The sequence below is a fragment of the Macaca fascicularis genome, chromosome 18 (genome assembly GCF_037993035.2).
Source record: "Macaca fascicularis isolate 582-1 chromosome 18, T2T-MFA8v1.1".
Classification (NCBI taxonomy): domain Eukaryota; kingdom Metazoa; phylum Chordata; class Mammalia; order Primates; family Cercopithecidae; genus Macaca; species Macaca fascicularis.
The window spans coordinates 3,349,197-3,413,386 of NC_088392.1; the positions used below are offsets into that span (position 1 = coordinate 3,349,197).

Here is a 64,190-nt window from a genome sequence, read left to right on the forward strand (position 1 = left end):
CCTGCTACTACCAGAAATATGCCCCTGATATGCAAATATTTTCACGTTACTTTCCTGCTGAAAACCTTTCAATAACCCCAGTTGCCTACAGAGTGCATTCTAACTTAGTCATAACTGACCAGTTCAATTGTCTGAAGCCTTCCTCTTGTCAAGCGTGATTTCTTCACTCTCTCCTCACCCTCTGCACCGTATTTATGTGAGTTATTTACACATCTTTAAGTGTCTTGCCCCTTTCACATCTCTGGGTTATCTGTGAACCTGACAACTCACTGAGGGTGTAGTGCTTCTTTTCTCCCTGTATAAAATGGTCTTCTTCCCACTTCAAGCACCCTTTACATCATGTTAATACTTCGGAGATAGCATCTGTAATTATCTCATTGGACACAGCTGCCTACACATTTCCATTTCCTATTAAACTCAGAGATCCAGGAGTCCTGGGTCTACGTTGCATTCCTTTGCTGAACGGGAACTAGCAGATCCAGGAGTCCTGGGTCTACGTTGCGTTCCTTTGCTGGATGGGAACCAGCAGATCCAGGAGTCCTGGGTCTACCTTGCGTTCCTTTGCTGAATGGGAACCAGCAGATCCAGGAGTCCTGGGTCTATGTTGTGTTCCTTTGCTGAACAGGAACTAGCCTGTGCCCATCTCTAAAGCTCCGGTGGGAGAAGATGGCAGGAACAACCTAAAATGTACCCATCAGAAAAGCAGATGGTCAGAAAAAATGCAAGAGTAGCCTTCTGGTGCTTGGGAACACTAAACAGCCTTCAGCACTACACCTGTAGACCATTCTACAGAGTGAAATCACCAAGGCAAAGCACGAACATGCAAAATACATGTCTACTTATAGACTGAAAGAGACACTTGTTTGCAGTAAGAGCCAAAGCCAGAAGGCAGACCATTCCTCGCCCTCCCTTGGCTGGGAGGGTACACAGTGGACAATCCAAACATTTCACCTCTTTGTGCATGTCCACAAATGGCTGCACAAGGATAGTGAGTGTTGATTTCGGAGTTAAAAGCTATTTTAGCAAGTAGGTGAATTCACAAATATAGAATCCATGAATAATGAGGGTCAACGGCCTTTTCCTAAACCACCATCTCATCTTAACAATTTTTGTGTGTGCTCATTAGTGGACTGAAAACAGGAAAAAGAGAAGACGTTTTTGTAGTCAGGCTTTCGGACAGCAGGGGCAGGCCCCCTGGATAATGAACAAGCACCATCATCTTCTAGAATAGTAGACAGTGACTGAGTTCTAACATATCTTCATGAGATAATTCCTTTGTATGGCATTTCTGATTTTTAAAATTATAATTAAAAGAATAAATTCTAAAATAAACTAACTCATAACCCTCATTCCGTTTCCACATCACATCTCTTACTTTGTTCTGATATATTTCTCATTAACAATAGAAGATATTACTACTATTATAGGTAATTATTTCTTTTTCACCTCTTTTGGCAACTGAAGAAATAGCATGAGCTTTCAGAACTACACAGACTTGCTTTTGCAGCAAATGATTTAGTTCTTCTGGGTCTAATTTTCCACCTCTAAGTCCTCACCTGAAATGACTCTTGAAAAGTACCCACCGGGTCCATAATAGATGCTAAATAATTATCTCTCTCTCTGCACACACCCATTCACACTCAAGTGTTTCTTTCATTGAAAACTCCAGGGAAAGTGTATATTTAAAAAGAATATTAAATCACACAGCTAAAGTCAACATAATGACTCTAGTGCTTGCAAAAGGCGGCGATGAGGTCTGCTACTGGCTCTCTCAGCAGCCTCCGTCTCTGTTACATTCCCCTTCTCTCTCGTCTCAGCCTGCCGTTCTCTGTAACAGTCTTTTCCAGCTACACCAGTCTTCCTAAATTGCTCAGAGAGCCCAAGCATTCTTCTTCTTCTTCTTCTTTTAAAAAAAAAAAAAAACATAACACAGAGTCTTGCTCTATCACCCAGACTGGAGTGCAGTGGCATGATCTTAGCTCACTGCAACCTCTGCCTTTCAGGATCAAGTGATTCTCCTGCCTCAGCCTCCTGAGTAACTGAGATTACAGGCACCCACCGAGCTCAGGCATTCTTCTGTCTTAAGTTCTGTATGTGAGCTGTTCCCTCTGCTTGCAAGCCCTTTACAGCCATTCCTATGCCAGCTGCTTCTCAGCCTATTTCATCTTTGCAGAAGCCCCCAGCCTTCCCTTTCTATGGGAGGCATTGTCTCCTGGTCTCCGGTTTAGCCCTCGTGTGCGCTTCCTCGCAGTGTGTACTTACTCCATTTGCCTGTTTGCCTATTTTTTACTTTTCTCATCCTCTAGAACAGGGTCTGAAAAACTATAGCCTGGGGCAAAACGTGGCCAACCTCTGGATTTTGTACAACCTGAAAGCCAAGAATGCATTTTACATTTCTAAGTAGAAAAATTCAAAATAGGGATATTTTGTGATGTATATTTAAAAATGCATGGGAAATTCAAATTCCAGTGTCCATCAAGTTTTTGGCAACACCACTACACTCATTCATCTAGACATTGTTTATGGCTGTCTTTAGGATACAGTGACAGAGTTCAGTAGCAGCAACGGAGCCTGTACGGTCCAGAAAGCCTAAACTTGTAACATCTGGACTTTCACAGGGTAAGTCTTTCGACCTCAGGCCTAGAATACAAAGTCCACAATGTCAGGTTCACTTCCGTTTTCTTTGCTTTTGCATCCTTTGCTTAACACGGTGCCTAGAAGAGAAGGCCGTGCTCAATAAAAGTGGCTGAATGAAGACGATTCCCTGGGAATCTTGGTGTCATTATTCTTAGTGGGAGCAAGGCTACAGAAAATAAACAATACTTCACTTACAGATTCTAAAATTCCTTTGGTTCTAAGTCATGCAGATATTTCAAAAAATAATGAGACCAACTGAAGTGACCCAATGCTTTCTTCTCACTTTGAGTTATAATATTTACAGAAATCTCCTAGACGTACTTAGACATATAGACATAGAGTGTCTTTCTATTTTTATTTTTATTTTTTTTGAGATGGAGTCTCGCTCTGTCACCCAGGCTGGAGTGCATGCAGTGGCGCAATCCCAGCTCACTGCAACCTCCGTCTCCCAGGTTCAAGTGATCCTCCTGCCTCTGCCTCCCAAGTAGCTGGGACTATAGCTTCTAAGCATTTTACATTTAATAATTTATCATTGCAACAATTCCTAAGGTGGATATTATTACTATTCTTATCCTACAGATGAGTAAACTGAGCCTAAGCATAGCTAAGGCTCAGAATTACAAAGCTAGGAAGTGGTGGTGAGGAACTTAACTTTAGGCAGTCTGGCTCCAGATTTTATATTTCAACACTACGCCCTACTACCATTATGGTAAGAATAAAATAGCTAGCATTTGTTTAGTACTTACTATGTGACAGGGTAAGTTCTAAGTGATTTTCTCATACTCACTTATTTAATATTCACAATAAACCAAAGAAGTAAGTATTATAATTCCTATGTTGCAGATGACAAACTGAAGCATATAAAGATTGTCATATCTTTCCTGGCTGCCGTGACAAAATACCTTAGACTGGGTACCTTATAAACAACAGTCACTGGTCATTAGAGAAATGCAAATCAAAACACAATGAAATACCGTCTCATACCAGTTAGAATGGCGATCATTAAAAAGTCAAGAAACAACAGATGCTGGAGAGGATATGGAGAAATAGTAATTCTTCTTTTACACTGTTGGTGGGAGTGTAAATTAGTTCAACCATTGTGGAAGCAGTGTGGCGATTCCTCAAGGATCTAGAACTAGAAATACCATTTGACCCAGCAATCCCATTACTGGGTATATACCCAAAAGATTATAAATCATTCTACTATAAAGACACACGCACGCGTAGGTTTATTTTGGCACCATTCACGATAGCAAAGACTTGGAACCAACCCAAATGTCCATCAACAATAGACTGGATTAAGAAAATGTGGCACATATACACCATGGAATACTATGCAGCCATGAAAAAGGATGAGTTCATGTCCTTTGTAGGGACGCAGATGAAGCTGGAAAGCATCATTCTCAGCAAACTATCACAAAAACAGAAAACCAACCCCGCATGTTCTCACTCATAAGTGGGAACTGAACAATGAGAACACATGGACATAGGGAGGGGAACATCACACACCAGGGCCTGTCGGGGGTGGGGGATTAGGGATAATATTATGAACAATACCTAATGTAGGTGACGGGTTGACAGGTGCAGCAAACCACCATGGCACATGTATACCTATGTAACAAAACTGCACGTTCTGCACATGTACCCCAGAACTTAAAATATAAGAAAAAAAATTTTTAAAAAGAAAATGCACCAAGAACTAACACTTTCCTCATATTCCAGTGGCTTTTATCCATGAAAGCCTAGCCTTTCTATTCTTTCTCTGAGCCTTGGAAGGATTTCTTTCTAAGGGAAAGACTTATCTTGCCATGTTCCTCTGAGATTCCCTGCTATTCCTCTGAGATTCCCTGCCATGCCTTCTTTTCCTAAGAAGTGAAGTTTTTTCAAACGGTGCCTATAACTCAAGTGCAGCCACGATGATATGAACAGTGGTGTTCAAGTTTGTGCATGTTCCTACATTACGACTGCCACCAAGCCAACAGCAATTGTAAATCGATGTCAATTCAAACACACTTTCAAATTTTAAGAATCTTAAAATGTGAAAAAAGTGAACATACTAAATTAAATATAGAAATAATTAACATTTGGAAAACTTATTAAGTGCCAGTCATGTTTCCAAATCCATGACGTTTATTAACCAATTTAATTGTAACAATATGCAAACCTGTATAGTAGACTGTATCACAAATGAAGAACAAGGAGTGTTCCAATAACAGGGCATTTATGCCCAGGCCATCAATGCGTTTGCTGCTTCAGCAAGGCACCACCATTGTCAATCACAGGACAAGACTGTTGAGGAAAGAATAAGACCTTAGAATAGTCCAAGAAAAGAAAAAAAAAAAAAAAAGTATTTCAATACAGTTTCCCATAGCGTTGCCATATAAGGTACAGAACACCCAGTTAAACTTGAACTGAGTTAAAATAAATTCTGTTTTAGTATAAGTATAAGCCATATATAGCATGGGATATACTTATACTAAACCATATGATTCATTTCTTTTCTGAAATTCAAATTTAACTGGGTATCCGGTATTTTTACTTCCTAAGTCTGGAAAACCTCTCTCCTATGCCAGACCAAAGTGCTTCTTTATACAACTTTACAAAATCTCACTTCCTTTCCAGAGAAGAGGGAGAAGCTCGTGGGTTTTCAACATACTTCACACACTGTCTATTTTTACAAGAGTACACATAGAACTTTTCGTGTGCCAGATATCTTATGTATGTTTTTACTGGTCCTCAGAACAGCCTGACAAGGACAGTACTTCTAGCCACATTTTATAGATGAATGAATTGAAATAAGTTAAATCATATATTCAAAGTTACACAGAAAATGTGTTAAAACTAATACAGAAACCCTTTTTTGTCTGACTGCAGAGGCCAAGCTCTTTGTAGTGAAAACCATGACTTTGTCCTGTATTTTCCATCTTGACTATTCAGAACCATTTATTCCAAGTGAACAAAATTATTGCTTCCTTTCAGTTCCTGTGAAACAGTGGGGATTATTGCCAAAAGGGAGGAGGGAGAGTGTGTGCTTCTGTACTTCCTGTAATCACTATTCCACGGAGACTAGGACTGAGTCACCAACCCGATGTGGATCCACCCCCCACTGGTACATCAACGAAGAGCAAAAAAAGAAATCCATGCTAATTTCACGTGCTAATGGAAAGCCTCATGAACGAATCAATAAGTATGTGTTCTCCACATCCAAGAGGGGTAGATCTGTCAGCAAAAACGTTCACTCTCAGATGATAGAAAATTAAAAGAAAGATTTTTCTTCCCATGTTGTTGACTTACAGCCAGATGCAGTAGACATTAACTTAAGTATGGCTCGGGCTATATGATTATAATCTTCAAGATTTTTTGCTTTTTATGTCAGCAAAAGACGGACCACAGTCGCTCCACTATGCCTTTGGCAGTTTTTGTAATTCTTTATCACTCAATCATTTAATGTCCTCTATGGTAACATAAATTGCAATTTGTAAATTAAGAGAATCAGATTCCAAAAACTCACTATATCTGGTAGTTCATTTTTGTCTTCTAATTCTAAACACAGGCCTGCATTTGGGGAAAAAGAAATGTGAGTATATTTTTAAAAGTTTCTTTTTGTTAAATGGATGGGGCTGAGGGAACTATGAGAAAAACATGAGTCTTGTAAAAGATCTAACTGAAAAGCTATAGGCTGAGATTTATTTACCAATATAGGAGTATTAGTTGACAGCCATCATTTCCATTGTTAATTTTGAGAAAAGAGACTCTGTAATAATGTAAGATTCATTCGAGATAACGTAGTTCCAGTGTCAACAGAGCTTGTTTCTCTTCATTAACAGGAAAGGAAGTCTCTTGAAGTTTTCTGAGTACCCCTATTTTGGTTTGGGTTTTTTTTTTTTTTTTTTTTTGCATGCTGTTATTTCCTTTGTTTTAGTTTTTGGCATTTTTTTAAGCGTCCAGGTTTTTTGTAGCAATTGTGAAGTGGAAAGTTAGGTCTGTTTTGAGGTTTATTGGGGGTTATTTTGGAGGTTTAGACTAAGTGGATAGTAGTTTTAATTGTAAATTTATAATTTTATTAGTCTTTTTTGTTTGATCTCTCTCTCTGTCTCTCTGTCTCTCTCTTTCAGTTAAGGTATAAGTAATTGATCAGCAAGGTTAACCAAATTATGAGTCTGAGAAATTGTCCAACTCAGGCATTGTCTTTTAATTATTGTCAATTTTTTATGTACTCTATAAAATTGAAACTGAGAATATCATTTTGATGATTAGTATAACTTTCTTTAGATAATCTTTTTTGTTTGCCAGTACTTTATTTCAATTTCTTTCTTTTACATTTTTGCACATAGAGCTTTACAACCAGAAACTGTGATTTATTAACAGGTTAAGTAATATTTTTGCTTTAATGTTTCTATGTGGTTTTCATTTTGAAATCTCAACATTGTTCATACATTTTGATTATATAAAATGGAATATATCTTCAAATTATATATATGTCTATATATGTGTGTGTGTGTGTATATATATATATATATGTTTTTTAATTTCCACAGGTTATTGTGGTACAGGTGGTATTTGGTCACGAGTAAGTTCTGTGGTGATTTGTGGAATTTTGGTGCACCCATCACCCGAGCAGTATACACCACACCCTGTTCGTAGACTTTTATCCTTCGCCCCAGTCCCACCCTTCCCCTCAAGTTCCCAAAGTCCACTGTATCATTCTTATGCTTTTGCGTCCTCATAGCTTAGCTCCCACATATCAGTAAGAACATACAATGTTTGGTTTTCCATTCCTGAGTCACTTCACTTAGAATAATAGTCTCCAATCTCATCCAGGTCACTGTGAATGCCATTCATTCATTCATTTTTATGGTTGAGTAGTATTCCATTTTGTGTATGTGTGTGTGTATCAGTTTCTTTATCCACTCTTTGATTGATGGGCATTTGGGTTGGTTCCACAATTTTGCAATTGTGAATTGTGCCACTATAAACATGTGTGTGCAAGTATCTTTTTCGTATAATGACTCTTTTCCTCTAGGTAGATATCCAGTAGTGGGATTGCTGCATCAAATGGTAGTTCTACCTCTTTTAGTTCTTTAAGGAATCTCCACACTCTTTTCCATAGTGGTTGTACTGGTTTACAGTCCCACCAGCAGTGTAAAAGTGTTCCCTGATCACAGCATCTATGCCAACATCTATTGTTTTTGATTTTTTGATTATGGCCATTCTTGCAGGAGTAAGGTGGTAAGGCATTGTGATTTTGATTTGCATTTCCCTGATTATTAGTGATGTTAAGCATTTTTTCATATGTTTTCTGGCCATTTATATACCTTCTTTTGAGAATTGTCTATTCACGTCCTTAGCCAGCTTTTGATGGGATTGTTTCTTTCTTGCTAATGTTTGAGTTTGTTGTAGATTCTGGATATTAGTCCTTTGTCAGATGTATACATTGTGAAGATTTTCTCCCACTCTGAGGGCTGTGTGTTTACTCTCCTGACTGTTCCTTTTGCCATGCAAAAGCTCTTTAATTTAATTAAGTCCCACCTATTTATCTTTGGTTTTATTGCATTTGCTTTTGGGTTCTTGGTCATGAAATCCTTGCCTAAGCCAATGTTTGGAAGGGTTTTTCCAATGTTATCTTCTAGAATTTGTATAATTTCAGGTCTTAAAGTCCTTAATCCATCTTGAGTTGATTTTTGTACAAGATAAGAGAGGAGGATCCAATTTCATTCTCATACATGTGGTTAGTCAATTATCCCAGCACCATTTTTGAAAAGGGCATCCTTTTCCCACTTTATGTTTTTGTTTGCTTTGTCGAAGATCAGTTGGTTGTAAATATTTGGGTTTATTTCTGGGTTCTCTATTCTGTTCCATTGGTCTATCTAAATACCACCATTATTCTTCACAGAATTTGAAAAAACAACTCTAAAATCCATACGGAACCAAAAAAAGAGCCCACATAGCCAAAGCAAGACTAAGCAAAAAGAACAAGTCTGGAGGCATCACACTACCTGATTTCAAACTATACTATAAGGCCATAGCCACCAAAACACTATGGTACTGGTATTAAAAAATTAGATTATCTTGAATATTGTTTAAAGATTTTTTAAATCTCTCAACATATGTCAGTATCGACTTAGCAGGATTTTGCCAACATTGCTGTATTTTCTTCTAGTCTACGACTTTTTGGAAGACTAAATGGATGGCTTGGAGCAAAGTCTTTGTAACCTCACAGGCACACATGTGATCTTCTTTTGTAATTAAGTAGCTAAGACACATTTTAAAAACCCTTTCTTTTGTGTCTAGCTACTTATTTTTTACCTTTTAAAAAAATTAACATGTGAACTAGTTGATATAGATCAGAAAAACCACAGTCGTAACTTTGGTGTTAAGCTTTCTGGCAGAACCAATAGGGTCCTCGTGGAAATTAGATTTTTATTATTTTTTTTTTGAAACAGGGTCTTGCTGTGTCACCCAGGCTGGAGTGCAGGGGCCTGATTATAGCTCATCACAACCTCAACACCCTGGGCTCAAACGATCCTCCCACATCAGCTTCCCAAGTAGCTGGGACTACAGGCACATGCCATCATTTTTGCCTATTTGTTTGTATTTTTTTGTAGAGACGGGGTTTCACCATGTTGGCCAGGCTGGTCTCAGTCCCCTGGGCTCAAGTGATCCTCCTGCCTCAGCCTCCCAAAATGCTGGGATTATAGGTGTGAGCCACTGTGCCTGGCCAGGAAATCTCTCACCTCTGTCTTTAAGGTTTACCTTTGATGATGGCTGATAAACTAAGGTGGGCTTTCCTCTGCCAGATATTCGCCGTTTCTGAAATTAAGCTAGAACAGCAGGAGTGGGAGGAGGGGATCAAAGGAGGCAAAGGTGAGCGGAGGTGAAACGGTTCAGACAGGGAAGGGAAGAAATAAGGAAGCAGGAGAGAATCAGCTTCGGCTGCTTATTTATTCATTTATTTAGAGAGCTTGTTTCTTCCTTTAGGGCAAGAATTTTGTCAGAGCCTCTTGTAGATGCTTTTAAGTACTATAGGAAGGAAGTCTCCCAATTATTTTGTTTCATTTTAGAGCCAGTACTTTCCATTGTAAAGTAAATCCATTAATTTTGATATTTTAAAGGTGTATCACTTTGGCTATTGTGTGGCTTTTTTTATGGGTGAAGTAAAACCATTTTACTTTTTAGATACTGACAGGAGGTGGTGCCATAAGTATTGGACATGAATATAGCTGGAGTTTCTAAGGACGAATCACTCTTGAGGAAGACTTAGTTTCACATGGACAGCTACCTATAATTTGGGTTCTCTTTTTAAGAAATTAAAGATTGAAAGGGAAAGATGTTTTGGATCTGATGTGCTGCTTAATAAGAACTGTATTTTGAGGTGTCACTCACGAGTCACTTTTCCCCTCTCACATGTCTTGGTAAAACCCAGGAATCCTGGGATCTTAAGGCACTGAGAGGTCAGCCCTTCATATGTTGCCACCAGGCTAAGCAAGAATTTTTGAATGTTTCTGGGGGGATAATTTCACGTGAGATTGTTTTATGTCGTGAGCAATGACCTTCGTGGCCTAAGGTGATTTTCGGCCAGGAGAAATAGTGTTCCTCACTCTGGGGACTTACATTTGTCCTCATAGAAAAATTTTTATTGGCTTTGGTCACTTCAAAAAGGGACCTCAGATATGTCAAATAAACAGCTTCCGAGTTTTGTTTTTTTAATTATAAATTAACATTTTTAATTGTAAATCTTCCCTAAGCCATAAAGTATTCACTCTTCTTGAGACAGAGAAATTTTTTTACTGACCAAAATTTGAATAAGGGAAAAGGCTGTACAAATTTTAATAAGTAGCTTAACAAACAACCCTTAACCTCAGAGAAAAGTGAAGATCACAAATTTGTGAACAGCACAATTTCTAGAGAACAAAAACAAAATGTCTACCTTAGAGCAGAGCTTCACTGTCAGCTGCATCAAGTGCGGAATCAGGTCACCTGAATAAAGTCTAAATCTCACCCTAAACCAGACAGATTTAAAATCTGAGAGGAGCCTTGCCAGAGACCCTTGCCAGCCCTGGCGAGGTTGGGTAAATGAAAGCTGTGTGTGCTGGTACCCAGGCCCTTCTTGTCAGCGAAACAGTGAGAATCACTGCAGGCTAGCTTAAGGTCCCATCTGGGTCGCCAAAATGCCAACCTACTAAAGAATCAGAGTCTACTTTAAAGAGAGTTTATTTCAATGTAAAGTTTGAACAAAGCCATCCAGGGAACACATCTTCTAAGGGACCAAAGTCAGTGTTCCAAAGTATAGAAGTTTAGGTTCAATTATATAGACAAAGTTGAAGGAAGTTTAACAGAATTTCAACATCTTATTATATAAATTTTAATGCATCATTATGATGATCTGAGTAGTCGAGGTGGTCTTTTTTGAGGGGAGTATATTCAACATTTCACACTGAAGATGGAACACTCATGGGGTTTTGGCATCACCTGGTCTGAGGTGCAAGGTAATAGAAGAGGCAGTTAATCTAAAACAGCAATCAGTGATTGGAAAGAGAGCAGGCCTGGTCTCTGGTCTCCCCTCGTCATTTATAAAACAAAAACAATGAGGGAAAGAGTTCATCTATAGTCTAAAAAATAAAAGTTATTAATTTATATAACTTTATATAACGTTATATAAAGTTTATATATGCTATGTGCTATGTGACTCATCCCCAAGGCTTACCTTCTCCCTTGGATAATGAAGTTACAGGAGCCTAAAATTATATTATGTTTTATTTTATGCAAGTTTTAAAATTACCATGGAAGGTAAAAATGTGCTGGAAGAAAACCACAATTGCATTTTTAATTTTCATGTTTGGAATTCGTCTTTACTCTTGTTATCCAGGCCCACACCTGCCTACTTTGAGTGGAATATCTGGGTCTGTTTAAGGGAGATAATTGTACCCAGAAAGGGGGCCGCTGTGTAAAGTAACAAACAAAGCCTGGAGGAGCAGGTCGCAGAGATCAAGGAAATTATCAGGACAACATAACACCAAAGCATGTGGTCAGAGAGCTGGTAGGGAAACCATCATAGGTTCCATTCAAAGTAGACTCACAGGAGTAACTAATACCAAACTCAAGATTCTATTCTCACCTCTCCATCGTTCTAGCATTACTTCACTGCACTTTGAGCAAACAGAAATACAACCTTAAACTATCACATTCTTTCTTTATATATTCATTGTGATGGTTAATACTGAGTGTCAGCTTGATTGGACTGAAAGATACAGGTATTGATCCTGGGTGTGTCTGTAAGGGTGTTGCCAAAGGAGATGAACATTTGAGTCAGTGGGCTGGGAAAGGCAGACCCACGTTTAATCTGGGTGGGAACCATCTAATCAGCTGTCAGGGCAGCTAGAATATAAGCAGGCAGCAAAACGTCAACAGAGAGACTGGCCTCGCCTCCCAGCCTACATCGTTCTCCCGTGCTGGATGCTTCCTGCCCTCAAACATCGGATTCCAAGTTCTTCAGTTTTGGAACTTGTACTGGCTCTCCTTGCTCCTCGGCCTGCAGACGGCCTGTTGTGGGACCTTGTGATCATGTGAATTAATAATAAACTCCATTTATATGTATATCTATTCCATTAGTCCTGTCCCTCTAGGGAAACCTAACTAATACATTCATTCATTCAATAATTATCTTGAGTGCTTACTCTGTGCCAGGCACTGTTTTAGGCACAGGGGATTCGGCAATAAAAAGAAAGAAATGCTGCCCTCTTGTAGCTCACATTCCAGCTAGGGAAATCAGGTGATACCATAAATAAGTCAAATGCACAGTATGTTAAGGGATGATAGGTGCTAAGCAGGAAAGAAACAAAGCACAGAAAGTGGATACAGAGTATTGAGGAGGTAGTGTACAATTTTATATGGGGTACCCAAGGAAGGCCTTGCTGGGGTTGCATTTGAATAAAACCTTGAAAGGATATGAGAGGAAACACTGGGTGACTTCTAAGGAAATAATACCCAATTTGAATGGGTAAAAGTAATGATCCAGTACTATACAAGTATACAGAAGGGAGAGCAAAAACCACACGATCATCTCAACCCATACAGAAAAAGCACCTGACAAAATGCAACAGAATTTCATGATAAACACTCAACAAAGCAGAAGCAGAAGAAAACTACCTCAGCATAATAGAATCCATATATGAAAACCCACAACTAACACCGTTCTCGATGGTGAGAGACTGAAAGCATTTCCTCTAAGATCAGGAACGGGACAGAGATGTGCACTCTTACTACTTCTGTTCAAGACAGTACTAGAAGTCTCAGGCAGAACAATTAGCCAAGTGAAAGAAATAAAAGCCACCCTCATTCAAAAGAAGGAAGTAAAATTATCTCTATTCACAAATGACATGAGCATTTATGTGGAAAATCCTAAAGATTGCAAACACACAATCCTGTCAAAATAAACAAACAGTTTCAGCAAAGTGGCAAAATATAAGATTAACACACAAAAATCAGTTGCATTTCTGTAAATTAGCAATGACCAATCCAAAAATAAAATTAAGAAAATAATTCCATTTACTGTAGCCTCAAAAATACTTAACCAAGGGGGTAAAATACTTGTACACTGAAAACCATGAAATTTTGCTAAAATAAATCAGAGAAGATACAAATAACTGGAAAGACATCCTGTGCTCACGAACTAGAAGAATTAATATTGTTAAAACATCCATATTAACCAAAGCAATATACAGATCATTGCAATCCCTTACAAATTCCCAATGGTATTGTGTTGCAGTAATAGGAACATAATTCTAAAATTTATGTGAAATCTCAGGAAACTCCCAAATAGTCAAAACAATCTTCCAAAAGAAGAACAAAGTTGGAGGTCTCCCACTTTCTGATTTCAAAAATATTACAAACCAAAAGTAATCTCTATGGGGTGGTTACTGGCTTAAGGACAGATGTACGTGTGTGTGTGTGTGTGTGTGTGTGTGGATACAGCCATTCACCAAGCGCTGGATTCTGCTTCAAGCCGGTTTCCACTGTCATTGCAAGGTGGCTGCAGTGGTTCCACATTTTGCCCCTAAAACCACAATGTCCAGGGAAGGAAGAGAGTATATCTCTCCCTTTTTACTTTTACTCTCCCTTTTATAATACTCCCAAGTATGTGTGTGTGTGTGTGTGTGTGTGTGTGTGTGTGTGTGTGTAGGCACCTTTCTTAATCCTGGTTCATCGTCTTAAAAATGAATAGTGTTCAATTCAGGGTAATGGGGTAGTTTTGGTGGATCAACACTAATCTGTATATTTTGGAAAATTAATTTAAAAATTCATGCCCAATGAAAAATGCTTGGGACCACACTACATTAAGATACACTGAACTCAATATAACTTGATTAAGTAATAGCTTCTGAAACACAGAAATTTGTGCTGATTCATTTTCAAATGCAGATAATAATATCTATTCAAAGAAGGTCTCACAATGCAGATCACAAAGATAAAACAGTACGTTGACCTCAGAGAAAAGATGATATCATGATATCTAGTTTGAAATAGAAGAGCATGACCTTCATAACTGACTTGTTGGTGTGAGGCATTAGCTGTATTCTCCATATGCCAATTGGGAGCTCAGAAAATTGATATATCAAGATGTATTTGATGACAATCAACATAGATCGTAGTGAATGAGATCCCCCAAGAAGAATATTTAGTGGGAAAAAGAGCACAGCAAAGTGCCGTGGTCATACTATTATTTAAGTATCATTCACACAAAGATGAACCAGCAGAAGAAAATGTAAAAATCAAGAACATGAAAAGATATCCAGAAAAGTCTGGTGTCATCAGCAAAGTATTCTAGTAAGGAAAAAAGGCATCTTTGAATGATGCCACTGCAAACTACCACAGTGACGAGGACAGAGACGCAAGGCGTTGAGCTGAAAGCGAATGAGGTGGGAAGCAGGGGAGACCCTGGTATTGCTGTCTTGTCTTTCAAGAAGCTTGACTGGGCTATGGGAAAAAGAAAGCAGTGAAGGGGAACTAAGTACGCATGTGTGTTTCTAAGGTGAGGGTAAGTCAGGAAAAGGGGCAAGCTGAAGATACAAGAGAGAAAGAAAACAAAACAGGATTCCAGAGAAAATCAGAGGGTACAAATGGGGTGGTGGAGAAGGAGCTTTGAGCCCAGGAAGAACCCCACCCCCACACTCATCCCTCTGCACGAGAAGGGAAAAGCCCAGTTCTCAGGGTGTCTGCTGTGCAGGGCAGAAGCCGAGTGTCATGGTGCAGGATATGAGAGCAGCAATGAGGCACAGACATCGTTCAAATAATGCTGGAAATCAAACAGCAGAGAGAGCCCAGCTGAGCAGCAGCGGAGGGTCTGATAGGGAAATAGCCGGCCACAGGCTGCTTGGGTGGCTTTAGACTGTGAACGCTGTAAGTCTTTTGCACATCTTTACTATGACATCCAACAGCCACGTGGGGAATCTGCACACATTCCTTCCCCCTGAATAATGAATTATCAGCCACTATCAAGAGGAGAAATCATAGGTCTATAGAAATTACTACAATAAATCATTTCTGGCGATGTGGCTCAGGGGCTTAGAATTATCATTGTCATCGTTATCTAATCAGCTAATATTTTCTGCCGCCTTACAAAGTTGCAGGAGCTATGCCAAGTGCTCTTCGTATGTTAATTCATTTAATCCTCCCCACAGTCTTGAGATGGGAAGCTTCATCATTCCTGCCGCTGAACCAAGCGATGGCTCACACCCAGCCCAGGGTCGAGCAGCCAACAGCTGGACCAGGCAGTGCCCAGCAACTAAGCAAGTGCCCTCAGCCAGCAGGTTCTCATCTGGACCAGGTGCCCTGAGGATATGCAGTCTCACAACAATCACTTCCTTTTCTTTGGCCACTTTTCAGGCTGCTAATATTTCAAAAAAAAAAAAGTTTCTTTGGTTAACTTAAAAAAAAAAAAAGGCAGAGATTGATTCACTTTTGAATGTGCCATTTTTTCCAATGATATATTTCATTTGAATTCTCTTTTTTCATTTAGAGCAGTACTTTAACAATTAATGCAAGTGGATAAATTCAGAGAAAATAGGAAATTTTATCATATCAGAAATTACTACTTGGAAAGAAAAATAATTAGAATTTACATTTTAAGTTTAAAAAATAAAAACAGATTAATAATCAGGAAGCACAGGAATTAAACACTATATTTCAACTGCGTGAAAAAGTGATTTCCTCAGAAAAACTACTTTAGAAAGAATGCTGTCTTCTGAGAACTGGAATTTATTTATTTCCTCAACAAATATATAATTTACATATACATAATTCATATATATATGTAGAAAGAGGGAGAGAGAGAGAGAGAGACAGGGTCTCACTCTGTGGCCCAGGCTGGAGTGCAGTGACATGAACACAGCTCCCTGCAACCTCGACTTCCTGGGCTCCCATGATCCTCCTGCCTCAACCTCCTGAAGTGTTGCAATTACAGAGGCATGCCACCCCACCCAGCCAACAAATCAATTCTAACATTATACTTTAAGATACAGAGGATAAAATAATTTACATCATATAAATCAGCTTATTTAACTGTTTTGGTTTCAAGCAATGAGCTTGGGCCTTCTAAAAGACAGTTCCCTTAGTCAAGTCTTGTAAGAAAATAGAACCAGATGTTTGACCCTCAATAACTCCAACGCCAGTGACTCAGGGGACAACCTGTGAGGTGGACAAGGTCCCCTACTGCCATGTGTCTTCTCCATGGATCCTGACACACATGTGCAGACAACAGGAGAGAAAGAAGGGCTTCCTGGAGAATGAAAAGCTGAGAGGAACTTAGAGGTAAACTGTACCTTAAGGAATCTTTGAGCCCATCCCCTGAGCTTCACATGGGCTAATTCTTAATATCCCTGTTTTGGAAACTGAGTTCAAAACCATTAATTAACATATCGAAAAATAAGAAACTAAGAAGTGGTGCAATAAGGCCACTAAAATTGGTCTCCAGTCTCTTAGTGTTCATTTCGGTACAGAACAATGTATGTCCCTACATGTAGGTAACATCCTCAATGCTGTTTCTTCCTTAGTTTCTGTAGAGAACCCAGTTTAATTGCAACTGGGAAATGCATGATTGTTTCAAGGCTCGTGCTTGGAAATCCATCAGGATGAGATATCGCAGCTCTAAGTGTCCCTGAGAGAGCCATTCTGATGCTGAAGCTGAGTAGTTTCTACTCGTAATAACGAGCTTATGCAAAATGACAGTCACCTCTCATGCGCTGATGAACTAATAAAATAAATTTTGTAAAATGACATGGGTGCTTTTGCTAAAAATTCATACTTTATTTGATTGGTTGTTTTTCAACAGAACTTTTGAAGGATCTTGGTGAAATAGAAAAACATGGGTCTTCTGAACTGAAGTTACTGTTTCATTTTATAAATAAAATAAAACAACTTGAAATATGAGAATCATAGCAATTATTATTTCACCCTCCAGGTGGTATCTTTGCCTGTTAACATTTAAAATATTAAACCTGTCAAATTCACGTAGGGTCCGTTACTGCCCAAGCACCACTGCTATCTTCATAGCTTTGACATTTTCAAAATTTCTAGGGAGCAATATGAAAACCACGACAACACGTAGCCATGTTTTCCTGACTTAATTTGTGAGGCAGAAGCAACGAAAATTGACCATTTTAAGAATTTTTCTATTTTGGCTTGGTATTCATTTATTTATTGTTTCATTCATTAACCCAACACACAATGATTGGCAGTCCTTCCTGTGCCTGTACTGTTCTCAGTGCAGGGAGGGCATCATGAACAAAACAGACAGAGCCCCCGCCTTCATGGATCTTAATTCCAGCTTTGGTAGGAGAAGGACGTAAGTACTGAGTCGAAAAAACACATCATGTTTCAGGCGGCAATTCACACTAAGTAGAAAGATAAAGCAAAGGCAGGCCACGGAGTGCGGAGGGTGGGTTGTAATCTTAATGACATAATCAGAAGGGAACTTACCAAGAAGGTGATGAGAAAAAACTTGAAAGAAGGGAGAGCACGCTCCCGATACAGGAACCAACAAGCCCCAAAGTCTGCAGGCGCAGGCGGGGTTGCTCCTGGCTGTTTGATGCTCTAAGAATCCAAAGAGTGAGCGGGGTTGGAACTGACGGAGTGAAGCAGAGGAGTTCACGCCCGAGAGGTGATGGTGGCATGTTTCCCCTACATTAAATAGATCAATAAACTTTATCTTATTTGTATTCCTGTTTTAATTAAATGAGGAGCAAAACCCTTTGCCTTAATAAAACAAAAAATCTCAGGGACATAAATGTGATCGACAGGTCACCACAAAAGGCCTCTTAGACAGTCTTATAAAATTCAAGTTTTGTAAATTTTGTGTTAAAGAATTCAGGTAAGTTCATTTAGTAGCGCACATGAAGATCAAGTTCAAAGGTCAAGGTAAATGTCCTATGACTTGCTAGTTCCTCGTTGCCGCCATTTGCTGACTTTGAATTCACCTATTTACCTTCCTCCGACTCTTCTGTGCGGTTCTTTTTGCCAAACCCCCCCAAATCTGTGCTTGTATGCTCAGATGTTCTAACTGCCCCTGTAAATCACCACCAAGCCCCATCTGCATCTAACGCCGTCTGCTTTTCTATCACAAGAAGAAACACCATTGCTCCAAACAGCTTCCTTCCAGGCTAACTCAGGACCTTGATTCTTCCATTACGGCTACACATTTTATTATTAACCTCACCATAGTTGTGCCATTTAATATTCTGCAATGGTTATAAATTGTACTAATACTGTACATCAGTCTCAAGAATTAACATATTTTCCTTATTGTTAAGAACTCTGCCTGACCCAGTCAGCAGTCACGCCCTGTTGGAGGTATCATTACAACACTCACATCTCTGTTACAAATCCACATTTGCCCATACCACTGTCACTCACTTAGCTCAACTGAGGACTTCTCATCTGAATTATTTTAAAGATTTTCCAATACAGCATTCAGTCTGACAATGCAAAATACCCTCATTTATAAAAATACTAGTAAGATGGATATTTTGGGACTGGAAAGGAACTCTTTTATCTAACTCACTTACCTGATGCATGGACTTTTGTTCATGTGTTTGCTTGTTTTTTAATTTCTCCCAGGTAGTTTTCAGTCTTCCATTTGTAGCAGAACTCTTCTGGTGAGAGAATTCACAAAATCTAAAAGTGGATACGTTTTCTAACCATTCAAATTATAAGGCGTTAATAATCAAATGCAGCAGTGTATTAAAAAATACACCATGGCCAAGTGGATTTTCCCCAGGTGCGCAAAGATGGTTCAACATTCCACAATCCATCAATGTGACCCACCGTATCAGCTGGATAAAGAAGAAAAAATGTATTACCATATCAACAGAAGCAGAAAAGCATTTGACAAAAGCAACACTCGTTCGTGAGAAAAACTCTCAGAAAACTAGAAAGAGAGAACAAAAGTCAAATTCATAAAGAGCATCTACAAACATCCTGCAACTAATATTATACTTAACGGTGAAAGACTTACATTTTTTTCTTAAGATCAGGGAGATAAAAAGATGTCCGATCTCAGCACTCATTCAACATACTACTGGAAATTCTAACTAGCACAAGAAGGCAAGATGAAGAAACAGAGGCATATAATGGCTCGATATAGGAAAGATGTCAGTTCTCTCCAAATTGATCTATAGGTTTAATTCCATTCCTAGAAAAATCCCAGGAAGGTATTTGTAGACATGAACAGGCTTATTTTAAAATTTCTTTGGAAAGGCACAGAGCCTAGAGTATCTAAAACAATTCTGAAAAAAAAAAAAAAACAAGAGTGGGAATGAGCATTCTTGCTTGATGTGAAGAGCTACCACTAGAGCTACAGTAACCAAGACAGTGTGGTATAGGCCGAGGACAGACACAGAGATCAACAGAAAAGAATTTAAAAACCCAGGAATGAACCCACACAAATACATCCATCTGACTTTTGGCAAAGGATCAAAAGCAATTCAATAGAAGAATATCCTTCAACAAATGGTAATGGTGCAACTAGACAATAATAAACAGAAGGAGGAGGAGGAGGGACAGGAAGAGGACAAGAAGAAAATGGAGAAAGAAAACAGAATTTTGATCTAAACCTCACACCTTATACAACAAAACTCACAATTATTGACCTAAATATAAAATATAACGTAGGTGGCAAGCCACCCAGGTGCCAAGGCAAGAGACTGAAGGCACAAGCTGTTCCAGTATAATAAAGAAAATAATTATAATAAGTTATACTAGAAATAGGATATAGAGATGATTATGAATATTATCAATCATTAGTTTGTAGTAGTAATCTTTGTATTATTATTATAATAATCTCTGTTTTATAAGTATAAACTAGGGAAAACCAGGCCATACAGAGTCAGGAGCTGAAGGGACACTGCAAGAGGTGACCAGAAGGCAAGAGTGTGAGCCCTCTGTCATGCCCAGATAAGGGCCACTTGAGGGCTCCTTGGTCTAGCGGTAGCGCCAGTGTCTGGGACGACACCCGTTACATAGCAGACCTTGGTCTAGTGGTAACGCCAGTGCCTGGGAAGACACCCGTTACTTAGCAGACTGGGAAAGGGAGTCTCCCTTTCCCTGGGCGAGTTAGAGAACACTCTGTTCCACCACCTCTTGTGGGAGACCTGACATTAGCCAGGCCTGCCTGCAGTCATCCGGAGGCTTCGATGCCTCCCTGTGGTGCTGTGCTTCAGTGGTTACGCTCCTTGTCCACTTTCGTGTTCCGCCTGTACACCTGGTGCCTCTCTTAAGTTCTTAGAAGATAGCAGTAGCAAAATTAGTGAAAGTATTAAAGTCTTTGATCTCACTGATAAGTGCATAGAAGAAATGCTGACGTATGCTGTCCTCCCTCTCCGCCTCAGCTACGGCAAAAGGAAAGGCTCCCCGTCCAGTGGACACATGGACTCGTGTGACCGTATCAATCACTTGAGATGACTCACTTTCCTTGCCCTGCCCCCTTGCCTTGCATACAATAAATAGCAGTGCATCCAGGCATTCGAGGCCACCACCAGACTCCGTACATTGGTGGTAGTGGTCCCCTAGGCCCAGCTGTCTTTCTCTCTCTCTTTATCTCATGTATTTATTTTTCTGTGATCTCTTGTCACCACATATGAAGAGAAAACCCACAGGCCCCGTAGGACTGGACCCTACAATATAAAACTATACAACTTTTAGGGAAAAATATAGAACATAACCTATGGAAACTAGGACTAGGCAAAGAGCTCTTAGTCTTTACACCAAAAGCACAATTCAGAAAAAGAAAGACTGATAAATTGGACCTCATCAAAATTAAACAGTTTGATCTGTGGAATACCCATTAAGAGGATAAAGAGACAACCTACAAATTAGGAGAAAATATTCGCAAACCACAGACCCAATACAGGGCTAACATACAGAATAATAAATAACTCAAAATTAAACATTAATAAAGCAAATATCCAATTCAAAAATGGGGAAAACGCAAGATAAATTTCACTGAAGTGGTTAGAGAGATGATACATCAATGCATGAAAAGATGTCCAACATCATTAGCGGCAGGAAAACACCAAATAAAACTACAGCGAAACATCACTGTAGTGGAAGTAAAAAAAAAAAAAAGTCATAAAACCAAATGCTGTTAGAAAGGTGGAGAAACTGGGTCACTCATACATTGTCGGTGGGAATTTAACATGGAACAGCCACTCAGGAAAACAGCATGGTGGCTTCTTACTCTTGACAGCTGACCCAGAGAAATGGAAACATGTTCACACAAAAACCTATATAGAAGTTTTACTCACAAGAGCCCATATTGAAAGCAACCTAACCAGCCTTCCATGGATGAATAAATGGCAGTGCATTCACCCCAAAAATACCACTCAGCAATGAAAAGGAGTACAAAGAAAAGTGTTGGTACACATAACAACTCGACGTCACAGGAATTATGCTAACTATGCCAGTCTCAAAGAATTCCCTATTGTCTGAATCCATTTATATGGCATTATTAAAATGCTGCATTTGTGGAGATGGGAAACAGATAAGCAGTTGCCAATTATTAGGGAGTGGAGAGGAAGAGAGGCAGCCGTGGCTGTAAAAGAGGTACGCAGGGGGCTCTTGTGTTGGGTTTGTCCTTGTGTGTTTTTTCTTGTCTTGGTGGGCACACAAATCTACACGTGATAAAACTGCAAAGAACTACAGGCACACACGCACGCACCACGCACACACACACAATATTCTCAGGTTTACAAAGAAGCTGCAAAAGAGAATTCCCGCATGTTAACATGTGACTACCCTTCCTTTACTGCCTATACATGCGGTTCGTGTGTGTGCGTGTCCGCATGTTTCAGAAAGTTGTGAGTACAAGTTGCAGACATCATTGATGCTTTATCTATTAAAATTTCAGTGTGTATTTCTGAAAATAGACCATTTCATAACCACAATCTGATTCTGAAAATGAAGAGGTGAATGTGGACAGCATCCTATATTTCCACCCACAGACTTGATCCGGGTTTGCCGGTTCCCCTCGTGTTCCTGATCTGGTGCAGGAGCCAATCCCGACCATCCTCACATTTAGTTGGGCGTCTTCTTAGTCCCTTGTAATCAGGGACAATTCCTCCATCTTTCTTTGTGTTTCACAATCTTGACACTAAAGAGTGGGGAGCAGTTGTTTTGAAGTATAACTTCCATTTGGGTTCACTGGATGCTTCCTCCTGATTAGATCTAGGTTATGAAAGTTTGCAGATGCACAGAGGTGAGGTCATGTGTTCTTGTCAGTACGTTCCTTGTGTCTAAGGGCGCAGGAGCTCAGCTCATCCCATCACTGCAATGTTAATTTGATCACGTGATTACTGCATTAAGATGGAACCTGCTATAAAGTTCCTATTTTTCCTTCGGCAACTAATAAATATTTATATATTCTGTAACTAACAAATATATAGATATCTTGTTTTTCTGCCTATTTCTGCATAATTTTAATGACCATTGGTAATTCTTCCCCAACTAGTTACCAAATGATGAGATTTTAATTCCATCTTCCCTTTATCTTTATTCGCTAGATTCCTACCATATGGAAGAGGTTTCCCTTCTCTTCCATTTATTTATTATCTATTTGTACATCCCCAGTGTGCATTTGTAGATTCTCATTCTATTCAGGGTGACACATCCATTGCCATCAATTACTCTGTCACTCAAATTGTCCCAGACTTGGCCAGTGGGACCCCCACATCTCATGAGCCCTTGCTAACCATCTGGTAATGGGGCAGCTGGAGCCTTTCTTGCCCCAGCACAAGCATCAGCTACATCTCTAACGAACCCAGGTTACCATTACTGAAAGAACAATATTTACAAGCCAGAATTGAGTGCTAGGCATGCTTGCTGCTACTAGAAATGTATGTATATAAAGGGCAAAGACGGGAAATTTGTATGCATAAATGCAGATATAGATACACACACTTCTATATCTATACCTATGTCCATTTCCATTTATCATCTATATCTATTTTTTAAATTCTATACATGTGTGTCAAAAATCATGCACTCACACTGATCCCTCTGATCCCAATCCAACACCAGACGGTTTCTTCTAGGCTTGCCCCACTCACGTTATTCCCGGTACCACAATCTATTTACTTATTTTCTTATGAAAAGCTGCAGAGAGTAGTTGCATCATTTCTAAACCACACTTCCGTATTTACAGAGCCAAAGCACGGTGCTCACAAACAGTGCATCCCAGAGCCACTTAGACTCACTCTCCTCTCCTCACCCTTCCCTGTGCTGAGGCCACTCATTTGAAAAACGTTAAGTTCACTCATTTTATTCTGTTTTTATTTCTTTTTGTATTTCTCTTTTTCCATACTTGTGGATTTTATATATTTATTCACTTTTAGACTGGGAAACATTAAGTTTGTTCTAAAAGTCAACATAGAAAGGTAAACTAGGCAAGGGACCACTACCCCATCCTTCCATGCATCCCCAAGGCATCCGACCTCATTGTTCCTGGTGTAGGATACCAGAGCTTATGGAGGGGAGAGGTCAATGAGGCAACTAAACCCCACAGGATACCTGAGCTCATGGAGGGGAGAGCTCAATGAGGCCACCAAAACCTCACAGAGCCTGGCTTGCAGTCACCACCCCTGAACACAGCTGCACGAATGTCCCATAAGAAACCAGCAGAATATGTGCTGAGAACAAGCAATAATATTTCTTGTCTAAAAAAGGGAGCTTTGTTTCACTTACATTAAGATATGTTTCTGCATGAACCCCTTCTATTTTGCAACTGGACAAATTTCTTCCCAATTCCTTGCTCGTAGAACATTTCTTTTTCTACTACTGCATTAGTATTTATTGCAGACTTCTTTAGTGGTCTTATTTATTTGTCAACACTTTAGAACTTTTCAGAAAACTTGGAAATCCCCTAACCACATTTGTATGAATCAGCACATTGTCAAATATTCTAATATCTCTCTCTAGTGAACTCACAGAAAAGAACTATCCACCGATGCCACCACAACAGGAAGAATCCTTCTATGAAAGTCTGGTTAGAATCTTCTGTAACTTAAGACACATCCACGATCTGTTGCCTACAAGATGGAACTAAATTACTTTTCATGGCATACAAATCTTTTTGTAACACAATCCCTGTCTGTCCCCTCCAATCTCACACCCCCCACAGCTGACCTCCGTGAATCTTAATTCCAGCCTCACACTAGACTTGTACTCGCTGGGTTTATCCTGCTGCTTCACGCCTACTGGTCTCTGTAGAAATTGGTTCATCTGCCCATGGTGTCTCTCTCCTTCTTGTATAAATGTGTACTCAAGAAAAATCACTGCACTGATGCTATCCCTGGATGCTGTCAAGAGTTTCCCATGCTAAAATCTGTCTTGACTTCTCTTCAAACAAGTCTGTGCTGAGTTACAGCATCTTCCAGACTACTCTCCTGCTCTAAGCCCCACATTCTCTCTCCTTCTCTCAGCCTCTCCCCGTGTGTCTCTCTCTCTGTCTACCTCTCTTTCTCCCTCCTCTATCTGTCTAGAAGAATACTCCTTATTTAGATCAGACAAACAATCCTAATTAGTTTCGTATCTCCAGTGCCCCGTACATGACAGGTACCTGAAAAAATGAGTCAATCCATTAATGTTCAAGGGTGGAGACTAGTATGTATATTTTTAATTGGATTAAAGTGAAATGAAATGAACAGAAAGATGCTCTGCCAGGAAGTTAAACTTCATTCCTCTGCATCAATTATCAAAATTACCCTAGAGTTTTTCCTACAGTCTGTGTGCTAATTCAATATAAAATTTCAGCCCAAATATTTAAAAATTTATCACAAAATATACTTAGAAAAACAAACTAAATTCCAGGGAAAGCTAAAAAAAAAGCCTCAATCAAATATAGTTTTAAAAATTATTTTAGAAGTCATTATCAAATCAGAATCTTATTAAAAGAAATAAAGCTTTAGTATTTTTAATTATTTAGTAATATTTTATCTCATAACCCAAAATTTAAATATAAACATTAACTTCAAAAGCAAAATTATATGTCTTTTAGAAAAAAAATTGTAGCATTTTTAATTCCTTTTATAAGGTTAGCATAAGCCTAAAAGCAAAATCTAAGCATGACCCTGGAAACAGTATTGTGAGGCTCTGACATATAAAGGGCTATTAAGTTGTCACTCCCGATCTTACAATACGAAAAGAACAGGGCAAACTGAAAAAAATTCAATGAATTTTCTTAGAGCCATCAGAGACTGAGATTACAGGGCCAAGTACCACCTCAACATCTTGGAGACAGTCACCAGGATTTGCTCACCTAGAGCAGAAGACACTGGCGATACGAACCGGTAGGGGCATGTCAGTGGTCACTCTGATGAATTGCTGTGCACACCAGTATCTGGGGTCTGCAGAACCAGACACCTACTGTTGTCACTTTCCACCCAGATATCCTACCAGCTCTCACAACAGAGATCCATGAAAGATTCCTCATGGCTTCAGCAGAGAAAGGAAGAGTGATCACGTTGAAATTCACCCAGAACCTTCTTTATCGCAAAAGCTTACAAGAGGAAAGACTCTGTCAGAGCTTTTTCCCAGGTGGGAAGAACAGCCCTCCCACTCTGGAACCTCTAGTCTTCTTGTCTCACCTATATGCAAACACACACACACACACACACACACACACACACACACACACACACAAACACATATGTATACATGGATACAAAACAAAGCCAACACAGTGAGGGCCTTAAGGAAATAGACTGGAGAGCACTGAAGCCAAGGAAGTGAGTAGGGAACAGGAGAAGGAAAAGCTGCACCACAGTGAACACTGTGAAAGTCCCAGCTTCAAGAAGCAGGCCAAGAAAATGCTGAGATTTAATCTGGAGGAGATGGGATGCTCCCTTCCCCCACGCCTTATCTCCATACCAGGGGCACTCGCCATAACAGTGGATTCCAGCTGAAGGAGCTCCAAGGCGCTCTCTGAAGAACAGAAACTAGGGAAATCCAAAGTCAAGAGAGGAGGCAAAGACAAGGACAACGGAGGATTTAAAAGTCTCCAGGAACTACAGCTGTAGCTCATGTTAGAAACAACCCAGCTCTAGCCAGACAAGCTTAAATCCTCACACTAAAAGTGTATGTCCCTCAGCTCCTGCGATGCAATAGTGTCTGGTTTTCAAAAAAAATTACAAGATGTGCCAAAAGGCTAGAGATGAGTAATTATCAGGATCAGACACAGATATGATACTCACATTGGAATTATCATACAATTATCTTTTCTGCTTTTTCCATTAGGGCTCTTAACATTAACATGTTAAAGCTGGGAACAGACAGGTGCTGTGAGCAGAGAGATTAAAACTCACAGAAAGAATCAAGATGAAGCATGATAAGTCAAACATAGTGAGAGAAATGAAGAAAGCCTTTGATAGGCTCATGAGTAGACTCAACACAGCAGAGTTATATACATCAATGAGGCTGAGCACAGTGGCTCACGTCTGTAATCCTAGCACTTTGGGAGGCCGAGGTGGGCAGATCACTTGAGATCAGGAGTTTGGAACAAGCCTGACCAACATGGTGAAACCCAGTCTCTACTAAAAATACAAAAATTAGCTGGGCATGGTGATGCCTGCCTGTAATCCCAGCTACTCGGGAGGCTGAGACAGGAGAATTGCTTGAACCTGGAAGGTAGAGGTTGCAGTGAGCCGAGATCGTGCCCCTGCACTCCAGCCTGGGTGACAGAGATGAGACTCTGTCAAAAATCAGTCAGTCAATCAATCAATCAGAGACTGCAGATAAGTCAACAGACATTTCCTAAACTGAAACATGTAGAAGAAAATCATGAAAAATACAGAACTGAATGCCCAAGGACTCTGAAGTATAACATACAACTAATGGGAATACTAGGAGGGTGAGAAAGAACCAAGCAAACATATACTTGAATAATAGCCAAAATCTTTCCAAAATTAGTAACACATACCAAACCACAGACTCACGGTGTTAAGAGAATGTGGAGCAACGCACATATTAAAACCAAAAAAGAATCCACACACAGACCTATCATATTCAAACCACAGCGGACTAAAGACGATAAGAAAATCTTCTTAAAACAGAGGAGGGGAAATCTTAACTACAAAGGAAGCAGGATAAGAATTGCTGTGGACTTCTCATCAGCACTAAATTATTCAGGTGGAAAAGAGAGTGAAATATTTAAACAGTTGAAAGTAAAAGAAATACCAACTTAAAATTCTATATGGAGTAAAGTTATCCTTTAAAATGAAGGACAAAAAAGACTTTCTGACCTCAAAAACGCAAGAACAGAGAAATCATCTCCAGCAGTCCTATGCTCCAAAAAATGATAGTAGTTCTTCGGACAGGAAAATATGATTAGTCAGAAACTTGCATCTGCATGAAGAACATTAGGGAAGGAATGAATAGAAAATAAGACTCAACTATATGTTGTTTACAAGAATACATATTAAATATGAGAATCAGATAGGTATAAAGTAATCGTGACAGCTTGGTGTTGGTGGAAGAGTCTAATTGTATCCAATTTTATCAATTGTATGAAAATGTTTGAAACCTCACTGAAGGAAAATGGGGAAAGGTGCTGATCGAAGGAACTTTGGGAATGAGCAGAGTCTGCAAGATTAAAATCCAACTCTGCTGCACATAAGTACTGTGCCCTAGTTGACAGGTTGTTCCCCATGGGGGTACACAGTAACAATTCTGAATCTGCTATGCATGTACTGAAATTGACCAGTGACATGAACGGATGGTGGCTAGTGGAGCCAAGTTCCTCACTGTTGGAGAGAAAGTCACAGAAAACGAAGCTGACATGGCAGGAAGAACCCATGTACTAAAGGATTCGAGTTGAAGACATATTAGCAGAGAAAGAAGCCCAGAAGGAGTGAGCCTGGCGCTCCAGGCCTTCTCACAGGGAACCCTGCAGTGTTGATATGAGAGCATCTGAACGTGGAATAAAAAACAAAAAGCAAGAAACACGGGTGGTTAAAACTACACTTAGTCTTCATCATAACCTGCTCCACAGCAAGCTCTACACAAGACCAATTATTTTTAAATTTAACTATTATCAACATAAATACTTTAACCTTACGTGAACCTCCTAAGGGATTGTAGACATTAATACACCTGGCTATTTTTTGTATTTTTAGTAGAGACAGGGTTTCACCCTGTGGGCCAGGCTGGTCTTGAACTCCTGACCTCAAGTGATCTGCCCACCTCAGCCTCCCAAAGTCCTGGGATTACAGGTGGCACTGTCCTTTTGATCAGACATCTAGAGAGTTTCCATTCCAGGTCTGGGAATCTTCTGGGTTTCCAATCTGCCTGCATCACCCTGGTTCATCATCCAGCAGGACCCCGGGTTCTCTGCCAGGTGACACTAGGGAAGGATGTTCCTTGGGTCGTTGAGAGACAAGTGCAGGACATTTTCAGTGTCTGTTTGAAATCACAGCTTGAATTTCATAGACAAAGTCTTTGTCATCACTGCATATGCTTTTATGGGACTCCTTAATGTTTCCAAAGTTTATACCTCACTTCCTGAATACACTACAAGCTTATTGCAGAAAGGCTCCCACACCCTTCGGTTCTTGGATATGCCTGCAATACGGGGCCTTAAATACAGGACCAAAGATAGGATATTAAAAATGGTACCTATTCAAGAATTTAACATCAACTTCTTCATTTTATAGACCAGCCAGCTGAGAAAAGCTGAGAATGTAAAAGATCTAAGATATGTGCCACCACGATGTCCATACAAAAGAAAAGGAAGATGTGATCATCTGAATACTTCTTTTGTAAAGACTTCATATGCAGAGACACTTAGAACCTCCATTAAACGTAAAGTTTGTTTTTCAGATGTCAGCCAGGAGATGAAGCCAGCTACAGCTGATAAACTTATGTTTTAGACAAGCACACTTTTCTATTCCTTATACACTGATTAAAGGGTTTACACATTTGCAATTATTTTGAATACACATCAAGACAAGTGGTTTCCTGGGGTGATAGCAATCTAAAGAGAAAGCAACATTTTTCAGAGCAGGAATCTTTTCAGGGCTGTGTTCCCACCTGCTGTTCTAGTTTATGTATTCAGTGCATAACATCTGCAATGGCATGTCAGAAAGCTTTTGTCTAAGAAAAAGTATAAATGTGAAAAGTATAAAATATAGAAAGGAAACATCAAATTTCTGCTGTAACCATAGCAGAACTTACTATGTAAAAGTAAAAATATTCTGAAAATTCAGCCATGCATTGATATATACATACCAGAAGTAGACTTAATTACATAAAGTCTGATTAAAATAAAACATATCTCAGTCATTTTATATTAGCATATCATTTGACTTAAGTGTACCAGCAATCTTGCCTACCCTGCTGGGCTGCTGTGTTGGTTAGCATTCTACTGGAAATATGTCTCTGTGAGTTTAAGGCATTTCCAAAAAAGTTCCTCATTTGTCTACAGATGTGCATTCTTGAATCATTAGGCCCATTTCCACATTAGCAGAGAAAGAAGCCCGGAAGGAGTGAGCCCGGCTCCAGGCCTCCTCACAGGGGACTCTGCAGTGTTCATGTGAGAGCGTCTGAACATGGAATAAAAAAAGAAAAGCAAGAAACATGTTAAAACTACACTTCGTCTTCATCATAATCTTGTCCACCGCAAGCTTTATGCAGAGACCAATTAGTTTTAAGTTTAACTATTATCAATATAAATACTTTAACCTTACGTGGCTAAAACTCCACAGTAAAAGCTATTGGATATTTGTGTGTCTGTGCGGTTGTGTGTGTGTTTGTGTGTATTATGCCGTATGTGATGGCTAGCATACTACCAAATGGTTTATAAGTAATGAGTGCTCATAAATTAAGTCCACATGCTCTTCAAGTTCACACAAATTTAGTACTCTTTGATAAATAAAAATTGTTTTGAAATTATTGATAAAATCAAGGCTAGGCACAGTGGCTCACACCTGTAATCTCAGCACTTTGGGAGGCCGAGGTGAGCAGATCACCTGAGGTTGGGAGTTCGAGACCAGTCTGACCAACATGGAGAAACCCTGTCTCTACTAAACATATAAAATTAGCTGGGAGTGGTGGTGCACACCTGTAATCCCAGCTACTTGGGAGGCTGAGGCAGGAGAATCATCTGAATCTGGGAGGCGGAGGTTGTGATGAGCTGAGATCGTGCCACTGCACTCCAGCCTGGGCAACAAGAATGAAACTCCATCTCAAAAAAAAAAAAAAAAAAAATCAAAAAAATTTTGGATGTCTTCAAAATTGTTAGCATTTTTGCCTGGGTCTACTAATCATTTTATATTTACCTCTGTTGGATATTTTAAGATGTCACGGCACAAAGGTTGTAATAAAATAATCCCATTCAAACATAATCTTTAAGTGATTTTTTTTTTTTGACAAATAAGACTAATTTAATGCTGTTGATTCAACAAAAACAGCTAAATCTTCTAGGTTAGTGGTAAAAATACCCATGTATTTAACTTTAAGTTTCTTCCTTAGATGAACACCTGATATTCACTGGCTACAAAAAGGATTAATAAAAAATTAACTTGAAATAATAAGTAGCTTTGTCTAATATCTTAAGTTTTCAGAAGTGACATAAACTGTTAAAAAAGAATGAAAGAACTAATTACATACAAATAGGATAAATGCTTGGAGGTAAACATTTTGTGTAATTTATATCTTTACATTATTTTGAATTAAATAATTAGTAAAAGCTCATTAGACGTATGAGTTATTCCCAGTTAAGAAGGGATTATGATATGAAAAAACACATGTTTCTAAAAATTACAGAATTACTTCATCTATAAAATGCTGACATCTGAAAAAAGTTCAGGATTTCTTGCTTCCTAGGTTTCCACTAAAACTTAAGGTTACTAAGAATAAGAATTCTAACGAATATAAAATTCTGTAAGTTGTATTCTTATTGGAAACATAAATGATAATTTTATGTAATTTGGAGATTATTTAAAAGTTATTTATAAAACAAGGTATAAAAAGAGTAAGTAGGAGAGAGGGAGGTAAAAGGGTTAGATATATAAAGATGTATTTTTGGTAAGGAAGATTACAAAAAAATAATTTTGGGCTTGGTGTGGCGGTTCATGCCTGTAATCCTAGCACTTTGGGAGGCCGAGGTGGGCAGGTCACTTGAGGTCAGGAGTTCGAGACCAGCCTGGCCAACATAGTGAAACCCCTTCCCTACTAAAAATACAAAAATTAGCTGGGCATGGTGGCGAGTGCCTGTAATCCCAGCTATTCGGGAGGCTGAGGCAGGAGAATTGCTTGAACCTGGGAGGTGGAGGTTGCAGTCAGCCAAAACTGTGCCACTGCTCTCCAGCCTGGGGAGCAAGAGCAAAACTCAGTCTCAAAAAAGAAAAAATAATTTTGTATAAGAAAGCACTTTATATGATGAATTTTTATCCTAAAATGAAATGACTAATGGTTATTTTAAAAAGATAGTGTAGGACAAATCAGAAGGTCCAAGCATTTCATAGACAGTTTGTTGAAGTCATGATAAAGTTTGTGAACAAAGAAATCTAATTTATTAAAATAAGGCTTGATATTTATTTTCAATTTTAATTGAGGAAAATAAGGGATCTTTACATTCTAATATCCCTATTTTACTTTAAGAAAATACATTTGAACTTTAATTAGACAAATTCAGTTAATATACACCAAAAACCTTTCTAACCAAAGATAAATAAATAAATAAACTTTTTAGTATGTTGGCATGAGGTACTGGGAAACCTACGGTAGCAATTTGAGTAGGCACTACCTAGAAATAGATAAAATCCTGAAAGGAGACATACTCACCATCATCATCATTACCATCATCATTCTTATTCTCATCACCATCACCATCATCATTATCATTACCACCATTACCATGATTCTTATCATCACCACCATCACCATCACCATTACCATGATTCTTACGATCACTGTCATCATCACTATTGCCATCATCACCATTATCATCATCATCACCATCACCAACATCATCACCACTATAGCCATCACAATTAGCAAAGAAAATATTTACATAGGGCTTACTTCGCACTAGCCACCATTCTAAATACTGTCATGTATTAACATAATGATCCATGACCTATGTACCATTATTATCCCCATTTTGCCGATGAGAAAAGTGAAGCACAGAAAGAATAAATAACTTGTCCGGCTAATTGAAAAAAACTTGATTCAAATCCAGGGCTTCTGGCTCTTGTCAAGGACTGTCAGTTCCTGTGTTATATTGCCCCTCGGTCATGAAAACAAGTCATCATTTTCAATACTATGGTGAGGTCATTCTGCAGCTCAGTATATTAATTATAAAGGAAGAAAGATACACGTTTTACTTACTAGGTGGACGTTGTAATGTCTACATTTTGGTTGGTAATACCATGAATCAAATATGTACTTGTGACATCTAGTATTTTATCCAGGAAACCATTAGATATCATGAAAATGACTCTATAGATTATCTTTACTTTGATATGTGTAGTTATCAAAAAGAATCATACACTGACTTTTGAAAGAAAATATCTTTTCCAATAAAATATTTCTGTAATTTGAGGAAAGACAACCTCCTTCACAGCACATTTTTTCATGTAAAAATGTGAGGTTTCGTAATTTAAAATTGCATTCTTCCAATGCTTTGATTAAAAAAAAATTGTTTTATTTTGTTTCATTTTAAAAATGTATTCCTAAGTGCTATTTGAATTAGTATCCCACAGAGAAGGTATATTTTAAATTATATAAATGAAACACTTCCAAAAAAGAAGTTCTTAGTAAAATGCTTCCACAAAATAATTTTTTAATCAGATAGTAGTTATTTAAATATATTTTATAAATTCATGACCACACTGTATCTAAATAATCGTCATATCAAATGTCAGAAGTAGGGGTAACTATCTGGAAAAGACCAATACATTTTTCTCAAGATCATTAACCAACAAATTAGTGCATGCTCTTTATTCCACAATATGCCTACAAAAGTTCCACAAGAACAATACTATTACTAACACCAACAATATGAAGTGACTTATACAGGAAAGAAAATCATCATGTTGAGACCAGACTTTCAACAGTGATGCTTCATGTCAAAGACAGTGGAGTTACATATTTAAGATACTCAAGGCCAGGCACGGTGGCTCACGCCTGTAATCCCAGCACTTTGGGAGGCCGAGGCAGGCGGATCACATGAATTCAGGAGTTCGAGACCAGCCTGCCCAACATGGTGAAACCCTCTCTACTAAAAGTACAAAAATTAGCTGGGCATGGTGGTGCATGCCTGTAATCCCAGTTACTCAGGAGGCTGAGCAAGGAGAATCTCTTGAACCCGGGAGGCAGAGGTTGCAGTGAGGCGAGATTGTACCATTGCGCTCCAGCCTGGGCAATAAGAGCAAAACTCCGCCTCAAAAAAAAAAAAAAAATGCCCAACAAAAGAAAATGTGAGACACTTTCACGTACAGCTGAATTGTCTTTCAAGAAGAAAGGAATATCAACAGGCAAGAACTCAAAGAATTGTGTTCCCATGGAACGTTCCTGAAGATTCTTTCTGATAACTCACTTCAGACACCCAAAATCACTGGAGAAACAATGGCACAAAGGCTGAAGGTGAGCATTAAATGCCCACTTTACATTTGTTTATCTGTACTTGGCCAGTGGATCATTGCTGTTTTCTTTTCATTTAAAGTCAATAGTTTTATGAGGTTATATGTCAGGATTGTTAATTTTGTGCTGATTTTCCTAGGTACCCAGTGTGCCTTTTTGATATATAATGTCAACTCTTTTAGTCCAAGAAAATTTTAGTAAAATATATTTGTTCTCTTCCATTGCTCTTCCATTCCATTGCTTGGATATTCTTTTCAGAAATTCTGATTGTGCGCATATTTGATATTTTGGCCCATCTACCGTATTTCATCACTACAACCTTCCAGGGAGCCCCTGTTGTCAAAGAGAATGAGCCCAAGGCCCGGGGAAGGAAGTTAACTTAGTCACATCTGAACACATAAAAAAGAGAATGATGCACATTGCATGGTACAATTGCATGAACTTCAACACATGCCCCAAAGACATCATGACAAGAGGTGCCCATCACCTTCCGGAACTGACCAGCCGGAATCCCCGCAGGCTTGCAAAGCACCGGACCCTCCTCGCCTGTCCCCACATTGAACTGATATCAGGCTCTCCATGGGAATCCCACCCCACGAATAGCCCCGGGTTTCTCACAATCCACGGAGCAAGGGAGCAAACTCTCCTCTAAGGCTCCCCTTGCCACCAACCCACACGGAAGCGCTGTTTGTCCAGGGTCTGCTGCCTGCCCTGCGTGAGCCTCCTGCGGCTCCATCGTGAGTGGCTTCTGAGAGACGAGACACACGCAGCCTCAGGGGGAAACCTCAACCCCTTCTCCTTCTGTCCCAACACCCACCCAGGGCCCAAGTCCACCGATGCTTTCCTTCCACCCTAAAGTCAGCGGCTTCTCTCCATCCACAATGTTACCATCACCCCCCAGCATCCTCATGAATCAGGGATTGCTGCACAATGACTGTGTCTCCTGGATGACCTCTTAATTGCCAGTTTTTTAAAAATTTCTTCTCTTATATTAGCTTCTTGTGGCTGATGTAACAAAATAACCACAAACTGGATTGCCTAAGAGAACAGAAATGTATTTGCTCACAGTTCTGGAGTATGTAAGTCTGAAATCCAGGTATGGGCAGGGCCTCTCTCCGTCTAAAGGCTCTAGAGGAGGATACTTCCTTCCCCTCCAGCTCCAGGTGGCTCCCAGTGATCCCCGTAGTTCCTTGGCCTGTGGCTGCCGCCCTCCAGTCTCCGTCTCTGTCATCACAGGGCTGTCCTCTCTGCATCTGCATCTCCAAGTCTTCCTCAGAGGAGGACACCAGTCATACTGGACTAGAGGCAACCCTAATCCAGCACCACCTCATCTTAAAACCTCACTTCCACATGAGGTCACACCCACAGATACCAGGCTCTGGACTTGGACATATCTTTTTGGGGAACACACTTCAACCCAGTACCTGTGCCTTGTCATGAGCTTAAATGTATCAAATCCGTGGGTAAGAAAAATCTGGCAGAAATGCTGAAATATTGGTTAATTTAGGAAGAGTTTAGTAGGTGCAAAACATAATTCAAACCCCATAAAATAATTTTTTTCAGAGTTAGATATATGTATATTCAAAAATATTTAAACTCAAACAAATGGTACAAGCACTTACAGAAGTTAGCCTGGGAATATTCTAGATGACTACTGTGTGGCATTAAGTGAAAACTGGTGTTCATTTTAATGAAGGCACATGGGGAAAATAACATTGTCTGAACATATCTGAAACGTTGTGTTTCAATCTAATTCTGCATTTCAAACTTAAAATTTGGTAGCCTGTCACAGAAAGTATCTGAAAAGTCAATCACATAAGGAACCAGTAGAGAAGCAGAGCGTATAATTTAGCCTTGAGAGGGAAGACCGGGAGCCAAGGAGAAGGAGCTCACCTCAACTGTCTGAAGTGTTGACAGAAACAGGTTTGGAAATGCTGTGAGGTAGTAAATGAGATAACAAGGAAGGGTGGGCCAAGGTTTCAGGAGCCCAGGTTTCAGGTCAGGGTTTTTCTGTTTTTTGTTTCCTAGTTCCATCTCATTTTTATTGCTAAGTCAAAGGAAGTTTTATTTATTTATTTATTTTGCTTTAAGTTCTAGGGTACACATGCACAACGTGCAGGTTTGTTACAAACGTATTCATGTGCCATGTTGGCGTGTTGCACCCATTAACTCGTCATTTACATTAGGTATATCTCCTAATGCTATCCCTTCCCCCTCCCCCCACCCCATAGCAAGCCCCGGTGTGTGATGTTCCCCTTCCTGTGTCCAGGTGTTCTCACTGTTCCATTCCCACCTAAGAGGGAGAGCATGCAGTGTTTGGTTTTTTTGCCCTTGCAATAGTTTGCTGAGTATGATGGTTTCCAGCTTCATCCATGTCCCTACAAAGGACATGAACTCATCCTTTTTTATGGCTGCATAGTATTCCATTGTGTATATGTGCCACATTTTCTTAATCCAGTCCATCACTGATGGACATTTGGGTCGGTTCCAAGTCTTTGCTATTGTGAATAGTGCTGCAATAAACATACATGTGCATGTGTCTTTATAGCAGCATGATTTATAATCCTTTGGGTATATACCCAGTAATGGGATGGCTGAGTCAAATGGTATTTCTAGTTCTAGATCCTTGAGGAATCGCCACACTGTCTTCCACAATGGTTGAACTAGTTTACAGTCCCACCAACAGTGTAAAAGTGTTCCTATTTCTCCACATCCTCTCCAGCACCTGTTGTTTCCTGACTTTTTAATGATCGCCATTCTAAAGATGGTGTGAGATGGTATCTCATTGTGGTTTTGATTTGCATTTCTCTGATGGCCAGTGATGATGAGAATTTTTTCATGTGTCTGTTGGCTGCATAAATGTCCTCTTTTGAGAAGTGTCTGTTCATATCGTTTGTCCACTTTTTGATGGGGTTGTTTTTTTCTTGTAAATTAGGTCACGGTCAGTTTAAGTAATACCCTTCTACACCTCAGAGCTATCCAGTAGAATAAGCTATGTGGAAAGCAGTGAGTTCCACACTGCTGGAGGTGTTCAATCAGAGAATGGATGAGCTTCCAACAACGCTGGACGCAACATTTCCACTCAACTAGAGTCTTGTGCTAGAGAACCTCTTAGGGCCCTTGTAAAAACATCAAATCATAAGGTGAACAAGCCTCATACCAGCAAATGGATGCACAATTCCCATTTTCCAGCTGTCACAGCAAAGTATTAATTCAAGATTACTGAATAGCGTTTTGCTGTTGTTGTTGCGGTGAAGATTTAAATTCAACTTTCTTCCCAAATTATTACACATATGAATTACAGGTTTTAATACACATGTATACCTTATTATGTAAATAATGTATATACATATTTCCAAAAAGTTTCAAAATGTCACATGAATAAAAGAGTTATCTAAAAGGTCAACATGTAAATTCCTAGAAACAATGGCTGTTTATGATCATATATTCAGGATTTCTGTACACTTTCTCTGACTAATGAAAATTGATGTCTGGGGCGGCTTTGGCACTCAAGAGACATGAATGTGCTCATTCTTTTTATAACAGGGAATGTGAATGACTTGTAATACGGAGGCTCCCTTATCATACTGAATGTAAACTGAAATTAAACTAGGATGTGTGAATAACTGCATTAAGGAAGTGAGTAACCCAGCCTCTACAAAACAAGAAATCAGTAAATTTTCTGGAAAAATGAATAGAAGTATATTGATCGTGTGAGAAACAATGCAGTTTCCCAAACGAGTATTTTGTGGCCCTCCTTGTCGTATTGCTGGGAGGACCACGTTGTGAGTTTGGGCAAGTAACAGTGAATGGAAATTTTACTTCAAATTACATATAATTACCTCTTCGTGCTGCCAAAAAAAAAAAAAAAAAAAGGAAAAGAAGAAAAAGAAATACCATCTTCTCTTGTCCATCCCTATTTTCCTTAAGCTCTACTCATGGCACAGCTGGAGTCGTTATTATCCTAATACGAAGACTGGACAGACAAGTGGCTGCACTGAATAGTGAGGAGGAGGTGAAACAGTTCCCTCCACTCCAGTGAGGCCTGCGATGAGGACAGCGCACTGAGCTCTATTGAGTGGCACGTGGGTAATGACAGATTGGCTTGAAAATGGTTTTCATCACAAGGACAGCTAGGAATAAAGAGCTGGAGAGGTGAGTTACAGCTCTGGCAGGGAACTGCTTGAGCATGGCCTTTCACATTTAGGCCACACTCCATCGTATCTCCGGCATGCATGCTGTCTACGCTGGACCGTAAAATCCGTGGGAATGATAAACTATGGGAATGATGTGAACTCAATTCTCAGCCATCCGAAAGAAAAACACAACTTACATACTTACAAAGCCAGGGAAAAATCCAAACCCCTTTCAAATTACAGAAAGTAGATATTTGAGTCACGGATGTGCAGAGTTGCTTCTTTTAAAAAAATCAGAGTAATAGAATGAATGGATTTTATAGGACGGCACGACCTAGGAGACAGGAGTCCAGAAAAGTGTCAGGGAGCTGAGGAGATTGGATTCGGTAATTTGGGGGCTGATGCAAAAGAGTAAGTGGCAAGTGATATAAGAATTTTAACCCAGAAGACAGCTGTGCATGTGAGGCAGGTATGTGTGTGTGTGTGTATCTATCTCACTTAAAAGGAGGCAAACCCAGTCAACCCGAGTCCCATTGCCCAAAGGGATGCCTACCAAGCTCCATTTGTGTCTCTCGAACCCCTCTCTGACCTGTGGGGAAGGAGGAAGCCCCTGGCCTGTCCCTGGAGGCTCCCCACACTCGAAGAGCAGCCTTGAGGGAGGGAGCAGGAGCCTCCTCCAGCCCCGGAACAGGGGCACGGGGCACAGAGCTCACCCCCCGAAAGTGCTTTCTCAGTCATGGTTTCCACTAGAAACATGCAGAACACGTCATTCTGAATCCACTCATTTCTCCTCTAGCCATACAAGCTACAAGAAGAAAGACAGGAAAAAACTGCCCACCAACACAATTATCACGAAATAAAAGAAATCTGTGAACTCTCGACTGCATGTAAGGGCTGCCAAAAACAACAAAGACCAAGAACGTTTTCATAGATCCTCAAGGGAGTCCAAGGTGTTCCAACAGGTGAGAAAAGGGGTGCGGGGATTTCAGACATTGTCAAGAGCAAGCACAGTCAGGAGAAACCCACCCCAACAAGGACCTGCCGAAGGCAGCATCAGCTTAGACGGGCACAAGGTCCGCAGGGTAGGGGAGGTAGGGGATGCCTCAAGGGGGAGATCTGGCAGATATCAGAAAGCAACGTAACAACGAATCTTCTAAAAATTAGGGACTCTTCAGGGGTCTGAGTCTGGTTGGGTCCTCAGAGACAGATGATGCATTGTTGCACCCCCATGTGCCTCTGACCATATAGTTGCCCATGGGGACTTTCTGTAAGGTTAGCAAACAGAATCCAATGGCACACTGCAGACAAACATGTCATGACCAGAGACAGTGTATTCCAGAGATGCAAAGGGGCATTAGGAAATCTGTTCTATAATCCATATTAGTAGGTCTAAGAACAAAAAGTTATATGACTATCTCTATGCCTATTGAAAACTCTTTTGACAAAACACGTCTATCCTTGATTTTAAAAAATTAAATATCAAAGAAGGTATTGGATTCCACTTACTGTGAATCAAAGAAAATACTTTTACTCAACTCAGGAAAAAGACAAGAATCGACACTGTCACTATTAGAAGAATCCACTGCAAATGTTTGCTAAAGCAACTAGACATAAAAGAAATCGGATGTCCAAAATCTAATAAAAAGGAGTAAAATATATTTATTTTAACTTTTTTTGCAGATTATATTTATACATATATAATCCAACAGAATCCACTAATCCACTGAAAAACTACTACAAAGGATAAAAAGTCAGTAAGGTCACAGAACAAAATGAAGTGCAGAAATCAGCAGTCCCTCTATAATGGTTAAAACATCACCAACCAGAGCCATAGAAACCAGCTAGAAGGTGCAAGGGAAGAAAAGATATTACTAGCAAGAATAGCAACTAAGCAGATAAGAAAATGCCTTGGAGTCCTGTTAACAGGAAAGGTGAAGCAAAAACAGATAAATAGTAAGTTGATAAAAATCTGAAAGACACACAAGTACATTTGAACACAAGGAACGGCGTGCAGGCCGACCTCGGAGATATTGTGGGTTCAGTTCCAGACCCTTATCACAACAAAGCCAGTCACACAATGCTTTTGTTTCCCAATGCATTTAAAAGTTATGTTTATGCTATACTGTAGCCTGTAACGCGTGCAACAGCACTGTGTCTACAAAACAATGTACGTACCCTCATTAAATATTGTATTGCTAAAAAATGCTGTCATTCATCTGGGCATTCAGTGAGCCATAATCTTTTTGTGGTGGAGATGCTTCAGCGTTGATGGCTGCTGACTGATCAAGGGGTAGCTGCTGAAGGTTGGGGTAGCTATGGAATTTTATTAAAATAAGGTGGCAATGAAGTTTGCTGCATTAATTGACTGTTCCTTTTGTGAAAGATTTCCTCATGGCAAGCAATGATGTTTGACAGCATTTTACCCACAGTAGAGCTCCTTTCAAAATTGGAGTCCATCTCTCAAAGTTCTCCACCACTTTACCAATTAAGTTTACCTAATATTCTAAATCTTTTGTTGTCATTTCAACATTGTTCACAGCATCTTCACCAGGAGTAGATTCCACTTAAGAAACCACTTTCTTAGCTCATCTGCAAGAAGCGATTTCTCATCCTTTCAAATTTATCATGAGATTGCAGCAATTCAGCCCCATCTTCAGGCCCCACTTCTCCTTCCAGTTCTCTCATGATTTCCACACGTGCAATCACTTCCTCCACTGAAGGCATGAACCCTGTAAAGTCATCCAGGAGAACTCAAACTTTTTAAAAACTCCTATGAATGTTGATATTTTGATCCCCTCCCATGACTCACAAATGTTCCTACTGGCATCTAAAATGATGAATCCTTTCCTGGTTTCCAATTTACCTTGCCCAGACCCATCAGGTGAATCACTTTTTATGGCAGTCTAATGAAATGTCTTTTTTGTGTATTCCTTTTTAAAGTTTTTATGTATTTGTGTATTTTTTAAGAAATAATTTTACATATTCATGGAGTACATAGTGATGTTTTGATCCATATAATATATGGTATCAGATCAGGGTCATTGCATATCTATCATCTGAGACATGTATCAGTTCTTCATGTTGGAAAAGTTTAATATCCCCCTTCTAGCCCTTTGAAACTTTATGTTACTATTGACTGTAGTCATCCTACAGTAGTATCAGACCCTAGAACTTATTCTTCCTATGAAGCTGTAACCTTGTATCCTTCAGCAAATTTCTCCCTATCCCTCCCTTCTTCCTGCCCTTCCCAGCCTCTAGTTTCCTCTGTTCTACTTTTTACTTCTATAAGATAAACATTTTTTAGCTTCCACATAGGAGAGAGCACTTGCAGTGTTTTAACTTTCTTTTCTAGCTTATTTCATTTAACATAGTGCCCTCCAGTTTCATCCATGATGCCGAAAATGACAGAATTTTATTCCTTTTGTGGCTGAGTAGTACTCTATGGTTATATATACCACGTTTCCTATATTTCTTAAATAGTAACACTCAAAAGTCAAAATTACTCTTTGATCCATGAGCTGCAGAATAGATGTTGGGTTAGCAGGCATGAAAGCAACCTTAAAATCTGGACACCCAGAGTTCATCCCTGGCGGGAATGTAAACGTGTAAAATCAGGATGAACATTAATTGGGTTAATGTCATTAACTGGGTTAATGTAGCAAGGTTGCAGACGTTTACAGCCTGTGGCGCAGAAATTCTACTTTCAGGTGCCAAACCGAGTTCTTGCTGATGGGCTCTGGGAAGGAGGCACGGAAAAGTTCACAGCAGCAAAACTGCATCATGTGAAAAGATGGGGAGGGCAGGTACAGAAAGGGTACAACAAATAACCATTGCAGGGTGCTCACAGGATGCATCCTACACAGAAAACGAATCAAACTCCAGTTAGGTTCATAACTAGCTTGGTCTCGTCTTGAGTTGAAAAGAATATGCATGTGTGACACAAAGAAAAGGCAAAGAAAGATGATTGAGGGTTTTGGTTATGTAGGAATGGGGAGAAAACGCCAAAGGACTTCAAAATGAACAGGAATTGCCTTAAACTGCGTGTGGTCCCATGCAGTTGTTTTCTTCCATCCTCACAGTCTCTAAGCATTTATGTATATTCAGTACTTTAAAAACAATGACACAAAAAGCCTGCTTTCCTCATCCCCTCTCCAGCTCTGGGCATCTTGCTTGCTGAGGGCAGTGCTGAGAACTGGCTGCCAGACCTGGCACTTAAGGCACGGTGGAGTCAAGGATGAAATTGTTTGATCTTTCCAGTGTACCATAATTTTTCTGGGTGTTCTATAAAAGATATAGCTGTCGGCCGGGCGCGGTGGCTCAAGCCTGTAATCCCAGCACTTTGGGAGGCCGAGACAGGCGGATTACGAGGTCAGGAGATCAAGACCATCCTGGCTAACACAGTGAAATCCCGTCTCTACTAAAAATACAAAAAATTAGCCAGGCGTGGTGGCAGGCGCCTGTAGTCCCAGCTACTCGGGAGACTGAGGCAGGAGAATGGCGTGAACCTGGGAGGCAGAGCTTGCAGTGAGCTGAGATCCGGCCACTGCACTCCAGCCTGGGTGACAGAGCGAGACTCCGTCTCAAAAAAAAAAAAAAAAAAAAAAAAAAAAAGATATAGCTGTCATATAACTTGCACCTCGAAGCATTCATTTCAGGATTATTTGAAATAATCTATAAGGAGCACTTACACAGTATCTGATTTAAAGAAATCACTCCAAGAATTTTAGTGTTTATTAATATGTTGTGTTTAGCATTATTTTATCCATAGGGAAAAACTAAAATGGGTAATAGGGTCAGGTTTCTGTTTTGGCTTGGTTTGATTTGATTTTTCAAACTGGAGTTTTAGAGGTCACAATCTTGAAATACTGTGGCTCAGGCTTGAGCAGAAGAAAGAGGAGATTGTTAGAAACACACAGGAAGACCTGCAGTCTCCTATACGGAGTCACCGTCACCGTTCATGCCCTGCCCTTTTTTTAAAAAAAAAGAGAGTCTCGCTCTGTCACCCAGGCTGGAGTGCAGTGGCACAATCTTGGCTCACTGCAACCTCTCCTCCCAGGTTCAAGGGATTCTGCTGCCTCAGCCTCCTGAGAAGATAGGACTACAGGTGTGTGCCACCACACCCAGCTAATTTTTTGTATTTTTAGTAGAGATGGGGTTTCACCGTGTTAGCCAGGATGGTCTCCCTCTCCTGACCTCATGATCTGCCCACCTCGGCTTCCCAAAGTGCTGGGATTACAGGCGTGAGCCACCGTGCCCGGCCCTGCCTTTCTTAAGAAAATACAGTTATCAATGTTGATAATATTTTAAGCTTCTTTGAAAATCAAATGTGCTGTGCAGAGAAAAGCTCTTTGAAAATTTTTACAGTTGAGTTTGAAAGACACTTTTATTATCAATATCCCTAGTGACAGAGAGAAAAAAAATTTGAACTTTATTCTTCTCATCTGTGTTATTGAAAATTCTTGATTTTGTAATAGAGATCCAAAATTTCCATAATAGTTCAAGTCAGAAGTTCTACCCAATGGTTTGGTACATTTTACATAATTTGATTTCACTCTAAAAAACAAACATATTGTCTGTTAGTCTGCATTTTCATTGCTGAAAATTTAGAGAATGAGTATCCTTATTAGGATATATATTGTCCTAATAACTCCATTATTAAATATACCTGAAATCATGAGTGTCTTTCAAATAAATCAAAAACAGTTTATGAAGAAAGTACATTTCGAAATTAATTCAGATCTAGTCCCTAGTTTGCCCTCACAACTTTGTTCTACCTCCTTACTCAAATTCACAATATTTTTCGATAAGCAGGAATCTGACTACGTCAAATGGAAAGAAATAGAGCTGGTGTATCAGCTATTCCACAAGGTAATTTGTTTTTAAAGTGAGTGAAGCTACTCATTAGACCAAGGCTTTAAAAATGCAAACCAGGACTAGAACCGTTGCCCACAAATTGTAACACAGGGTCATAACCAAGGCTGGAAGAATGCTGCAATGACACGCACACACACAAAAGCCCACAGACAGTGCGTTAATGCCATGAAGCCAGCAGGGCCCTCAGATGGGCGCTCACACCTCGCAGCGGCACCAGCCAAGCTGCTGACGGGGAGAGCTGAGGCTGAAGGGTGGACGGCCCTGTCTTTCTTCCACTGCTGTTGTTCAGCCTTACCTATTCAGACAGACTCAGGAAGAAATTGTGCAAATCTGGGAAATGTAGAAGCACTGGATTTCAGAATTCCCCCTTTCTCTTGGTGTCTCCACCAATCCAGGCTGGGCACTTTTTTCCCAGTCTGAGCCCTGACCTTCCCGTGAGCTCCTGGGTGGTATATTGAGGGTAGAAGACTAAAATATGAAACCCAGACAACAGTGTGGTAAACTGACCTTGTTCTACTAGGAATCTGAAAACTCAGGGAAGAGTTTTCAGAACTCTGAAGGAACAATAGAGAATCTCAGCAGTCTTCTTTCAATGTGAAGGGGGAAATTTTTTTTAAAAAGACTGGAGACCATTATTCTAAGTGAAGTAACTCAGGAACGGAAAACCAAACATCATATGTTCTCACTCATAAGTGGGAGCTGAGAGATGAAGTTGTAAAGGCCTAAGAATGATACAATGGACTTTGGGGACTCAGGGGAAAGGGTAGCAAGGAATAGAAGACTACATATCGGGTACAGTGTACACTGCTTGGGGGATGGGTGCACCAAAATCTCTGAAATCACCACTAAGGAACTGACTCATGTAACCACATACAACCTGTTCCCCCAAAAATCTATTGAAATAAAAATAATTTTTTAAAAATTAAAAAGAAGCATTTTCATAAGATCACATGAAGTGTAAGATAACAGAAATACTGAAGCCACATGAGGACCTACGAGTAGGAAAGGATGGCCGGAAGAAAGGGTGCTGCAGAAGGAAGCATTGAAAGAGAAGCAGGAGAATGAGATCGTCTAAGTGTTTATGGGGAACTGGGTGTTGATTCCTTTCAGGTTTGCAGAACTTGGGAAGAGGGTAGTGAATCCTCAGTGAGGAGGGAAATAGCACAATGTTAAAGAAAACAAGGTCATCTTTAATGGGATAATCCAGACTCAAACCTTTCGGAAAAAAACACTATTGCTTCTCTCCTTCCCTCAGGAAGCAGTTTGGGTTTTGTGAACACACGCAGAGTTTTAACACGGGATCCTCCATGTAGCGTTACTGATCTGAGGGGACTGCGCTGACTCTGGCTGGGTTTTCACTTCGCTTCTCGGGTCTGTTCTCCTCATGTCCCCAGTCGCAGCCTCTCCCCTCTGCTACCTGCCCAGCATGTTCAGCAACAAGAACCCACAGGCAACCATTTCCCCGGCGACTTCCTATCAGAAACAGGGTCACCTCTTATTGATCTTCAGAATTTCTTTCCCATAAAAATATAGGGCCATTGAAATCTTTTTTTATTTTTATTTTTATTTTTGAGACAGAGTCTGGCTCTGTCGCCCAGGCTGGAGTGCAGTGGTGTGATCTCGGCTCACTGCAACCTCCGCCTCCCGGGTTCAAGCGATCCTCCCGCCTCAGCTTTCCAAGTAGCTGGGATTACAGGCGCCGGCCACCACCTCTGGCTAATTTTTGTATTTTTAGATGAGACAGGGTTTTGCCTTCCCAGAGCTGCGGAAAGTGACTGTCACTGTGTTTAATCTCAGCTCCAGCAGCCAGCAGAAACCTCGGCCCGAAACAGGGGCTCCCTGCGCCCTGCACTTTCCACGCGGAGCCCAGCGTGCCCTCCCCTGCAGAGCCCCTGACCACAGCCCTCCATGCCCGCGATGGCTCTACTGTGCAGGGTACCCACGGCACAGGGCGGCCCCGCTCCTCGTTCGCAGCTGTGAGCGCTGCCCATTGGATTCCTGGCCACCATCCTTTGTTTAGCCTGTGCTATGCCTGGTCACTTTCTTTTGGACACCTCACTGCCTGCTTGTGCCAGTGTCCACCAAATATAAGGTTTTGCCAGCAGGGTGAACGTCCTATGCCAGAGGCTCCATCCATGGCAATAGTTCCCTGAGAGTCACCTAGACACAGAACACCTCATTCCTGACTGTTTTCCAACCAATTTGGTTTCATTGAAAATAACGAGTCATGACCAGTCCCATGCCAACGAGTGAGAGAGGCAGACACGTGTCACAATGTCCTGGTGGGAAATCCTGTCATTTTTAAATGGCAGATGTACCAAGCATTAAGGTGCTCCAGGACGGTCCCTGAACCCAATCTCAGCAATCACCACTGAGCGTGTGCTAGATTTCCGCATATCACCAGAGGTGCACAGCACCACCTTCTGCACACGTGGAATCAGAATCACACACGTTTGACCCTGATGAGCAACAGAATTACCACCTGGGAAAAACGATCCTTCTGTTGCCGGAAAAATTCCCCCAGCTCACTGGAATAAGCCAAGCACCAGCTTTGCTGATAACCCAGGACCTGGCACTATTGTTCCAGAGGCCACACTCTGATTCTGTCCAGTTCACTCTTTACCTAAATTAGACCTTGACCCGGAAGATGCGTCTGGAGAGCTCCTGCGGTCACGCTCGATGATGGAGGCAGGTGTGGAAAAGGAACAAAGAATCCACCTTGGAGAGCTCGGAGTCTATTACGGAAACTAACACAAAAACTGTTAAGTGCCAGGTAATGCAGTCAGCAATAAGAGCCGGAAGAAGGACACAATGGGCTTTAGGGACTCACGGGGAAAGGGTGGGAAGGGAGAGATAAAAGACTACAAATTGGGTTCAGTGTATACTGCTTGGGAGATGGGCGCACCCAAATCTCACAAATCACTGCTAAAGAACTTATCCTGTAACTAAATACCACCTGTTCCTCAAAAAACCTATGGAATTTTTTTAAGATGTTAGGGACGCGTATCTCCACACTCAAGGTGCAAAGGGGCATTTACTGGCCAAGTGATTGAGGAAAACTAGGAAAGTGAAAGCTACCAAGGGTCATCCAGAGACGAGGAGCCAAGGTAGAAGGATGAAGACACCTGTGCATGCAGAGGTACGTGGGGGCACGGCGGGGAGGAGCCACTGACAGGTGTGAGGCTTCTCCGGGAGAGGCCTTTACAGCCAATAGAGACGTCCTGAGGAGAGACAGCAAGGGAGCCCCATGGGCAGGGCTGAGTTTTAAATGGATGAGTCGCTGTGATATGGAGGATGATTCCACGGTAGGCATGATTGAAGGGAGGGAATCAAATTGAAAGCCCCTCTATCCATGCAATGGGCAGTGATTATTGTCTCTACTATGTTATGGGAAAGATGGAGTGCTTGTGCCGTGGATAGAGCAGGAAGCATGAGCCCGTTTCCAGAACTGTGATGAGTTCTACAAAGGAGACACGTGGGGTGTTAGGAGTCCATGAAACAGAGGCACTGCTCAGAGGAAATGCTCTCTGGGGATCCCTCTCTAACTGGAAGCCTGCAGCTTTGTGGTCAGTCCACGTGTGGGCTGTGGCAGCAATTGGTCCACAGAGGCAGGGAGGGGTGCTGGGGCCTGGGCAGAATGAACAGCATGGATTCATGGGACTGCAGACCAGAGGGAGGAGGAAGAGCAAAACAGCAGAGGCAGAACAAGAGTGCAAGAGTGTGTGATGGAGCTGGTCTCTTCGGCAAGAACCAGCGTTTCATGGACCAGGCTACCATGCAGAGCCATGAGCATGCAAGTCACTGTCCCATCTGAGCCCCTGGAAGGGGAGTGCTCACCTGCAGCCTCTGTTTGCCCTTGGTCAAGGACGTCCCCTTGGGAATGGATTCCCTGGCCCTGCCAGGTTCATGCGCCCACCAGAAAAGCTGTGAGGGATCCTGGGGCATCCAAGACCGTCACAGTGTCACGCCTGCAGGAGGTGCCTCAATAAGCAAATTTGGTAAAAGTGCTTATTGCATAAACACGTTAATGTTACTGCTTGGGGAGAGACATGACATTCAAATAGTTTTTCTCATTTATTTGGCTTTTTACATGCTCTGATCCACAAAATGGCAGTGTCCTTAGACACAGGCAGAGCAAAGATTCCACAAACACAGAAAGAGCAAAGACGAGCACTTTTGTTTCAAAGGCTTGGACAACCTTTTCATTACACCAGCCACAACGACATAAAAAATTAAAGGTAAAACCTAATTGAGTTTCCTTGGTCACAAGTGGAAATCTCCAATAATGCTTTCTATGTTCAAACACATGGGGAACTTCACAATGGAAAATATAACACAATTATTTTATTATTACAATTCAAAATCAGGAGAGGTCACGCAGGCCCAAATGACAACCTACTCAGTAAAGACTCAAACCAGTGAGCATATTGAAACCATTATGTAGAAAACATGGAGGATCACCCTTCCAGGATGCCCTTATTAGTACTGGAAGCTAAAAATCTGTAGAAGATGCTGTATATTTGTTGGCTCTGCTAGGTTTCAAGTGTTTTTATTTGTTTTAATTTGATTTGGTCTGGCTTTTGAGAGAGGATCTTGCTCTGTTGCCCAGGCTGGAGTGCAGTGGTGCAACCTCAGCTCACTGCATCCTCAACCTCCTGGGCTCAAGTGAACCTCCCACCTCAGCCTCCCAAGCAGCTGAAACCACAGGCAAGCATTACACATCCGGCTATTTTTTTTTTTTTTTTTTTTTTTTGTATTTTTTATAGAGACAAGGTCTCACTATATTGCGTGGGCTAGACTCAAACTCCTGACTCAAACAATCCTCCTGCATCGGCCTCCCAGTCACAGTGGCTCACATCTGGGATTACACGTATGAGCCACGGCAATTGATCTAGTTTACAAGTCTTTAGTAATTTATTTTTGCAAAAAAAAAATGACATTAGGTACTATGATAAGTAAAAAACAAATACCTTCATTACGCATCACCCTCTCTAAAAGTCAGCAGAGATGATTCCTTCTGTGATCCTGCTCCTCCATTCACAAACCACAGCAGAACTGGGACTGTAAGAATCTGCAGGAGAAGCTTCTCAAAAGCAGACATGAGATCTTATTCATCTTTCTAGTCTGATATTTACCTGGAACCTAGCCCATACTCTTCAAGAACTGTGCAAGGTTTGGTTATTACCATATTTAAAAGCTAACAAGTTAGGCTTTGAGATGTGTTTACATTCTCCTTTAAAAAAAATGGATTTTTCTATTGTGGATTTATTTATCAAGGATAGATTTTTTTTAATGACTGATATTTTTAAAATGCCTGGTCTGGGTTTATGTGATGATATTTTTTCTCCAAAGACAACAATAATGAGTAATATAAGATAAATCCTAACTTTAAGACTTTTTTTTTTTTTTTGAGACGGAGTCTCACTGTGTCTCCCAGGCTGGAGTGCTGTCATGCTATCTTTGCTCACTGCAAGCTCTGCCTCCTGGGTTCACACCATTCTCCTGCCTCAGCCTCCCGAGTAGCTGGGACTACAGGCACCTGCCATCACGCCTGGCTAATTGTTTTGTTTTGTTTTGTTTTAGTAGAGATGGGGTTTCACCATGTTAGCCAGGATGGTCTTGATCTCCTGACCTCGTGATCTGCCCGTCTCAGCCTCCCGAAGTGCTGGGATTACAGGCGTGAGCCACCGCACCCGGCCTAGACATTCTTACATTTACAAAATAAATTCTATTTGAACATGCTTTACTATTTTAAAAAAAAAAAAGCAACCTTGATTTTCATGAACTAAGCTTTATTTTATGTCAAATCATACCTTCCATTAATATATGATATGCTATTATACATCATTTAATCTAAAATTGACAATTACCCTCATTTGAAAAATAGTAATATTTTGTTATTCTTTAAACAAATTTTTTATCAAAATTAGAACTGACACTGAATACATGACTTTTAGTTTTCAGCGAGTTAAATCATTACATTTATAATGCTGCTTTCGGTACCTTCATACACTTACGTATTGAGCACCTGAAAGCATTTCACAGTTTGCTTGTTACACGGAGCAGGTTAACAACATGTGAGTCTAAAGTAAGAAAAGATCATAAACAGACACCTCTCAAAAGAAGAAATACAAGCAGCCAACAAACATATGAAAAAATGTTCATCATCACTAACGCTCAGAGAAATGCAAATCAAAACCACCATGAGCTATCATCTCACACCAGACAGAATGGCTATTATAAAAAGTCCAATAGTAATGGATGCTGGCAAGGCTGCAGAGAAGAGGGAATGCCTACACACTGCTGGGGGAATGTAAGTTAGTTCAGCCACTGTGGAAAGCAGTTTGGAGATTTATCAAATAACTAAAAACAGAGCTACTATTCAAGCCAGAAATCCCATTACTGGGTATATATCCAAAAGAAAATAAATCATTTTACCAAAAAGACAAGACTCTCCATGTCCATCACAGAATGATTTACAATAGCAAAGATATAGAATCAGCCTAGGTGCTCATCAATGGTGGATTGAATAAGAAAATATGGTACCTATACCTCAGGGAATACTACACAGCCTTGAAAAGAATGAAATCATGTTCTTTACAGCAACATGGATGTAGGTGGAGGCCATAATCCTAAAATAATGAATGCAGGACAGAAAACCAAATACCACATGTTCTCACTTATACGTGGGAGATAAACATTGAGCACACAGGGACATGAAGCTGAGAACAGCAGTCACTGCGGACTTCTAGAGGAGGGAGGAAAGGAGTAGGGGATGGGCTTAAAAACTACGTCTTGGGGACTGTACTCACTGCCTGGGTGACCGGATCATTTGTACCCTAAACCTTAGCATCACGTAATATACCCATGTAACAAACCTACACAACCCCCTGTATCTACAATAAAAGTTGAAATTATGTTTTTTTTAAAAGGTAAGCATTATTGTTCGTTAAAAGTATCTCCTTCTGTGTTTTGGGGCTAGGCTCTTTGTTGCCAGGTTTGATCACAAGGTAAGATGCTGTATCATTGATTTTCTAGGGGGTCTAGAATGAACTCATTTTATTACCTTATTTCTGGAATATACAACATTAAACCTAATTTAACCCACTGTATGTAAAAGGGCTTTTAGCCTACTACTTATTATCAATATTCATGAAAATATATATATAATGGTCTGAAAATTCTCATCATAAAATTCTATATTAGCCTTAAAGATGGAAAACACTATAATTCAGATCCAAAATCATCAGTTGTTTCTCTTTTATTATGTTTTATTTTATTTTATACACCATACAATGCCTCTGTTGGGCAATGTATTTCCACAAGATATATGTTCCATACTGCACTAGTAGATTATGCTACTTAGTATTGTTTTGTGACATTTATTAGAATAGAAGGAAAATAATACACGTAAACTAAACATCTTCAGCCTCTGTGCTAACAGTAGCCATATACTCAAGATCTTTCCAACCAAGTAGTTGTTCCTTGTTCATCTCTCTAAAGGCATTAATTACTTGTATTCACAATGATTTACCTATCACTTTATTGTAGTCAGAGAAAAAAAATTTCAAATGTAAGAAATATGATGTCGTTTCTGTTTTGGAAAATTATTATACTGGTGATGTCATAAAAGCTGAAAATGAAATTTCCTAATTCTACACTTAACACATTTCATGGATTTTCCTTAGAAGTAAGGTGTCATTAAAGATTCAGAAATAATTTCAATTATTCATTGCTTTTGAGTTGTGAAATAATCCCAAATTGCTAAATAATTTTTTAAAAATAAAGGATTCAAGTTTCTAACTCTACCCAAAATGGAGTAACTCACTGCAAACTATGGATACCACAAAGTGCAACTAAAAACCACAAACAAAATACAAATACTGATCTATCGAAAATAACAGCAAGCAGACCACAGTGCATTTCTTGTTTTGTTTTGTTTTGTTTTTTTCTGTTTTTTTTTTTGTGTGTGTGTTTTTCTTTTATCTCCAGCTTTGACCCAAGCATAGGCTGGCTAAGGCAGGTCACTGAACAATACAAACGGACAACAAAATCTTAAGAAGAGACTGTCCTTGTCAACAGAGAACTGGAACAATGGGCTTCTCTGAGCTTCCAGAGAATGGGAGAAATTATTTTTTCCTCTCTCTCTCCCTCTGTCTCTCTCTTTCTCTCTCTCCCTCTCTGTCTCTCTCTCCAGGCCTGCCATGAGGGCTGCCTCAGTTACAGAGTTGCACTACATACAAATCGTAAGAGAAAACCCGCCCATTAAAGAGAACAGCCATAAAAGGAAGCTCTAGTTGTACAAAGATTGAGGAGGATAAAAATCCTTTTTTTCTATTCATTTTCTCTCCTTGCTTCACCCTGCAGGTAGGACCAGTCAACAGCACTGTGTGCCAAGGACAGTGGCTAAAACTCTGAAAATATTTCTAAACAACAGAGCAAAAGCTTTGAAAGCAAAACTGATATTGAAAAAAGAAAAAAATGAATTAGTCAGAGATCCCCAGAGAAAAAGAACCAATAGGAAAATACATATAAATGTACAGGTTCAAATAATGAAAAAGAAAGCAAAGAGAGGAGGTCAGAAAAATAAAAAAGAATAAAAATAAAATAATAAAACAATAGGTCTAAACACATTTCAATTATTAAATTAAGAGATCTAATGACACTAACAGACAGAAATTGCTGGGTTGACTTAAAAAAAAAAAAAAACCAAGATCCAACTGGATTCTGCCTTAAGAAAATTTACTTTAACTATAATGGTATAGGCATATTAAAAGTAAATGAAAGGACAAATATCCACAATGCAAAAGAAAACTAGAGTGTCTCTATTAACATTAAAACAAATCAAGTTTAGAACAAAAAAGTTACCAGGGATAAAACACACACACACACACAAACACACACACACGTAGGTGAACATATCCAAGATGAACCAGGTACCAATGATGGAAGCACCAAAGCTGCAATGTGAGATCTAGTATTGCAGTCAGAAATCAGTACTGAACAGGGTGATGTAGGAGTATGTATACTCCCTCATGTTCATTCAAAGAATAAAAGCCATATTCCTTTTAGCCTAGATAATATAAATCACAAAATTGTTCATGAATGTCAGGAGCTCTCTTCATCTGTCATTACTACATCTCCCTCATCATTTGAAGAAAACAAGATTGTATTGGAGGAACAAAGTTCCAGAGAATAAATTAGTTTAATGGAGAAAGGAAAGAAGAATGCTACACCAACCAGGAATACAACTTCTAAAGTGACCAGTAATTTGAGAGTAAGAAGTAGATTTGCCAAGCCTAAACCAAATCTTGAGAAGATTTTAGGGACCAACAGGTTTGATGATTATCAGGAAGTTTCCAGTTTCTGTGTAACCAATGGGGAAGAACTGGAAACTCAAAGAGAAACAGAGAAAAATGCTTCCGAAACAACAGAACTAGAAGATAAAAACCTCAGACCAGTTACAACAGCAGAGAATAAAGAACAGAGCAAATCGGCATGCGTACGTGGTATCCAAGGGACCAGGATTTCTCAAGAAGTAAACCTAACTGAGAGAAATGAAAATCAAGAAGAGCGCTCTCAAGAGGCTCACGTGTTGTCAGTTGCTCCAGTTGCTTCCTCTGAGACACAGCCCTGCACACTTGGTTTGCAGAGGGGTCTTGGTGAAAATTCTTTTGAAAAGCCCCAGATAAAGCACTCTAAAGGAGACAATGTGCTTACACTTCCTGTGCCAGGGTAAACACCAATAAGTATTCCAGAAGTCCAACAAGAAAACATAATCAGTCCTCAAGACCTAACAGTGAATCCAGTTGCTAATGTACCTCAAGATGGAGAAGATGAACAAGCATTTATTTTAACTCCGGTGGAAATCCAACCAATCTCCTTTTTCCATTAAACTACTAGAGAGTAGAAGAAATAACCGAAGCCACCGCACAGTTAATGCCAAAACCCTTCACTGCCAGCTCCCGTATTGGTCAAATCCGTGAATACTGAAGAAAGGGGTGGCATGAGTATTTGTTTCCCAGCAACTTCAGTTGGTCAAGATGACATGGGTTTATCTATTTTTGAAAGAGGTGATTCTAAAAAGCTTCCTGATAATTTAGATCTTGTACCTAGGAAGAGATTTCATTGCAGGCTTGATGAAAATGACCACGTTCCTCCTGCCAAAAACTGTTCACTCACTTTAAGAGATGATTGTCAAGCATAGACCTCTGAGGTGCACTCAAAGGAATTAACAAAGGTTTTTGAGGAAACAGGGGAGTCTCGCAAGGGACAAGATATTTTTCCTACCTCAGGAAGCACATTAACAACTCCAGAACCTCAAACAGAGCAAGTTGAACCAACTTTTCGGAGTACAGGATCTAGATCTCCCGATACACACATAGACAAGACTGTGCCTCAGTTACCTCAGAATGAAATGATTGTGTCTGATAAGGAAGAAAGAAGTGACGCTGCTCCCAAGTCTGAGCAAATGGACAGCAGAACATCATCTTCAAAAGCCCCACTATCCAGACCTGGCAGAAGACCCTTGGGATGTTTTATCTTTCACGTGTTCAAAGAATAGTTTGGACTCTGATGGACCTAGTCAGGTCTATAGTAAGAAACGCCGAAAGCCTCTTATACCTGCATTAAGACAGAATCTGAAAAGATCCAATGCATCCAGTGAAAGCCAGAAAAAGAAGCAGGAGTCCTCTGATCTGCTTGCATCTCCAAGTGTTATTAATACTCAATCTGAGAAGATTAGCAGCTCATCAACTCAGGTTTTTTGTGATCAGCCCTTACTGAAAGAAGGACACAAAAGTGGCCAAAAGAGGCCCCTGAAGGGAAGCCAACCACGGTCTCTGAATATTTCTTCAATGATGTCTTCATTGAAGTGGATGAAACAGAATAAAACAATCTTTTGTCTTTTTCTTTTTTAAATTAAGTCTAGGATTTCCAGAGTCAATTACATCAACAAAACAGTATTTAGAGCAAAACATCAATGTCTATTTTTCTTTAGGTTGATTTTGAATATTTAATGAGCTTGATTTGAAGCTTTTGTAATCAGTGGAAAACATTCCTGAGGTTCCTTTCATTCTGATTGATTTAGCATTTTGCAAAGAGCAAGCAATTAAGACTGCTTTCTCAGACAGAAATAACAACTCTTGTTTACAGTTTGACTCTTCCTGTGCTAAGCACACATGGACATTTGGGAATGTTGTGGATATATGTCTCTGTATGAATTGCATTGCAGACAGATTTGGGGGTTGATTGTATCATATTTAATGTTTAGAAACTTCTTTTGTGAAGTTTGTTTATTTTTATGTTTAGAGGAAGATGATGAAGGATGAAGATCTTTTCAGTTGCTTCTAAGTACAGTCATTTTTCACATGATGTTGAAGTCAATGACAGATCGCATATATGACAGTGGTCCCATACAATTAAAATGGAGATAAAAAATTCCTATCATCTAGTGACATTATAGCCATCATAACACAGTGCGTTGCTCTTTTATGTTTAGACCTGTTTAGATACACGGATACTTACTATTGCGTTACAACTGCCTACAGTATTCAATACAGTAACACACTATAGAGGTTTGTAGCCAAGGAGTGATAGGCTATACCACATAGCCTCGGACTGTAGGGTGTGCAGCAGTCTGTACATCTCAGTGTTTGTAAGTACACTCAGCGTTGTTCCACACAAGATCACCTAACAAGGCATTTCTTAGAACATATAGTTAAGGGACACATGACTGTATATGAAAACAAATTGTCAAACTCCACTTTAGTATGGTAAATGTTAGATAACTTTTCTATTATCAGCTGTTTGTCTGACTGAAAAACACATACTTTTTCAGTTTATGGTGATGTAACATGAGTCCTAATTGAAAAACTAGTATTTAAACATAATTATTTCTAAAGATGACACAACAAAGAGCTTATTTATTTTTACATTTTTTATTTAAAAGGATATTCAGTTTTAGCTATTTTCACCCCTCAGATTATAAAGAAGGCATTAACAATTTTATGTTTGTCTCCTTTTTCTCTTTACTTTTAAATATATTTAAAATGATATAACTAAAAATGTTTGGCCAGTATATGTTTGGAATACTTTTTTCCCTAAATTTAATGTATTGACTTTGTATTGTGAATTTTTCTGTTTTTCTTATTTCTGGGATATTCTCAGGATTTTCATGAGGGTAGGGGAAACTCAACTTTATGAGACAAATTTTCATACAAAACGCAATCTCCTTTGTACACGCACAGACATATATTAGTTTTTAAAAAGCCAATTTCTTCATAGATTTTTTTACCATTAAATTCTCAAGAAACACTTAGATCTTTAAGCATGGAACACAATCATGATGTTAAAAATAGAAAATAAGACTTACTGCATGTTCTCACTCATAGGTGGGAATTGAACAATGAGAATATTTGGACACAGGGTGGGGAACACATCACACAGCAGGGCCTGACATGGGGTGGGGGTAGGGGGTAGGGATAGCATTAGAAGAAATATCTAATGTACATGACGAGCTAATGGGTGCAGCACACCAACATGGCACATGTATACATATGTAACAAACCTGCCCATTGTGCACATGCACCCTAGAATTTAAAGTATAATAATAAATTAAAAATAAAGTTAGTGATTATCATCAATATGAATTTAAGGTTTTAATTTCAAGATTTGATGATTGACACGTATAATTCTACGATCTACTCAAGCAGATCTGTAGTGGTTCCCTTTAGACTTCTCAAACGGCAAATTTACTCTGATTTTATTTGAAAAGCCTCTTGGATTGATAATATATTATCTCAGGAGTTGGAAACCTTCTGCAAACTATTTTGGGTTTGCAGGCCAGAGGGTCTGTCTGGCAGCTACTCCGCTCTGCAATTTCAGTGTGAAAGAAGCCATGGACGGTACTTGAATGAAGGACTGTTGCTGGACTGGCCTTTTAGTTTGACCGCTATATTAGACCCCAAGTTTTCTTACCCTAAGGTGCTGATGTCTGTAGGTATGAGTTATTTGTCACTGAAGTCATGAGTTGTGCCTAAAAGTTAGAACTGTGTTCATTGTATTATGTAATGATCAGTATTTCAATTGGGAAGATATTTTAGAGTCTAGATAATTAAGTTTGTATATTGAAAAAATGGTGGCCAGTTTTTAAATTCCTTAACAGAAGAGAATTATGTCTCAGCAGGTATAACAGTTATGCTAATTTATTGAAACTACTGCTATGAGAGCACTTCTTTCTCATTGTCTTTTAGTGAAATTTATGGCTTATCATTTTGTCAGACAGGAGGCTATATAATTCTGAGTGGAAACTGTCTACAAGTAGGCATTTATTTCGTGATTAATATGTCAGAGAAATCATGGTAGTAAATCACATTGCTATTTTAATACCCTGTTTTTGTAAGTTTTTAAAACTCATATTCTGGAAAGATTTCATTCTCTTAACGTTAGTTTGGGAGTTAGATTGCCATGATTAAACTATTATTTATCCTTGTGTAATAATAATTTTTAACTTTAACAACGGTCTCTTTTTAATATATAATAAGCTAGTTTTATAGAAGATAGAATTTCTTGCTATATAAAGAATACAGGGACTCACTGTATTAGAGAATCAAGTCAGCCAGCTAAATTATCCTACCACTCACTATATCCTTAAACCTAATTTTGGAAAAGAGAAAGTTAATCAGTGTATTTACCTTACATGGTGGCAAGAACTATGTTAGGCCTGATTCATGTAAAGAAGATGTTGCGAAGAATTTATTTCATAAATCTTAAAGAAGATATGATTAATGGTTTTCATCTTTTCTTGACTTTTTCTCCTAAACACTTATGTTTTAGCAAGTGATCAACCTGAGGGTTTGACGCCTAATTGTCGGTAAATGGTTGAGGCATGACAAAAATATTAATATCCATTGTTTACCATCATGTTATTTGAAACAAAAGTGCCCGTGTGTACTCTCTTGCTTGACGAAGTCTTTGACAAAAAAAATCATGTCATTTATAAATTTTCTTGTTCTAAAGAAGTTGTGGGCCGGGCGCGGTGGCTCAAGCCTGTAATCCCAGCACTTTGGGAGGCCGAGACGGGCGGATCACGAGGTCAGGAGATCGAGACCATCCTGGCGAACACGGTGAAACCCCGTCTCTACTAAAAAAAAAAAATACAAAAAAAACTAGCCGGGCAAGGCGGCGGGCGCCTGTAGTCCCAGCTACTCGGGAGGCTGAGGCAGGAGAATGGCGTAAACCCGGGGGGCGGAGCTTGCAGTGAGCTGAGATCGGGCCACTGCACTCCAGCCCGGGCGACAGAGCCAGACTCCGTCTCAAAAAAAAAAAAAAAAAAAAAAAAAAGAAGTTGTGTTATATATATATGTATATATATAAATTATGTAAATAAGTTATTTTATACAGAAAAAGGATAAAGTAATCAAGAAAACATAAGAGCCTTAAATGAGCATACACCTAACAGAGCTCCAAAATACATGAAGGAAAAACTATTAGAACTAAAAGTTTAAAAAACCCAGATGTGGAAAAACTATTAGAAGTATTTAAAAAAACGCAGATGACACATTTTTAAATCTCCAAGCACCTGGAAATCAAAAGCACACTTTCAAATAACCAAGGGGCCAAACAACAGATTGACAGAAATTTTTGAAAAACATTTTTTAAACTGAATGAAATGGTGATATAACATATGAAAATCCTTGCTAAAATAGTGCTCACAGGGAAACTTGAGCATTAAATATTTAATTAGAAAATTAAAAGGTCTAAACTCAATCATATAGTTTCCACTTTAAGAAACTAGAAAAAATAAAGGACATTTCAATGAGGCTCATGGGGCTGTGAAGCTAAGAGCTATTAACACTATGACCAAGGACTGAAATTCTCTGTAGGATCCATAGCACTGAATGGTGCAATATTTTCCTGAGGAAGTATAAGACTTAGCCGTTTATAATTATGACATGATAATCCATAATTGTTGATGTGGGAAAGTAAATACATTTCTCAAACTTTAAGTAGATTTTCTTTTTTTAAAAAGGAAAAAAGAAATAGACCCACAGTAAGCAGAAGGGCTAAATAATAAAGATAAGAACCAAAATCAATAAAATTTGAAACAGAAAAACAATGGAAAAAAATTGATGAAACCAAAAGCTGATTCTTTAAAGAGACCAAGAAGAGGCAGTGACCTAGCAAAAAAAGACAGGTATATCGCAAAGAAATCTCTGAACAAACATACCCAATAAAAATCAAAACAAGCCAGGCAGAGAAAACAAATAAATAGCTAATTTTTCACCGCAAAACCAGATGTACATCCACAGGAAACAATAGCAAACAGGAAACCAGGACCTCCCCAGACAGATTAAGTTGCCAGAGACTGACCCTAACTAGAGGGGAGTAGATGAGCTCTCTGATCAATAATTCAAAATAGCAGTTTTAAGAAAACTCAGTGATCTTTAAAATAACATGGAAAACTCAGAAATGTATTAGATAAATATAACAAAGAGATTTAAATTTTTTTCACTTTTTTTATACTTTAAGTTCTGCGATAGATGTGCAGAACATGCGGGTTTGTTGCATAGGTACACAGGTGCCATTGTGGTTTGCTGCAACCATCAACCCGTCACCTACATTAGATATTTCTCCTAATACTATCCCCCTCCTAGCCCCCCAACCACCGAAAGGCCCCGGTGTGTGATGTTCCCCTCCCTGTGTCCATGTGTTCTCATTGTTCAACTCCCACTTATGAGAGAGAACATGCAATGTTTGGTTTTCTGTTCCTGTGTTAATTTGCTGAGAATGATGGGTTCCAGCTTCATCCATGTCCCTGCAAAGGACACGAACTCATTCTTTTTTATGGCTGCATGGTATTTCACGGTGTATATGTGCCACATTTTATTTATCCAGTCTATCATTGATGGGCATTTGGGTTGGTTCCAAGTCTTTGCTATTGCAAATAGTACTCCAGTAAACATATGTGTGCTTGTGTCTTTATAGAATGATTTATAAACGTTTGGGTATATACTCAGTAATGGGATTGCTGGGTCAAATGGTATTCCTGGTTCTAGATCTTTGAGGAATTACCACGCTGTCTTCCACAATGGTTGAACTAATTTACACTCCCACCAACAGTGCAAAAGCGTTCCTATTTCTCCACATCCTCTCCAGCATCTGTTGTTTCCTGACTTTTTAATGATCGCCATTCTAACTGGCACGAGTTGGCATCTCATTGTGGTTTTGATTTGCGTTTCTCTAATGACCAGTGATGAGGAGCTTTCTTTCATGTTTGTTGGCTGCATAAATATCTTCTTTTGAGGATTGTCTGTTCATATCCTTTGTCCACTTTTTGACTGGCTTGGTTTTTTCTTGTAAATTTGTTTAAGTTCCTTGTAGATTCTGGGTATTAGCCCTTTGTCACATGAATAGATTGCAAAAATGTTCTCCCATTCTGTAGGTTGTCTGTTCACTCTGGTGGTCATTTATTTTGCTGTGCAGAAGCTCTTTAGTTTAATTAGATCCCATGTGTCAATTTTGGCTTTTGTTTCCATTGCTTTTGGCATTTTAGTCATGAAGTCTTTGCGCCTGCCTATGACCTGAATGGCACTGTCTAGGTTTTCTTCTAGGGTTTTTATGGTTTTAGGACTTACATTTAAGTCTTTAATCCATCTTGAGTTAATTTTTGTATAAGGTATAAGGAAGAGGGCCAGTTTCAGTTTTGCACATATGGCTAGCCAGTTTTCCCAACACCATTTATTAAATAGGAAATCCTTTTCCCATTGCTTGTTTTTGTCAGGTTTGTCAAAGATCAGATGGTTGCAGATATGTGGCATTATTTCTGAGGCCTCTGTTCTGTTCCATTGGTCTACATACCATGTTCATAAAGCAAGTTCTTAGAGACCTACAGAGAGACCTAGACTCCCATACAATAATAGTGGGAGACTTTAACACCCCACTGTCAATATTAGACAGATCAATGAGACAGAAAATTAACAAGCATATTCAGGACTTGAACTCAGCTCTAGACCAAGCAGACCTAATAGACATCTACAGCACTCTCCACCCCACATCAACAGAATATACATTCTTCTTAGCACCACAGCACACTTATTCTACAATTGACCACATAATTGGAAGTAAAACACTCCTCAGCAAATGCAAAAGACAGAAATCATAACAAACATTCTCTCAGACCACAGTGCAATCAAATTAAAACTCAGGATTAAGAAACTCACTAAAAACTGCACAACTACATGAAAACTGAACAACCTGCTCCTGAATAACTACTGGGTAAATAATGAAATTAAGACAGAAACAAATAAGTTCTTTGAAACCAGTGAGAACAAAGACACAACGTACCAGAATCTCTGGGACACAGCTAAAGCAGTGTTTACAAGGAAATTTATAGTACTAAGTTCCCACAGGAGAAAGGAGGAAAAATCTAAAATTGACACCCTAACATCACAATTAAAAGAACTAGAGAAGCAAGAGCAAACAAATTCAAAAGCTAGCAGAAGACAAGAAATAACTAAGATCAGAGCAGAACTGAAGGAGATAGAGACACAAAAAAACCCTTCAAAAAATCAATGAATCGAGGAGTTGGTTTTTTGAAAAGATTAACAAAATAGATAGACCACCAGCCAGACTAATAAAGAAGAAAAGAGAGAAGAATCAAATAGACACAATAAAAACTGATAAAGGGGATATCACCACTGATCCCACAGAAATGCCAACTACTATCAGAGAATACTATAAACACCTCTACGCAAATAAACTAGAAAATCTAGAAGAAATTGATAAATCCCTGGACACATACACCCTTCCAAGACTAAACCAGGAAGAAGTTGAATACCTGAATAGACCAATAACAAGTTCTGAAATTGAGGCAGTAATTAATAGCTTACCAACCAAAAAAAATCCAGGACCAGATGATTCACAGCTGAATTCTACCCAAGGTACAAAGAGGAGCTGGTACCATTCCTTCTGAAACTATTCCAATCAATAGAAAAAGAGGGACTCCTCCCTAACTCATTTTATGAAGCCAGCATTATCTGATACCAAAACCTGGCACAGGCTTTGGTATCAAAAAGAGAAAATTTCAGGCCAATATCCCTGATGAACAACGATGCAAAAATCCTCAACAAAATACTGGCAAACCGAATCCAAGCAGCACATCAAAAAAGCTTATCCACCACGATCAAGTCAGCTTCATCCCTGGGATGCAAGACTGGTTCAACATATGCAAATCAATAAACGTAATCCATCACATAAACAGAACCAATGACAAAAACCACATGATTATCTCAATAGATGCAGAAAAGGCCTTTGATAAAATTCAACACTGCTTCATGCTAAAAACTCTCAATAAACTAGGTATTGATGGAACATATCTCAAAATAACAAAAGCTATTTATGACAAACTCACAGCCAGTATCATGCTGCATGGGCAAAAGCTCGAAGCATTTCCTTTGAAAACAGGCACAAGACAAGGATGCCCTCTCTCACCACTCCTGTTCAACACAGTATTGGAAGTTCTGGCCAGGGCAATCAGGCAAGAGAAAAAAATAAAGTATATTCGAACAGAAAGAGAGGAAGTCAAATTATCTGTTTGCAGATGACATGATTGTATATTTACAAAACCCCATCATCTCAACTCCAAATCTTTTTAAGCTGATCAGCAACTTCAGCAAAGTCTCAGGATAAAAAAATCAACGTGCAAAAATCACAAACATTCCTATACATCAAAAATTGACAGCCAAATCATGAGTGACCTCCCATTCACAACTGCTACAAAAAGAATAAAATATCTAGGAATACAACTTACAAGGGATGTGAAGGACCTCTTTGAGGAGAACTACAAACCGCTGCTCAAGGAAATAAGAGAAGACACAAACAAATGGAAAAACATTCCATGCTCATGGATAGGAAGAATCAATATCGTGAAAATGGCCATACTGCCCAAAGCAATTCATAGATTCAATGCCATCCCCATCAAGCTACCACTGACTTTCTTCACAGAACTAGAAAAAACTACTTTAAATTTCATATGGAACCCAACAAGAGCCCTTATAGCCAAGACAATCCTAAGCAAAAAGAACAAAGTTGGAGGCATCAAAAGCTACCTCACTTCAGCAGAGATTGAAATAATTTTTAAAAATCAAGCACAAATTCCAAAACTGAGAAACGTATTTGTTAAACTGAAAATTTCATTACAGGCTCTCAACGTTAGAACAGATCAAGCAGAGGAAAGTATCAGTTAGTTCAAAGACAGGCTATTGAAAAATACACAGTCCGAGAGGATAAAAGAGAAAAAAATATAAAGGAATGAAGAACACCTACAAGACATAAAAAAAAAAACTGAAAAGACCAAATCTAAGAATTATTGATGTTCAAGAAGGAGCTGAGCAATGGCAGATATTATCTCAACTCAGTTAAAATGGTTTTTGTTACAAAGACAAGGAGTAATGGATGCTGATGAGGATTTGGAGAAAGGGAAACCCTCGTATACTATTGCTGGGAATGTAAATTAGCACAGCCATTAGGGAAAACAGTGTGGAGATTCTTCAAAATCCTAAAAATAAAACTACTATATGATCCAGCAGTTCCATTACTTGGAATATATCCAAAAGAAAGAAAATCCACATATTGAAGAGATATCTGCCCTCCCATGTTTGTTAAAGCACTATGCACAATAGCCAAGATGTGGAGTCAGCCTAAGTGCCCATCCATGGATAAATGGATACAGAAAATGTGACAGATATACAAAATAGAATACTATTCTGCCATAAAAAGAATGAAATCTTGTTATTTGCAGCTACACAGATGGAGCTGGAGGCCATTATGTTAGGTGAAATAAGCCAAGCACAGAAAGACAAATATTGCACCTTCTGTCTCATATGTGGAAGCTAAGAAAGTGAAACTCAGGAACATAAAGAATAGAACGGTGGTTACCAGAGGCTGGGAAGGGTGGTGGAGGGAGACAAAGAGAGGTTGATTGATGGGTACAAGAAAATAGTTAAAAGAAATAAGCTTTTGTGTTCAATAAATTAGTAGAGTGACTATAGTAAACAATAATCCATTTTATATTTCAAGATAGCTGGTAGAGAATCAATCAAATGTTCCCAGCATGATAAAAAGATAAATGTTTAAGGTGATGGTTATCCCAATCACCTTGATTTTATTATTAAACATTATATGAGTATATCGAAATATCACATATACCCCTAAAATATGTACAACTATTATATAGCATTAAAAATATTTAAGATCAGAAAAATGATAAATCTCTAGCTAAAATTACCAAAAAAGAAGGGAGACGCCAATTAGCAATATCAAAAATGAATAAAGAATATCTCTACAAACACTACAGACATAAAATGGATTGCAAAAGAAATTATGGATTGCATAAATTTCACAACTTAAACTAGAACAATA

The 64,190-nt window shown here is 39.4% G+C and overlaps 2 pseudogenes; both read left to right on the forward strand.

The window, feature by feature from the left end:
* Positions 1 to 9,398: 9,398 nt before the first annotated feature.
* On the forward strand, positions 9,399 to 55,121 carry LOC135968306 (transcription factor TFIIIB component B'' homolog; annotated as a pseudogene).
* Positions 55,122 to 58,575: 3,454 nt separating this feature from the next.
* On the forward strand, positions 58,576 to 58,701 carry LOC123570110 (small nucleolar RNA SNORA25; annotated as a pseudogene).
* Positions 58,702 to 64,190: the final 5,489 nt, after the last annotated feature.